At 44.2% G+C, this 72,089-nt stretch overlaps 3 protein-coding genes, 1 long non-coding RNA gene and 1 pseudogene across 6 annotated transcripts; 2 read left to right on the top strand and 3 right to left on the bottom strand.

The window, feature by feature from the left end:
• On the top strand, positions 2,371-4,860 carry LOC8083618 (protein FAR1-RELATED SEQUENCE 5). The gene is made up of 6 exons (XM_021452068.1): positions 2,371-2,434; positions 2,539-2,702; positions 3,026-4,039; positions 4,115-4,228; positions 4,499-4,631; positions 4,820-4,860. The coding sequence occupies exons 1-6, from the start codon at positions 2,371-2,373 to the stop codon at positions 4,858-4,860; spliced, it is 1,530 nt and encodes a 509-aa protein (XP_021307743.1).
• On the bottom strand, positions 5,843-8,332 carry LOC8083617 (subtilisin-like protease SBT1.7). Its single transcript, XM_002464756.2, has one exon. It carries the CDS (start codon positions 8,330-8,332, stop codon positions 5,999-6,001), a length of 2,334 nt encoding a protein of 777 aa, XP_002464801.1. The 3' UTR covers positions 5,843-5,998.
• On the bottom strand, positions 11,820-15,289 carry LOC8083887. 2 transcript variants are annotated; one of them, XM_021460938.1, is made up of 4 exons: positions 15,090-15,289; positions 12,872-14,198; positions 12,595-12,713; positions 11,820-12,489 (listed from the first exon to the last, which is right to left on the bottom strand). In XM_021460938.1, the coding sequence occupies exons 2-4, from the start codon at positions 14,181-14,183 to the stop codon at positions 12,121-12,123; spliced, it is 1,800 nt and encodes a 599-aa protein (XP_021316613.1). In that variant the 5' UTR covers positions 14,184-14,198; positions 15,090-15,289; the 3' UTR covers positions 11,820-12,120. The 2 variants fall into 2 exon arrangements, with proteins under 2 accessions (XP_021316613.1, XP_021316609.1); XM_021460934.1 differs by having other exon boundaries at positions 12,872-14,195.
• LOC8083616 lies at positions 38,300-38,811 on the top strand (annotated as a pseudogene).
• Positions 40,729-42,699, bottom strand: LOC110433671. 2 transcript variants are annotated; one of them, XR_002451093.1, is made up of 2 exons: positions 42,167-42,699; positions 40,729-42,035 (listed from the first exon to the last, which is right to left on the bottom strand). It is a non-coding gene; the product is annotated as an uncharacterized LOC110433671 (long non-coding RNA). The 2 variants fall into 2 exon arrangements; XR_002451094.1 differs by having other exon boundaries at positions 40,729-41,955; positions 42,167-42,691.

Raw genomic sequence — 72,089 nt, 5'->3', positions numbered from 1 at the left:
GAAAGTACCCTTGTTACACAAACCCCAAATAAAAGAGTCATCTCCACTTGTAAGGTTTCCTGAAATTATTTTGGTCAACAAATTAAGTCAATCATATAGATTAGAGTCAACCAAGGCGGTGTAGAGCTTAAGGTATGTGATATTGTAGCATCTTTTCTCCTCTCAATTTTATAGAGGGCGGGCTATGCACCACTAAAGGATTCGTCACCTATCCGAGTATCCTATCAAAATCTAGATCAAGACCAATCACAAACACAGAAGTGACCATATGCAAGGAGTTAATCCTTGAACTTCGTATAAGACACAAAAAAAATGTAAATCTGCTGGTTGTGGGTAAGAGTTTTATTGAACAAGTACGTCCTTTTAATAAGGTTTGCCAAACACCCTTTTCATTAGTAAGTTTAAACAGTCATTTGGTCCAAAGGCGTTTATTTTGGATATCCAAATTTTGGATCCCCAATCCTCCAAATTCTTAAGGCCTACGAAGAATACTCCACTTAGTGGGTCTATATTTGTTTTTATCACATTGCCAAAAGAATTTGGACAGTAATAGTCTAACTTTTTTAACACACCCATGTGATCATCGAAGAAGGAGAGCATGTATATGCCTAGACTAGTTAAAAACTGAATTAATCAACACTATAGTCTAGCTCTCCAGCTAATAAGAGTTTACCTTTCCACTACCCAGTTTTTTCTAAAATTTTTCCTATATGACCAACTAATCCTTGTTCAAAAGCTTGTATCATGCATGGGGATACCAAAGTATCTAAAGGGGTGGAGAGGTTTTGCCCCGCTAGGAGTTGAAACTTTATCAAACACAGCTTCAAACTCTATTTAATAAACTACCAAAATCAACTTGACTGGTTTCCATGGACAGATCTTGCCAAAGTCGTAATTCTCTCATCTAGGATTCAAATTAACATTGTATATATGCATTTTGATTTTCTCATTGAAAAGACACAATGATGAAATCCAATTCATAATTTGACAGTCACAAGGAAGCCATATGCCGTTTTTTCTAGAACATCTAGGATTTGCTAATTTTTGTGTTAGAACTACTGTAATTACACAATTCCCCAATTTTGGCAAAGCTATAATGTCACATAGAAGTCATTTTGACTTTTTGAGAAAGCAATTAGGGCATCTCTAGCAGTTTGGTAAAACCAACTCCCTATCTTAATATTTTTAGTAAAAAGAGAAAAAAGCTTCCTTCAGCAGTTTGGTAAATATAGCTCCTTAAAAATAGAAAGTTGTCAAATATCCTCCTCAACTCATAAATTTCCAAAGTCAAGAGAACTTCGTATCTCTCCTTGGACCTATTTTCACGCCATTTCTCGTACAGTCCTCTAGTGCGACCGCCACTGGTATGTACTGGCCTCCATGGCCGCCGCTCTATAGGTCAACGCTATCACTCCATGCTTGTCTCCGCAGGTGTTATTGATCTTTGGTTTGAAAGCACGACATGCTACTTTCACATGTGCATAGCCTGCTATCTTTATATATGTTCATCGCTTGTATTGGTCGGAAGCTTGGATGCTAGGCACGCCTTGTTGGTCGTACAGAGCTAGTGCTCGCGTCAGTGTGGTGCCAATAAAAGATGTAGTTTTTTTTTATTTTTTTATGAACAACATAATAAACCAAAAAATCATTAAATGTAGGCCCTATTATAACTTTTAGAAAGTTATTATAGGAGAATGTTGGAGAACAATAAAAATTAAGGTTTCTATTTCTTTTGTTAACTTGCTAAATTGATTAGTTTAGCAAGTAAATTATATCAAACTTCTAGAGACCCTCTTAGGTCGGTTTTCCTAGAACATTCGGGATTGGTTAATTTTGGTGCGAACATTGTTGTAAGGCCTTGTTTAATTTTAAAAAATTTGTAAAATGTGCATTGTAGTATTTTCGTTTGTATTTGATAAATATTATTGAATTATGAACTAATTAGACTCAAAAGATTCGTCTCGCAAATTATAGTTAAACTATGTAATTAGTTATTTATTTTATCTATATTTAATACTACATTTATATGTCATAAGATTTGATGTGTCGGAGAATGTGAAAAAATTAAAAAAAAATTTATGAACTAAACAAGGCCTTACCTGTAAGGGAGCGTATCCTGTGCAACCATTGTTCGTGTGCAACCTTTGCAACATCTAACCACAGTCCTAAGATCTCCATCCGATGGCCAGATTAAGAGGTGGGTAATTTTAACACTTAAACCCCTCCACCATTACATTTGCTAACAAAAAAAAAATCCCCTAATCCTTCCCCAGGAGCCCGTCTGTACGCTGTTTCCCACGTCGTTTACTCACATACCCCTCGTACGTTGCCGCCGCTCGAGACCTGGAGGACCTGGAGGACGCCGTCGCCATGGATAGCCACCTGGAATTCGAATCCGCCGTCGTCCTGGATCGTGATGCCGCCGCCAGTGCAGGTATGGGTACGTCCGTACTGCGTCTCATTCTGCGTATGGTTTAATACGTACAGGTGTGGTGCATGTCTATACCCTAAACCCTACGTATGGTTTAATACGTACAGGTGTAGGCATGGACTCTGTTGCCGGCGCGGCCATAGAGATCGACGACGTCACCACCATGGATATCGCCACTGGTTCTGTGTCCATTGAGGCCATCGACGCAGGACTTGGAGCCTACCTTGAACATCCACGCACACCACGGACAGAATATTCGCCGAGTGTAGCAGTAAGGCCTTGTTCAGTTCCCAAATTTTCCAAAAAAATTTCAAGATTCCCCATCACATCGAATCTTTAGACATATGCATGGAGCATTTAATATAGACAAAAATAAAATTTAATTACACATTTTGCCTATAATTTACGAGATTAATATTTTGAGCCTAATTAGCCTATGATTGGATAAAATTTGTCAAATACAAATAAAAATACTATAGTAGCCAAAACCAAAATTTTGCATGAACTAAACAAGGCCTAAGTTGCAAAGAAACGTTCAAACACAGTACTAGTTCTACTTGGTTTGTTGCTCATACATATTTTACATGTCTATAGGCAACAAGTGACACAAACAACATAAATTCTAAAGAACATTTGAAGCCAGTGGTTGGAATGATGTTTGATAGTGTCTCTGATGTTGAAAAATTCTACAAGTCGTATGCACATGAAGCTGGTTTCTCTGTTCGTATTGGTCAGCAAAGGAAGGGAGATGAGGAAATATTACTCAAGAGGTATTATTGTTCAAGACAAGGGTTCACTAAGGAGAAGGTACCTGATGCTAGTGAAGAATCTGGGAAAAAAAGAAAGGCACCGAAACAGATGGAAACTAGATGTGGTTGTCCGGCACATATTGTTGTAAAGCTTGACAGTGACAAGAAGTATCGAATAGTTTCAATGGTTGAGGATCACAGCCATGGTTTTGTTTCGCCAGATAAAAGGCATTTGCTAAGATCCAATCGTAGAGTCAGTGAGAGGGTTAAGAGTACTTTGTTCAATTGTCAGAAGGCTAGCATTGGCACCTCACAGGCATATCGACTTCTCCATGTCAGTGAGGGTGGGTTTGAGAATGTTGGTTGCACCAAGAGGGATTTACAAAATTATTATCGTGACCTCAGAACCAAAATTAAGGATGCAGATGCACAAATGTTTGTGGCACAACTTGAGCGAAAGAAGGAAGTAAATCCTGCCTTCTTTTATGAATTTGAGGTAAATGAAGAAGGACGACTTGTTCGTGTGTTTTGGGCAGATGCTTTAAGCAGAAAAAACTATAATATTTTTGGTGACGTGATTTCGGTAGATGCAACGTATACCACCAACCAGTATAACATGAAATTTGTGCCATTTACTGGAGTCAATCATCACTTGCAAAGTGTTTTCCTTGGGGCAGCGTTCTTAGCCAATGAAAAGATCGAGTCATATGTATGGTTGTTGAAGACCTTTCTTAAGGCTATGGGTGGAGTAGCACCTCATCTAATCACAACAGATGAAGATGCGAGCATGATTGCTGCTATTGCTGAGATTCTACCAAATACAGCTAATAGATTTTGCATGTGGCATATCATGGATACGGTACCTGAGAAGGTAGGACCCTCTATAAGTAAAGATCTAAATTTTTGGGTACGACTAAACAAGTGTGTTTGGCAGACCGAGAACTCAGATGATTTTGAGTCACAATGGAATTCTATCATGACAGATTATGGACTCGTGGGAAATGATTGGTTTTCTAATAGGTTTGCCATTCGTGAATCATGGATTCCGGTATCCTTTTTGGACATACCTCTAGCAGGAATGCTTAGGACTACATCACGATCGGAGAGTGCAAATTCTTTTTTTAATCGTTTCATTCATAGAAAGTTGGCTTTTGTTGAGTTCTGGCTAAGGTTTGACACAGCTTTGGAGTGCCAACGTCAAGAGGAGTTGCTAGCTGATAATACAAGTCTTCACAGCACTCCTAAATTGATGATACCATGGGGCATTGAGAAGCAATGCAGTGTGCTTTACACACATGAAGTTTTTTTCAAATTTCAGGAACAAATTCTAGCTGCAAGAGACCATTGCTTTATTCAAGGTATTTCAGAGTGTGAAGATATAAAATATTTCACAATCAACAGCCAATCTGGAAAAGAGCGAGTTGTTCAGATGAACAAGTCAAATATGTTTGGTACGTGCTCCTGTAAATTATATGAGTCCTATGGCATCCCATGTCGTCATATCATACAAGTGCTTAGAGCTGAGAAGCAAAATGAGGTACCATCGACTTATATTATGAAGAGATGGGAGAAAAAAATGTAAAAGGTTAGTTTTTACGCCTGTTTTTAATGATTTTTTTTTTGTTTTGTGTGGTTATAGTGTTGATCAGATATTTGATTTTGCAGAGAAGTGTTCTTTGACGATGAAGGCAACCTTCTTGACGAAAAGGCTAAAGATCCTATGGAGCTGGCAACGCGAAATTTTTTTTCACATTCACGAAACATGTTTGAAGATCTAGTACAAATGGCCAAGAACTCTGAACCAGCGATTGACTTTTTGTGTTCTAGTTTATTGAGCCTAGTGGAACCTCTACAAAAGATCGTTCCCGCTGCTGCAGTTAATAAGCAGGATGAGTTCGAAACATTCCTTGGTGGCAAAATTCCACATGAAGTACAAATACATCCACCAACTGATATCGTGTCCAAAGGGCGATGCAAAAGAATTACGAAGAGCAAGGAGAAGAAGGAACAAAAAAAACGGAAGTGTGGAAAATGCAAGCAAATAGTAACGGATCATGATGCACGGAATTGCCCAAATAAAGTTTATGGCTGATTGTTTCCTTTATGTCAACAAATGTAATATAAGTGAATTTTTCATTGTGTGTCAGTGAATTTTTAGCTATCGATCTGCTAGCTTTATGCTCAAAACCTTCATCTTAAGCAGCTACTGATCGTTGTACGTTACGTGCGGCCTTTTTTTTCTTGTGGTCAATATCTTTATAATTGCTCCAGGTTTGTGCATGCTACTGAATTTATGGCCACACACACACCAATTTGATAGCAACCGAGGCGTAGCTGCAGGACATGATCGCCGAGGTGGACAGCAACAACAGCGGCACCATCGACCTGTAGGAGTTCCTCGGCCTGATGGCGATGCTGGTGCAGCCCCGCTGAGAACGCTGGGGCGCTGGGGCTGCCGGTGGCGTGTTCATGCGGGACTTGAAGCAGCGGCAACGTACGAGGGGTACGTGAGTAAACGACGTGGGAAACAGCGTACAGACGGGCTCCTAGGGAAGGATTAGGGGATTTTTTTTTGTTAGCAAATGTAATGGTGGAGGGGTTTAAGTGTTAAAATTACCCACCTCTTAATCTAGCCATCGGATGGAGATCTTAGGACTATGGTTAGATGTTGCAAAGGTTGTACACGAACGATGGTTGCATAGGATACGCTCTCTACTTGTAACTGGGAGATCGTTCCACATGACATGCACACGTAATAAGTTATTATTACATACACAATAGTGCTCTCGGTACAAACACTGTTCACGAGTAAATTAAGCTAGGATCTGTTGAGGCCAGCGACGGCGAGGACCGGGCTACGCACCACAATCTTCCCAGACACCCATCTCAAACTCCCCTGCACAACAACGTCGTCCTGCCCCGCGGTTGCTTGGCCGCTCACCGTGACGCTGAACGTCTTCTTCTCTCCCGCCTCCGAGAACACCAACGTCGCCGGTGAGACCTGCACTTTCAACGACGACCCCGCCGGCACGTCCACCTTCGCCGTGTACGTGGACGCCGCCGGCCCCACGTTGGTCACCGTCCGGTTCACCGTGAACGGCGTCGTCTGCAGAGGCACGGTGATGGTCGGGTAGTTCAGCTGCGCCTCCGGCGTCCTGGGCAGCTTGGAGCAGCTCAGGCTCGCGTTCCGCACGACGGTCGCCTGGCCGCGGTCACCGAGCAGCGCGCAGAGGTAGGCGGCGTACTCCGGCACGCCGATGTCGTAGACCAGCCCGGGGTCGGCGGCTCTCGTGGGGTTCACATGTCCGGCTCCTGTCGCGTGTCCGCCGGCCTTGCCATGCTGCTCGTCCAAGATGGCGCCGCCGTTGCTGTCAGCCTCGTCGGACGTGGTGAGGATGGCTGACTTGATTGCCGCCGGCGACCAGTCTGGGTGGACGCTCCTGACGAGCGCCACCACGCCACTGATGTGCGGCGTCGCCATCGACGTGCCGGATATGATGTTGAACCTCCCGGAGCCGCCGGAGCTGCTGGAGGTGGTCTCCGTCTCGCTGAGTGCTGGTGGCCATGCTGCGAGGATGTTGAGTCCCGGAGCCAGGATGTCAGGCTTGAGCACGCCGGGGGTGACCGCGCTCGGACCCCTGCCGGAGAACGAGGCCACGGTTGGCGACGGACGGGCACCGAGCACGGTGCTGTTGAACGTGAAGAAGGCGGCGGCGGCCGAGGAACTCCTTCTCCTTGTGGATGTCGACGTCGCGTAGTGCGTGATGTTGACTCCGGCGGCGGTGCTCACTTGCACGACGCCGGGGCCGTAGTCCCGGACGACGATGGTGTAGCCACTGGTGTTGGAGTTGGTCAGCACCACGCCGGCCGCGCCGGCGCTCAGCAGGTCACGGATGTTGGACATCTCCGTCGGCAAGTCGGTGGCCTCGCAAACCAGGATCTTGCCGGCGACGATGCTGCTGCTGTTATCACCGTACAGGCAGTGGCGCCGCCGCTCGGAGAAGAGGAGAGGATATTGCTTCTTGGAGCTTTTCCCCTGAGTGAGCGCCTCCCCAGCCACGTGGTGGTGGTGCCCGTTGTTGACAAGCTCCACGTCCGCCTGGAAGGCCCGGTCCACCGAGCCGGCGGCGACGGTGAGGATCCACGGCGCGTCGTTGACGACGGACGACGGCGCGGGGCCGTTGTTGCCGGCGGCGCACACCACGACGACGCCCTTGGACACAGCGCTGAACGCGCCGACGGCGATGGGGTCGTGGTCGAACTCGAAGCTCAGGCTGCCGCCGAGCGAGATGGAGAGCACGTCCACCCCGTCCTTGATCGCCGCGTCCAGTCCGGCGAGTATGGCCGAGCTGTCGCACCCCTCCAGGACGCACACCTTGTACATGGCGACGTGCGCGCCGGGAGCGATCCCCGCCGCCGTGCCGGCGGCGAGGCCGTCTCGCGACGCGCCGTCGACGAAGTTGCCCGCCGCCGTGGACGACGTGTGCGTCCCGTGGCCGGCATCGTCGCTGACGCCGCCGCCTCCGTCGTCGCCGCCTCCGACGAACGACCTGGCGCCGATGAGCTTGTTGTTGCACCGGACCGCGGAGCCCGGGGCGCACGAGCCCTTCCACCGAGCCGGGGGCGGTGGGACGCCGTGGTCGTCGAAGGAAGGGTGCGCCGCGTGGATGCCGCTGTCGAGGAGCCCGACGATGACTCCCTTGCCGTACCCTGAGCTGTTCCAGAACCCAGCGGCGCCGGCGCCTCGCGTCAGCCCGAGGAACGCCGGCGTGTGCGTCGTCGCGAGCTGCAGCGTGCGGTCCGGGAACGCGCGCACGAACCCTGGCTTCTTGGTCACCGCGTCCAGCTCGGAGTCGGTCAGCCTCGCGGCGAAGCCGCTGAACACCGCCGTGTACGAGTGCACGAGGCGTTGCTCGCCGGAGTCCGTCAAGGTGGTCGGCAAGAAGGATTGCCAGTGATGGTGTGGGGTGTCTGTTTCGGGAGGCGGCTCGACGAGAACGATGTGGACTCGGTATCTACTAGAAGGTTCTAATTTTTGCACGTGGTGGAGCCTCGCGTTAGGGTTCACGTAGGACAGCACAGGCAAAGGAAAAGGGAGGATGGTGGAGAGGAGAAATTGCAGCAATACACACGTAAAAGATGGGGATGCCATTGTTGTTGTGCAAAGTACAAATTAATGGACAGGGAATAGAGTTTAATTTATATGCACGCAGGTCATTTGCTATTTTTAGCAAGGCATTGAGCACATGGAACCAAATTCAACAGCACAACTGTGTGCCAGACTGCCAGATGTGCCTCACACATTTTGATTAGAAAAGTGGGCAATGTTCACGGACTAGGCGTATGTGATCGAAGCACCGTACATGCATCTGCAATTATCGCGTGAATGTAGACGGGTAATTCAAACTCGTACACTGTACGTGCTTAACATTATATTTTTTGTGGGCGTAGAAAGGTAATGGAAATGTCTTAATGCTTTGATATCTAAAAAGCTGGTGCCACGGTAGAAAAGAGAACCAATGAGGCTCGAAAACAATGACTGCGTTATTTACATTTTATGAGCGTCACTACCAAAATGGTGAAGTTCTTCTAGTGTTTTTAGTTAGTAATAAAATACTACCACTAGTCAAAATACTAGGAAATCCTCACTAGGAGGTATTTACTAGAGAAAGTTTATACTAAATTTTGAATGCTAAAACACTAGGAGAACCCCACACTACTAAAAAAAAAAAATGAAAAATCTGATTGTGCGTCACATCTAGATTAGTAAATGTGCATGCCACACACACGTATTTACGGTTATGACAAGTAACTTGTAATCAATATATTCACATGATATGAAAAATAGGACATGATTATATATTGCATATGCAAATGAGTTTATACTAGCAAATATGCCTGGGTTTTGATAAATACGTATTGGAATTGGATTCCGTATTTATCATCGCTAGATACAGGTTGTCCTAACTCGTATAGATAGGGAGGTTGTCCTAACTCGTATAGATAGGGAGGTGAATTCTTATAACTATGAATTCAGGTCACATACCAGACATAAAGAGCTGCTCGTCTAGATAGGGAGGTGGAAAAAATTGATGGAGAGAAAATTTTCCTCTTCAATATTAGACTAGCAAATGTATATATGTGTTGCAAAGGAACCCAACAATATAAGAATATGACATTGTATCATCGCTAAATGTGAGTTGTTCTAATTCGTATGAACGTAGGTGAGTCTGATTCACATAGGAGAGATATGTAGGCCATGGCCCAATATGTATTAGAATCGGATTTTGTTTTCATCATTCCTAGATACGAATCCTAGCTCGTGTGAATCCACTATTCAGGAAGTTAGGGGGAGGTAGACGAAAAAAATAGATGAGAAATATTTTGTCTTTTTAATATTAGGTATAGTATAAATTGTATATATTATTAGTGTAGTGATGGTTTATATACACTTGGTTACTTGGGCTCTCGATCACTTGGTCAATCAACCACTCAGCCATGGATAATATAGTAGCCAAAAAATTATTTGTAAAACATAGAAAACTGAATGGGCTAATGGTAGAACATATGAACTCAGTCACTCAGGCCTTGTTTAGTTCACCCCGAAATCCAAAAAGTTTTCAAAATTTCCTGTCACATCGAATCTTGCAGCACGTGCATGAAGCATTAAATATATATATGAAAACAAAAACTAATTATACAGTTTGACTGTAAATCGCGAGACGAATCTTTTGACCCTAGTTAGTCTATGATTGGACAATATTTACCACAAACAAACGAAAATACTACAGTAGCGAAATACAAAATTTTTTCACATCTAAACATGGCCTCAGCTGCTTTGCCACTAGACCATCCAGTATCTCAGCCACTTAGGGACTCAGGCCTTATTAATGGTTATTAACTCTTACATCTGACCACACCAACAAGTGCAATCAAAGGATTCACAAGATGTATCACATAGATATATGGGTCCACCTAATGGCATAATCCCACCAAACTCCACCATGAAATTGCCACTGGACTGTGGAGCTACTCAATGACAAAAAAGCGAGGCCCACAAGGTGAGTGGGGACATTGGCCAACCTTTAGGGGGTTTGAGCAGGGGTCTAGTAAGGCTAAACCGCCTCAACCTACTCAAGTATCTTCCTACCTACTCCAGGAATAAATCCCAATCACTCATACACCAAGTTGGTGCATTTAAGGGTCGATCGACCCCATTATCAGCCTAAACCAACTCATTTTAGCCAACAAGTACCCGCACCATCCTAAGTCCATAAATGGAGGTTCTTAACTGACTCTCAGGTATAACAAGGAGTACTCATCCGAAGATCAAGACTAAGCCCTACCTCTATAGAGCTTAGAAAATAAGGAGAGACTAAGGGAGAGTGTAGGGAAGAGCGTTGAGTTTGTCGATATCTTCTCCAATGTGTGTCTCTACATAAGCAAGCTCTTCTTTGAGGTTCCCTGTTTTTTTATAACTCACCTCAGGTTCCAAATTATAAGGCTTTTTTATTTTTCTAAGTATATTGCTTTTATTTTATAATTGGACATAACATATATCTAACTACATATCAAATACTAGAAAAGTCAAAATATCTTATAATTTATAGAATGGACTAAGTCTTATAGAAGCAGCCATATTACAAAGAGTCTCTCGAAAGAGGATTGGAATACATCAATACCGTTGAAGGACTTCTAGACACATGCACCCACACCCACGTGTCACGAACACAATGCCACTGATGAATATGTGGCATGGGGAGCTGAACATTAGACGATCTCAATGAAATCCACCATCGTAGACGCATGGAGCTGCAAAGACGATGGCCGAATAGGAGCTACGATGATGATGGCTTTATAGGAGGCGAGCAGGGGTGAGTTGTGGCTGATCCATTTTACAAAGGGGTGAAGTTTATTTTACTGAGACACCTTGCAACCATGGCATCCACGAGGACTCGAGGAGGCACAAGTTTGATGGCGATGGTGGAGGTAACAAGGGAGCAATGAGCAGCCATCTGACGAAACTTTGAAGCACTCAAACTAGGGCCTCTTTGAAATGCAGCACATGAATTTCACAGGAGACAGTTCATTTTTCACAGGAAAAACACAAGAACGAGAAAAAAAAATTCTCACATTCCAAAGAGGCCTTGCTAAACTACTCTACTATAACTATAGGGATTTTCGAACGTCCTTTCCAGTCGCGGCTTGGTTTCAGAGAGATGAGCAGTTGCTGTTACTAGATGTTGGAGGGAGAGAGGTCTAACTGCTTCCTGGTTGTTGTAGTCAGTCACTCAGCAGTCAACAGTCGGTGATGCTACATGCATTTTGATTGTGGACATGTTATCATTGCAGCATGGCAGACCATTGATTTCCTAAGAATTCTCTGCAATTCGAATTCTATAAACCGGACTTGATTTTGATTCATTCACGGATCAGCCAACCAGCGTATATCAGCTAGTCTAGGTTGATGCTGATGTTTGTAGGATGTGGTAACTCACATGAACTTGCAGCATATGCAACTGCTCAAGAAATGGAGACATCATAAAACAGAAACAAGGGAATGCTAAATTGCTAATAGTAGCTATACTATGAAGAGGGATGACTGATTAGACATTTCATCATCATATAAACAAAAGATATCGTGAAAATCAGTCTAGCAAGCACCTACGCTGCAGATCAATCATACCATTTCGCACATCAGAATGAAAATTACACAACATATAGTACTGCCATTATAGTATTGCAATTAACCAAGGTGCTGCATAGGAGTACCATAGTAATATAGCAATTAACCCAGGTTCTCAAGAGCAGCACAAGTACACAACCAGCTAAAGCTAATACCCAGCAAAAGTACCATACTACTACCATGGCTCCAGAGTTCTCAAAGGTAGTTGAATTCTTGAATACCAAACTAACATGAGACTCTACCAATACTAGAAATCAATCGTCGGAGTCAGAAGGATCACCCACGGGGCCCTTGTTGCCACTTGGTCCAACATCCTCATGAGTGAGAACAAGTGCATTCTGGGGGTCATAAGGCCTACGCAACTTGCGGTCCTCAAGGGTGTATGATCCACCGGTGACTTCTTCAACAACTTCCCATATAAGATTCTCCCTACTATAGAGTTGTGCAGTTTGCATGCCGACCCATTCATGGTCAAACTCATAGCATTCAAGGATCAAAGGTTCAAAGTTGCTTCCTTCTAACTGCTGTCTTTCAGACCTATCAGATATCATCAGGTTATGCCGGGCATAAGCCCTATTCTGCAATTTCTTGCGGTCTGACTGTTTCATAGTTATAGTGTGGATCTGAAAAGTACAGACAGAAACAAAGGGTGTCAGTTAAGTTATATTCCTCAAGGCAAAGAAATCGTATTCCAATCTGTTGTTGCTGATATTCACTTATTTAGTCACACAGTCAAACATAGTCCAATTGTGGTCATAGCCAGATGCTGAACAATAAAGATTAACAATGCGACATGCAAACTTTTGAAGCTCTCCAGCAGACCCACCATAGGCACTCCACCAATCATCTAAATGAAAGACAATGCAAGGCATAATAAAAAAATTATAAATACTTGCAAGGAAAGAAAACCTTTGCAGTCCAGTAAAGATAGAAAGTTACACCATTCACAAATAACTAAATAGTAAAGGAAATTTTGAAATTGAATATAGATAGAAGTTTACTTACTTGGATTCTTTTTCTTGTCTTGCAGGGTTAGTAATTTCTTCCCAAAGCTATTTTCAGCCCTCTCGTATTGATCAGCTTGGTCCCTTACCTTGGCGATCAAATCATCATCATCAGCAATCATTTTCTCAATCACATCATTAAACATTTCCCGTAGACTAGAAGCATAAGCAAGGTCCTTTTCTTTGACGTCGAAAAACTTGTTTGGATTCAGAAACAAAGCAGCCCCATATAGTTTTTGCTTCATTTGATCTGCCCAATGCTGCTCAACAATGTCCATCAGTTTCTTCAGTATTCCTTGATTGCTTGCAAAAGAATCTCTGATTTTTTTCTTGGCAAGATCTAGACCTGCAAACACCTCTGGCATTGATGGCTTATCAGCATCATAGACCATCCTCAACAGAACAAGAAGTGGTTCTGAAGCTTTTGTGCAATCTTCTACTCCATTCCAAAACGTGGTATTCAACACAATTTCACGCACACTTTTTCCTGTTTCTGTTCTTGACACTTTTGACATACTCCAATCCTCATTAGTGAATAGACATTTAATTACATCTCTATGCTTGTACATCCTCTCCAAAGTGAGGAATGTCGTGGAGTGTCGAGTGGTTGCAGGTGCCACTGGATCCTTCCCATCCATCTTCTTACACAATGCATTGAGAAATTTTCCATGCCTGTAAATAAATGTGGTGACACGCTTGGCCTGTTGAATATGCTTCTTGAACTCTTGCAGCCTCCCAATGTCCTTCAACATAAGGTCCAAGCACTGGAAAGCACAGGGAGTCCAAAACAGTGTAGGAATCCTATCCATTAGAATCTTGCATGCAGCTTTAAGGTTATGGCTGTTACCAGTAACAACCTGAAGAACTTTGTCCCTGCCAACCTCGTCAATCCTTTCCTCTATCAATTCTGCCAATAAATCTGCATGATCTGTTGCATATGAAGCATCAGCAGAGCCCAAGAAGAAAACCCCCTCCACACTACCGACCATGAAAGTGAGCAAGTGAAGACGCCTCCCAGGATGGGTCCAAGAATCCACCATGAGCGTGCAACCATGCCACTCCCAGGCCCTCTCATGCTTCTTCCTCCTTTCAGACACCCAGTTCATCACCTCATCAGTGAGAGGCCCATTCAACTCCTCTTGGCTAGGGAATTCGCAGTCTGGTCCACACTGTGCAATGGTATCCATCAGAACTTTAAAGCTTCTACTGTCGATGATGCTGGGAGGAAAACCATTCTCTTGCAGGAACTTGGCGATAAGCTTGGCAAACTTTGCCTGAACTGAGCCCTCTGTTGGTGGCTCTTGGTCCGACATATTTCGCTTTAGCTGCTATCGTAAGAGATGAACTTTGGGTCAGTAATATATGGAACAAATCTTGTTAAAGGAAAATGAATTTACTTGCAAGAAAACATCTATTCATAAATTGGATGAATTGATACACTTATTAGGATATAAAATGTAGAGTCAGCTTCTGATGTTGCTATTATTGATCCCAGTTAGGTGATGTAACAATAATATTACTCAACCCCCATTTGAGCCAAAAAGAAAATCTGTGTTAAAAAAAGAAAGGTATTTTGCTTCCTGTGTCCTCCCATACAGATGTCGTGCTGGACTAATCTTGCGCAGAGACAAAAGAGTTGGATTGCTAAATATCCACATAAGAAATCATCTTATGTACATGGAGAAATATGCGTTTGTTTGCAAACAAAATCATATAAAGAAATAATCTTATTGGGTACAAAAAAGAGTTTGCTAGGTTAAAAATGGGTCAAATCTGCAGCTACCACGGCAGAGAGAGAGAGAGAGAGAGGAACTGAATATGTGCATCAAATCACAAAAAGTTTGGAGAGGAAATAATCTGAATTCAAGTGTCAGGTCTCCTTTATGTTTTTCTTATAATTTTTGTAGCCCTAGGAGATCTGGTTGCGCTTCTAATAAAGAAATCGAGATTGCAATTGGAACACTTGAACAAGTAAACAATGCGTTTGAGGCAGAGAATAAAGGTAAAATCCTGTCCATTGCACACATCTTACTATCTTAGCAATGTAAAAAAATGATCTCCTTACTGAATATTTTGCTCTTCTTTGTAGATCTAGTCATTCGAGTAAATCAACTTAGTCAAAGAAACAAGGAAATATCTAGAGCGTTTGAAAAAGAGAGGAAATATCTAGTTCATCGAATCGCAAAAAAAAAATGGAGGATAAATGCAACTTGAGTTACCTCGCAGTAAGGGCAGACGGCCCTAATCAAGACTGTGCAGAGATGGCCCCGATGTCTTAGATGCGGAGGACGGAGTGGACCAATCAAATGAACCTGATTAGTGATTTTACAGAGAAAAAAGAAGGGATTAGAAGGGGAAGAACAGATGGGGTCATGGGGAGAACGCAGGGTGAGCACTGGCGGATACAGTGGGACTCCCAGGAATACCTAACTTTTTTATACACTAAGTGTGTATATATATATATATATATATATATATATATATATATATATATATATATATATATATATATATATAATACATTAGCATTCTTATATTTAGCAAATAAATTTTTTTCTCTCATTTTTTAGTGTATCTTTGTATTCCTTTTTCCACATAGGTGCTATGTTAGCTCGATTGTCAAAATTATTCTATTTTGTTGTTTCTACAAATGAAAACCTAATTATTTATCTCCAGACCACATGCACATGCCACCAAATATTAGTACAAATCATATTTTATTTCCAAGACAAATCGGAATATGCGTATGACAACATGTATAACAAACTATTCTTTTCGTGTGAGTGAACAAGGCACGAGTGGGAGACAATTCCATAATCCTCATTCCTAAATCTCTAACCCTAGCCGACCAGGCATGACGTAGTGGCGGCACTGCCGGTTCCCATTTTCCTAAGCTCCTAGCGGCGCGGGGCGTGCAGCGCGGGCGCGGTCTCTGTCTCCATGCTACGCCTACATGGCGACCGGTGAGGGCGCCCGTCGCTCATGAGATTAGAGACAACAGTTGAGTGGTGGCCCACCAGACATCAGCAAAGAAATACCCAAGATCTAAATCCTGGCTCATAGCCAATAATATTTACTTATTTGCCTTTTGTTTTAAATTATAAGTCATTTTATTCTTAGATTAATAGTGTTTGCTATACACCTAGATAAAAAAATTATGTCTATTTACATAGTCCAAACGTCTTATAATTTAAAATAGGAGTAGCTAATGAAATTCAAAATGTACCCACATTGAATAGAAACCATGAGTGAAAAGAAATGACAGCAAGTAACAAAAGAAAATGACCTATATATATGTATCCATTTGAGATAGTACATTTGTCTAATGTAGAAAAAAAATAATGTATAAAACTATACATACAACTATATCCATTTTTTTGAGTACATACAACTATATCCATTAGTAAATTCATAGCCTTTAATTTGTGCTACAATGCATAGCGATGGAGCTGCTGGCAGTGCGCGAAATGGTGGAGTTGCGTCCGAAGGCATGCATAACATGGGATCGGAGCTGATGGAAAGCAACATGCTTAGTTGCTTACCTCCAGCGCACTCACGCAGGCTATACTGAAGTTTGGAGAGCCTAACTGCATGGACTAATTACCATAATTAGTTGTTTAACATAAGGATATACTGTAGACCAAGCAGACTGTTGGTGGTGCCTGGCCCCCTCCAGCCCCCCTTCCCTCCGCCACTGCCTCTAAACGAATTCGGTCTCGAATACGGTCGAAAAATATCCGTACCGTTTTCTCACTGCGTGCGGCCGTGCACCAAACAAGTATCCTTGCCTAGGCCTTGTTTAGTTCCCAAAATATTTTGCAAAATTTTTCATATTCCTCATCACATCGAATTTTACGGCACATGCATAGAGCACTACATATAGATAAAATAAATAACTAATTATACAGTGTATATGTAATTTACGAGATGAATCTTTTGAGCCTAGTTAGTCCATGATTGGACAATATTTATTAAATACAAACGAAAATGCTACTATTCATGTTTTGTAAATTTTTTTAAAGTTAACAAGGCCCTAGTTAGGCTAGGCTAGCCATTGCCTAGCTGAGCAAAGAAACCAAGTAGACCCACAGATAGATGCTAACCGCGAGTAGTTGTGACGGCAGCTCGTGGCGCCACGGGTTGACGACGGTTGGCCTAGGTAAAGGCCACGTCGCATAGGTTTTACAATCTTTGTATGGAATAGGATCGTTTATTACGTACTAGGTGGTTATGGTCCATGGACAACGCCTAGAGAAATAGAAATCCCCAAATCACGCGCCCCTATATCTTCTGGTAGAAACAAGGAGGCGTGAGAGCCATATAATTCTTTGAAGAAACCCTGAAAAGGCTCCGACTCCTTCAAGCTTTTTGCAAGAAGTTATTTTTTACATTCTTATTTGGTAGAGCTTCTTACAAAAAGCCCTGAAAAGTCGCAGCCTTGCTAAGTAGGGCTTAAGAGCAAATTACTCTCTCTATTCTATAATATAGCGCAGTCTAGCATATGAAATTTACCTTAAAATATAAGGGATTCGGGAAAAAAGATAACATTTACTAAATAGAAAATCAGATTTCAATAGATTAGAAAGTTAAGTGGTGAATACATGCATCTATTGCACTCTTCCTTTTTTTTTCTAAAAATGGTTATGTCGGTGCTATGAAACTACCGACTCGTGAATTTATGTGATTGCGCGTTTAGACTTGGATGGTGAGCTAAGGTGCGCATAAGGGATTATACTAGTTCAGATGGAATGTTCCTAGTCCAGTCACGGCGCTTTGTGCTACCCGCTCTTTTGTTATATTTGTAGTAGGGTTTATAAACCGACGAGATAGGGAAAGGGCTCCCAAGTCTCTGTGGTGTGTGCATGTGTTGTTGTAGTAGGTGCGTGAACTAGAAAGTTCAGCTTGTCCTAGAAGGGTCCCAAGGCGTCCTTTTATAGATCAAGGGAGGAGCCTTGTGGTACATGGCAAAGGGAGAAGAGAGGGATAAAGGAGTATAGAGGAGAGGGCTTTCTTGGTGGCGTTGCTCTCCTCCCATGGGTGGGCGCCGCTGGCCCGGTCATCAACGACGGGGGTGGTCCGGCCCCCACATCGTCGTGCTGCTGTCGTGGTTGGCAAGGCGGCACGACATCTGTCTGGCCATGGTATCTTATTCCATAGGGGCGTACAACGTGGCTTACGACACCCTCCACAGCCCCCAGTCTCTTGCCATACTGAGCATAGGTGACATAGCACTAGTTCGTCCGACACTGTAGAGTGCCGGTGCTCCTAAGAACAGCGCACCGTGGCTATGGATAGCTTAGGGGCGTGATAATTTCTATGCCACGACAGGGCATTGTGGCATCAATTGCTCACCTATTGGGCCAAGTGGAGATAGCCTAGCCCCCCTTGTGGGCCATAGTGTTCCCCGCCCGACCCCTAGGTTCCCTCAAGCGATCAGGCGAGGCGGTGGCTTCCTATAAGTACCTGTTGGGTTGGAGGGGCATAGGCCCACGCTCCAGCCACTGGGCGTGGCGAAGTCTGTGCTCCTACCCTCGGGGTAGCGCTTGCTCATGCCTCTAGGGGTTGGGCAAGGCAGAGTTTGTACCTTGGCTATTGGGTAGGGTGAGATCTAATATTTAGGCCGCCTAGTCAGGACAAGGCCCCTTTCGCAAAGGCCCATGGCCAAGTTTGGTCATGCTTCGATTGTTAATATAGCCCTTGACCACTTATGAAGGCCTTCTAGTGGGTACCCTTACATTAGTACTCGATAGTAGTCCCCAAGCCATCGTGTGATCTAGATGTGATTGATCAGGGGATTTTCGTTGGTTGCCAGGGGGTGCACACGAGTGCACCCACTAGGTGTGGCTCTCGAGGCTATAGAAGAGTGAGACCCTCGAGGCTACGAGCGCACCTGCTAGGTGTGGCCCCATGGCTATTATTCCTCCCATGTCCTTTAACAAAATAGAGGGGTTGGACCGTGTCTGCGGTTTCCTTGTTATGGCAAACACGGTGCCAAGCGAGTCGTTAGTGGGCCTACCAAGGCTAGACCATGGTTCCTTTCCATAGGGGCATGACACAGGCCAACTAGCAAGCCCTTGGTGCTTAGTGGGCCAGACTGGTGCCCTTAGCTTTGCACGCCTCCTTCTTGAGGAGGCTCGTGGTCCGTTTGGACCAGTGGGCGCCCGACATGTCCTCTAAGGGGACTGCTAGACATCATGTGTTGGTGCCTCACCTAAGTCTTATCATGCACGCCCCACCTCCGTACCCATATTTTGGCCTTCCTCGCTCTCATCGTTGGCCAAGCTTCTGATTCTACCACCACAATTGAAACCTTCAGCTCATCTCCCTTCTCCCCCATGGATATGTAGAGGCATTTAGAGTGTGGCGACACGTGCATGAGGGGCTTTGTTCACCATGGGCTCCTGCTCACGAGGACCGACGAGCTTAAGTGGATCCTTCCCGATGACAAGGGGTTCATGGTGCCACTCGATGGTTATGTGGTGTCATTTGCACACTTGAGCACGGCCTTGTAGTCTCCCCACACTGCTTCCTACTTGGGCTTCTTAACTAATACAAGATCAAGCTATAGCACGTGACTCGTGATAGGATCTAGCACATCATGGTGTTCATCGCGTTGTGTGAGGGTTACCTAGGGATCGAGCCATATTAAGACCTTTGGCGGTATTTCTTCATTATCGAGCTACAGAAGCTAAAGATGCTAGACCAGATGACAACAAAGCTAACTAGGTGCACTCACATATGCTTTTGGGGGTGGCCAGGCTAAGGAATACATCCATATGAAGCTAGCGCCACCCGATAGGAGGTGCTCCTCCTAATGGTTCTACCTAAAGAACACCAACTCCTCTACCCTACTAGAGCACACCCTATCAAAGTTTACTGGCCATGTGACCGAGGCGGTCCTAGAACAATGGGCAAAGAGAAAGTATACAAAGGAGGATTAAAACATTAAAAAGGATTAAACTTCACCATGATGAAAAGTACATTAGAAGACTTTGGAAGACCCTAGAAGACACCACATCAAAGTAGAAGCTGAGAACCTGACATGTGGGGCCAATCGGCCCCACACCCATGCCGACCGACCCCCTATCTAGGGTTTTAGTGATGCTCTTCAGGAGTATTCTTCCATCGTCTTTGAGGATGCATCTCAACCGTATTTTAAGAGCATTCTAATCCAAAGGTTCACATTGATCCACCAAGGCTATATAATCAGGCCTGCACCCCCTAAAGCCAAGTTAGATCCTAGGAGCTGAAGAGCCAGAAACACTAATTCATATCTCCGCTAGGATCTAGGCCAAGGATCAAGAAGATTAGTCCTCCATAGGATCTAGTCTTGTAATTAGAGATAGAGAGATAAAGTGAGAGAGAGTAGAGTTTTGGAGCAGTTCTAGCATGTTGATGCTTCTCTGCAGCTGTATTCTATGAGATCAAGTTTCTCTAGGAGCTTGCTTATGAGATTCTATGGTAATCAACTTCTAATTCAAGTAAGCAATTGTTTATATCGTTCTTCAAGTTTGCAACTCTACTTTGAGTGCTTTGATCTTGGTAGCTCCTTCATTGAAGTGGTATTTCATAGTGTAACCGTGGTGCTTAGACTAAGTTTACTTGCATTAGCCCCTATTTTTCTGATCTTGGTTGTGAAGTTGGGTTAAGTTATAGAACTTGATTTAGTTTCATTTAATGTTCATTTGGGTTTGATATTAAGATTGGGTTAATCTTGGTGAACTGCTACAACGGTGTAATATCTGTGTGCTTGCAGATATCTATATTTACTTGTGTGCATTTAATTCATACCAACAGTGAGTCTGGTCGGTTGGGAGGAATATTCCCTGAATGCACCCCTCAACCACTAGGCCCTATAGTAAAGGAACCATCATGATGAAGATGAGCCAGAGAGGAGGCAGCGGGCACGCTCGTGCCCGTAGCATGCTCATGCTAGGGCTAAGCCCCCCTCGGCCCTCCTTCATGTGGTGGCTTGCTTGCTAGACTTGGGCCTTAGTGGCGATGTGTGTTTGCTCTTTCTATTGCTTGTTTGTGCCTTCTTGAAAAGCATATTTCTAATAGAATTCACTTGCACTTTGTATAATTTTCTGCATAGTGTCACAACTTACAGTACAAGTATGATTTGGTTAGTAGCAAAGGTATATGTGTGTAGAAACATACAATTCTTCCATTTTTGGACTTATATTGGCAATATAAATGTGTCAATAATGACCGCCAGTAGAGACGATAGGGGTGGACACTTACAAACACGACAAATCCAAGTTTTGACCGCCTTGAGCGACACCCCCAGCACTAGATACATGAACTCATGGGTGGCTGACGTCATCTAGGAGTCCATCACACCATTGATGTGCTGGGCAACCTCGCTGAGAGCAATCAGCTCTTCAGTGAGAACCATCCCAACGAGTGGTGCACCGGGAGCCATCCAGTGCAATGGGAGCGTGCATGCCATCAGCAGCGCCACCCACCTCTAGTGGTATGCCCCAATGATGCCCACCCTATTTACACCACTTTTCTTTAGAATATTGATGGCCTCAAGGTGTGACTCAATGCTCTTCAAATCCTTCCTTGGAACCTCCCACTTTTCCCAAAAAGATTTACTTGTGTGGCCCTGAAAAAAGGCCTCTTCTTTATATGACCTCTTTTTTTGAACTTCCTTCTATGGCCCTCAAACAAATTTTCATTCCTTCTATGGCCTTTTGTCCATTTTCAGCACTTAACAATGTTAAGTGGAGGATAAAAAGACCATAATACCCCTGATATGATTTTTTTCACAAAGTTTGGTTTGTTTCTTGTATAAATGAAATTTTTGAGCACATACTGTATTGTACTGTGATGCTGTCCAAATATTTATTGTGATCCAAATATGTACTGTTATAGTGTCTAAATTGTCAATTTATTTGTTTACTATTACTCAAAGTATATAAGAAACAAAGTAAACTTTGGAAAAAAATTTGACGCCAAGGGTATTATGGTCTTTTTACCCTCCACTTAACACTGTTAAGTGCTGAAAACAGACGTAAGACCATAGAAGGAATGAAAGTTCATTTGAGGGCCATAGAAGGAAGTTAAAAAAAGAGGTCATACAAAGAAGAGGCATTTTTTTGAGAGCCATACAAGTAAATCTCTCTTCTAAAATACCCTCGCAAAAAATATAAATTCACCCAAACTCGTGGAAACTGCCAATAATAGCCTCCTATTCTATCATATTCATTATTTATGTGAGAAAGATTGACGGTTCATGATATACTTTAACTACTATCAACAAGCTCCCCCACACTAAGGCTTTTACTCATCCTTAAGAAAAGGATGGATTACTTAAGACATAACTCTAGAACAAACCATCAACATAAAACTATTCCCAGTCATACATGCTCTGTAGGATTCAAAGTGTCTACCATAAAAGTTTAGGTGGTTGAAAAATAGAACAGCGTGAGATAGATCACTATACTCTTTAGTTGATCCAATTGGAGAAATAGTTAAATATTTTGAAAACAAAACATAGCTTACCTTCTCCATTTGTAGTACTCTCAAATCACTCATATGTAATATTTTTGGATTCTTAACAAGGCATAAATGATATTGCCTTCTTTTTACCTACTTCTAAGCTTATATGGATCTTAGGTATGTACGAATAAAAACATACTTGCATTGCATATATTTATAAAGTCAAAACAAGGATCCAAGAAGAAAGGTGTCATACTCTTAGATAAAAAATGTGTCATACTTGCATTGCCTTCTTTTTACCTAATTCTACTATGTTCCTAAAAACATGTCTATCTTGTTTTGGTACTTTAGAAAACTTATGCTAGAGAGTATGGGCTATCTTTTTTCTTCTTTTTTCTCTCTTTCTTATTTTTATTAGAGGGCATCTATGTACCCATTGTTTTAGATACCTCAGACACTTGTCTATTTTTTAATACTTTTCTTTTTGCATAGCCACATATCTCTTTCTGCAACATGGAAAAATTCAAGAAAGACATTTGTAAAACTCTATCCTTCCATCTTGACACATGGCCCAAAGACCAAAATACGACGTTGCAACGCCAATATAGATTCTAAATATCAATTTGTTCTGATTATTCTTGATGACTCCAAATGAATTTGGGCCTCCAATAAGAACCACTCCAAAGGTCTTCTTGTTAGCATTCCATGCATATGTACAATGTCCAAATCCAAGGCCGTATGCAACCTGGGCGACCAATTTAGTGTTGATTGCTCCTGGACTCCAAAACACACTTGAAATCGAGTTGATTTGGGCCTCCATCTTCGCTCAGGTGCGCTTGCTGGTCCTTCATGCCTCCAAGCCCTCCAATATGAGTCTCCTGGTCCTCTTCTTGATTCCTAAGCATAACATAATCATTAGGTAGCAATCTATTCTCAAAATTATATAAAGATTTGCTTAGGAACGAACTGACCCCTAAATTTAATTGTCGTACGTAAGCTCTTGTGATTGGACCTTGAATGTCTAGCAGAGGATCATTATGTGTATCCAAAGGAGTGATGTCCTAATCATAATATTTTCTTAGGACCATAGATTATATGTAGGGTCTTATAACTTATAAGTAAATAATGTACTATTTGAATGCCACTTTTCATCACTAGTATAGAAAATTTAATGGAGGCAGTCATTTTCGACTAATGGAGGCGCGCTTTCGCAACCATCTCTAATGGAAGGCCTCGGTTAATCATGTTTTAACCGAGGCGCTAACCTTGCTCACCACGGTTAATATTTTAATGGAGGCGATCGCATTAAGTTGCCCACCTCCATTAATTGATTTTAAAAAATAAAAAACACTAGCAAGCCCAATCGAGCCCACCGTTAGGCCCAATCGAGCCTGCTGCCATCGCATCTGCCAAATCTAGGCGCTCCTCCTCCTTGCTGGATCTAGTGAACCTACACACGCCGCCATGGTGGAGAGAGGGAGGGAGGCCACCATGGTGGACCCACGCCACCACCATGGTGGATACCACACCGCAGCCGTGGGAGCCCCATGCTGTGTAGAGACCATGCATACTCATCATGGTGGTGGAGAAAATGTCACCACTATGGTGGTGGAGATCCTGCGACGCCTACCTCACATGAGATCGGCGCCGCCCGCCCAGCCGCATGGGCCCCTGTGCTGGATCCACTGCTGGGCCGTGTGCCACTAATGCCTAGCGACGCCATGCTAGAGGGCTACATGGCCCTACACCGTCGTCCTCATGAGCCACCACTGGGGCACGAGTGCCTCCCGTTGTTGTAGGAGAGGGAGACAGAGGGCTAAGAGAAGAGAGGTAGGGTGGTGCAGTGGTTTGGTGCCAATGGGGGAGAGAGAGGCATGGGGAAGGAGTGTGGTGCAAAGGGTCAAGGAGGGAGAGGGTCGTCACACTCGATGGGTCTGGGGAGGAGGAGGGGTGCTGGGAGAGTGGGAGGTGAGGCTAGGGTTAAGTGTTAATTATATATGAGCCCAGAGGAAAGGCACAGATGGGCTTTTTCTAGGCTAGAGGCTGGGCAACTATTTTTGGAGGCGGGCTTTATAGTGTGCCCGCCTCTATTAATCAATTAATGGAGATGGGCAACTTAAGACAACCGCCTCCAAAAATGTTCTATTTTTGGAGATAGTTGTTTTAACTTGCCCGCCTCCATTAATTGATTAACGGAGGTGGTTGGCTTATAATAACTGCCTTGGTTAATTAGTGGTTAACCAAGGCGATGGCGTTATGACGACCGCCTCCGTTAATCATTAACCAAGGCGGTCACTCATGAGGCTGACCTGCCATGGAATAATGGCGGCGGGCAAAATATGTGCCCGCCTCCATTAAAAATATGGCAATGCCACACAAAACAAATCCTATACTAGTGCATCCTATGTCTTTTATTGTTATTTATTCATTCTAAAGGCTGTTGACATTTCTAATGGCGTAAATATAAGTAGAGAAAAACCCTAATCCTAACAACGATGCCAGAAATGTTCAGGCCACCGCTTACGTTGCTTATGCTAAGTTGTTATCCCTAACACAACACAAGAAGTGTGGTAGTACTTAATCATTAATAGCACTCCTAAAATATGAATAAAGGTTATCCGCAAGTGCACAGATAAAATACTCCTGTTGTAGCATTTCACCTAGGAAAGTTCTAGGTATCATTATTTATAATTCTACCACTAGGAAGGCAGGTGAAGGTATACAGAATAAAAGCCGTAACTTATACTTATGATAAGAGTTCCACTAGATCTGCTCAAATAGGAATCAACCAAAACATAAATAAATATAATTAATAATAACCAAGATATTCGACTAGGTGGTCCCACAGCGCATGTTCCTACCTGGGCGTGACTCTAGAAAGAACTAGAAACTAAAGACTGACTCCTAAGGTTATTCTAATCATAGGTCATTGAGATACCCTAATTAGTGCAATTACATCTAGCAATCATGGTTAGATTTAACCCATATTCACACTAAGGAGTAGTCGTAAGAGGGAGGTCAGAAATAGAGTAAGACGTTCCTCTCCCGACCTGGGCTCTACTAGGCCTATATTCGAGGAGTGGACTACAGAGGACTCAACGAAGCTATAATAGTCACCTTCGCGATCTACCACATGGCCCAAAACATAGGGTGCATTCGCAGATAGATGATGTCTAAGTACCACGCCTACACAACGTCTACCACTCACCCCTTGGCTTTCAAGGTAAGCGCTACACGAACATGAGTACAAACCTAAAGCTAATCTAATTATGCTAGACGTATAATCAAAGTAGGCAATGAACATTACAATTATGAATAAGTGATTATCCCAAGTCATATCAAGTAGTCAACTCAAACACAAACTAGAACGAAAACTAGACATATTACTAGAACAAGAACAAGAACACAATGAACTAGACAAGAACATGATGAACTAGATGATGAATTAGACAACTAGAAGATGAGTTAGACAACTAGAAGAACACAATGAAGAACTAGAAGACAAATAGATAAATAATGTTGAATACAAGAGAGAAGTACAAGGCTTGTATCTAGCCTCTTCGCGACTAGATCCAAAATCCAAGCATTGCCTAATTCCTATTCTATGCTCTAGCTATGCCCTAGTTGGTGAAGCTCTTGGGTGCCCTAAGTCGACGATTGGTGAACTGATACATTTGTTGGTGATTGCCTCAAGGGGGTCTGCCCCTTCCTTTATAGGCTTGTGGGGTGCACCACAGCCCTCGGATCAAAACCGACTCGAACAAGGGCCAGGATGCGTTGAAGAGTTAGATTGGAAGCTGTCCCACAGAGAAAGGGGCACAACCAGGTGGGCCCAGCCTGACTGGCCTGCATGTGGGGCTAACCGGCCCCACCTGGCGGCCTCTCCGCTCCCGCTTTGCTCTGGTGCCTTCTTGTGTCTTCTAGATCCTTCCTGCTGACTTTTACATGATTCTAACTTGATCTCATTCAGTCTCCTTGATCCCTACTCCTCGGGTTCTTCTGCTTTAGTCCTTGAATATCTAGAATTACACCAGAGCTATGGAATTTATTAGGTTGGTCCCTTTAGCTCTCTTGTGGTGATGGTTCTGAAGTATTTGAGAGGATTCCAATCGTGTCGAATGGGGACTCCATCGTTAGGACTCCGATTAGGGCAAATGATATGTCCATTTCGATCGTCTTGATGATCTCTTCACAATGGTGTGCTCTATTTCATCATTTGAGGTACTTTTATGTGGAAAGATATGCATAACCTGCAAAACAAGTAGGAGCAACACAACTATTGGAACTTGTTAGGATAAAACCCTACAACTATGCATTAACAACTCTTTTATTGTTGTATGGTGCATGAATGGATGGTATAATGTTGACGTTAAGGAGCGTCAACAAAGGCAACACTCTAGTTGCCAGCTATTTTGAGTCGATGAGACTCGACTATCAAGCATCGATCCAAAAAAAATACTTTGGTAGTACTTATTTATGTATTTTCCATTTAGGTATAAGATCCATATAATACTGTGGTTTGCACATACACAACCATAGATGTGAGGTGCTGCCATAATCTTGGCACCCTCTAAGGGTCAAGGGATGCAGTCTCAATCCTCCTAGGTACAAAGATTATGGAATCTAACAAATGATGCAGCACATCACAAAACTTCAACATCATTGAGGATCTCTACCTTCCATCTTGCAACCCTCATAGTCAAGGGACGATTTGCTTCTTGACCATAAGAGCTGCAAGATATAATATAAAACATCCAATCTTGAAGAATGAGCACCTCGCAAACTGAAAGCACCCCCAATCAAGTATGTAGCCCCTGAATAGGAGAACTAGATGATTTTAGATCTTCTGTTAACATAAGATCTTTAAGAAGATCTACAATCATCAAGAGGTCAAGCTCCTGTTCAATGGCATCACCTCACAAAGGATGGAGAAGGAGCACCTCACAAAACTTGCACCTACATTGCAATGAGGTTCTTTATATTTAATAACCTGTCTACCCCTCAGCATTGAGGGATGCAGATCTGCATCTCATGCTAAGGGCCAACAAGGTTATGGAATCTAAAGCACCCAATCTTGAAGGCCATCTCAAAACACCCTGTGAGGTGCTTTATCTCCATTTTGCACCTCTCATGGCCAGGTCTTCCATGAGAGGTGCAAGGATGAAGACAAAGCACTTCTTGGCAATGAGGAAAGATACAGTAGCTCACAAGTGTGTGGATTTAGCCCAAGAGGTGGATCCAAAACCAAGTTAAATAGGACAACCTTGAAGATGGAGAAGTGCTAGTAATGGTGATGCAACTGTGTTGTACTGTTGTGGGTACTTGGGAAATAACTCACGCTGACTTCACCACCATTAGACCAGACATTCATGGAAGACCGGCGACAACATCATGCATCCCAATTGGCTTGGCTTTTCATGTGACTGAGATAATACCACTACCACATCTATTGTTAACCCGTCTATGGTAGAAGTTTCACTTGTCAGTTTTCTTCCTCAGGAGGCTTTGCTACTGGTCCAACTGACCATGGAAGTATAACATTGGCGCTTTTATCACTACAGTAGTGAAAGTGGCGATGGTGAAGAGTCAACCGATAGTAGTGAGCCCCAAAGCTCAATCTCCCTCCCTAGGTTGTTCCAAGTGAACTGTTGTAGGTGGAGTACCCCAAGGCATGGTGAGCACATCCATGAAATCCATCTTCATCTTCCCTATCTCTACCAAAGATGAGGTCAAGTTCCACACACACCATGCATGGCAAATCAAACACTTCGAATAGCTTCCTCATGTCACTAGAAAGCTATAGGAACAAACTACACTCCACCAGTATAGAAAAGCTCTATATAGCGGTGGGGTCTAATTTATATAGGCAGTTTCAGTTATTGAGCACCAATGCAAAGAAATGGCCAGGCTAACTCAAGAACCACCAATACAAATGGTGCATTTCCACTGCCAGTTACCTTAAGTGAACTGCCAGTGTAAATCAATTTTTGGTGGTTCACTTAAGCAAACCACTAGTGCAAATGCACCATTTGCACTGGCAGTTTCCTTACGTGAACCACTAGTGTAAATTGATTTACATTGGTGATTCCTTAAGCCAGCCGCTAGTAAAGTTTATGGTATAAATATCCCTTCCCTTCTCCTCTCCAAGCAGAACTATTTCTCACAACAACCTTCTATTAGAGGCTATTTTGCAGGTCCAGATTTCATAAAAAACAAGGGGAGAGATTTTGATCTTCATTTTTTGGAAGAAGCTTGCTAAGAAAGATTAGTTTATGTCTCTCTTGTCTCTTTCTATTCATTCTTGCTCAATTTGAGCCACTTTTTGGATCTAGGTTTCACCATATGATAGAGAGAAAAGTAGCTAGGTTATTGTCTTTATTTCCTCAAATGAGGTTGCTTAAGATGGTTAGATGGTGTCTCTCCTCTCTCCCTTTTCATGTTTGCTTCTCAATTTAGTTTATCCAAGATATATTTAGTTGTTTCCATGAATGTTGTGTTCTTGTGTATTTATGTAGAGAGAGAAATATAGGTTTTTTGTTAGTTTTTTAAATTATGTTACTTTGATTTTTGTCTTTATTTCTCAATTTGATTTAATTATTCACTATGTATTTATGTTTCATGAATGGTGTGTTTGTATGGAGAGAGGAAGATAGGTATCTTAATTAAGATTTTATGTCTATTAATTGCAAAATATGAAAGAGGTTTTGTTTGTTCACCATTATGTTGTTGACTAAGGTTACTTAGTATGGTTTCATTCTTTTAACTTTTAGCAAACTTAGCTTCGAGGTCTACAAATTGGAAAAAATATAAAAGTGCACGGAAGGTTTTCATCTTCATTCCTTTGAAGGTGGTTGCTGATCAAAATGTTAGTTAATTAATATCTATAGACAATCATATTTGTTTTACATTGATTACAATTAATTCATTATATTTTTTGTAGGTAATGATGGAGAGGTCATTCTTGATGTATAACTTATCAAGACTAGATCCATCATACATATTCGAGGTTCATAGGTTTACTGATGCCGCTAAGAACCATGCTTGGAGAACAAAGATGAAGCACATATATTGTCTATGCATAGACTACAAAAATGTTGTTGTTTTTTATGACACAGAACCAATCATTTCTCATCTGGCCTGCCAAAGATTTATCAAGGATTACTTGATTTGCATAAAGCATGAAGAGGGTAACATAACACCTTATACAATTGGAAACCCTACGAACATCAAAGCTAATGGTCTAGATATACTTGTTGACAGATTTCAATTCATACACTAGACACAACAACCTTTTCCCCAAAGTGAACCTGTTGTGTCAAATGTTACTAATCATGGTTTCATTAGAGGAAATGAAGGCATCAGAACGCATGTTCTGCCAAATGTACGGATGAGGAAGATGCTGAATTCTTAGAGGCAATATTGTATCATCATACGAATCCATCAATGTTCTTCATGAGAGGTATGGAGGCCCTAATGAAGGCAGCAGAAGAGCCTTTATACGATAAGTCGATTTGTACCAAAGAGTTCACGATGTTGTAGTCTGTGCTAAAGTTGTCAATGTTAAAAGCTAGATATGATCTATCTGATGCTAGCTTCGACATGTTCTTAGCTATTATCACATACGTGCTTCTAAAGGAGAACAAAGTGCCTGCTAACATGTATTATGCAAAGAAGCTAATAAATCTGCTCACTATGGGTGTCAAGAAGATCCATGTGTGTAGAAATCATTGTATCCTATATCGAGGTGATGATTATAAAGACTTGGAGAGCTATTCAAAGTGTGGTGCAAGTAGGTATAAGATGAATAAAGACTATCAAGAGGAAGAGTATGTTGTGTCCATGTCTAAAGGGAAGAAGCAAAAGAAGACCCAAGAGTGTTCAAAACCTACCAGCAAATAAAAAGCAGTAGACTATTATGCGCAGAAAAAGATTCCTACTTTGGTAATGTGGTAACACTACTATAGTACTACATGATTCTTTTTAGGTGGTGTTGCCCTTTTGAGATTGGAGGCGGGCATATTTTTTGCCCACCTCCATTGTTCCTAGCATGACTAGCCGCACTCGACAACACATAGGCTCGCCTCGGTTAAGTATTAATGGAGGTGGTTGCCTTAACGAGGTCACCTCCATTAATAACAAAGGCAGTTGCCTTGGGCTGACCGCCTCCATTAAAGCATTAATGGAGGCGGTCCAGTTATAGTAACCACCTCCATTAATGTGTGATTAACAGAGGCAATCATTGTTACATTGCTTGCCTCCATTGTTCCTATGGCTATAAATGCCAGTCGCCCCTTTCTTCCTCCTCATGACTCCTCTTACAAATTTTAGGGTTTTGAGATCCAAAATCCTAAAATTTGAACAAAATCTAGGGGGGAGTTCTGCTCTTGGTTTGTTTAAGGACATAGCAAAAGGTTGAAACATGCTCTCTAAACCTCATTCCTCTATCTTCTTCATCATTTGGGGCTCTCTAGATATAGATCTAGATCCATGGAGGAGAGAGAAAATAGTGGTTTTTAGCTCTAGATCTATTATCTTATTTGTTATGCCTTTTTGATAGGAAATAAGGTTTATAGGTATGAACATGTCTGAATGGATGTACCGGATGAAGAGAATGGAACGTTAGTACCTAGTTCATGTGAGGAAGTTTATTGTAGCCGCAAAAGCTCATCGTTAGTGTCTAGATCAGATGACAATGATATGTCCATGTTCTTGTTGTAAGAACATGAAAGCCCATGCAGACAGTGAGGTGCAATTTCACTTGATCAGGTATGGTTTTGTTAAGGATTACATGGTCTAGACTTATCATGAAGAAAAAGAAGTAGATGCAACAGTGGGTGATGCATCTAAAGGGAACTTGACATCATTGACCAAAGAGCATGTAGCACGACAACCTGCCTCCTCATTGGCCATAGTAGCCAGCGATGACAATGTCCATGATTATATCATGATTGAGGACTTACACCAAGATATGGCTACTAACGATGATGGTGGTGGGGATGGTGATGAGGATGCTAGTGTGAAGGACCCTAGGGGTGCAGAGCTTATGGTGGAAATAGCTAACTACTTTGATGAATATGACATTCTATTTGGTAACCCAAGGTGGCTAGAGAATTTCAAAGAGATGAAGCAGGCTGTAGTTGACTCTCTCTATAAGGGTTATTTGAAGCATTGGACGATGTTGCATTTTGACCTATAGATGCTGATGTTGAAGGCTCGACATAGCTGGTCTGACACTAGCTTCAATGATATCTCATGAGTGTCCTTGCTGACACATACCCAGATGATAACAAGGTTCCTGACGATACCTATCAGGCAAAGAAGCTGACTCGACTAGTGGCGATGACCCTTTCTATAAAGTCTCAATCACAATAGGCCAACAATGAATGGTCCTTAACCGACACACTCAAAGACACTACTTTGGAACTCCTTTCCAAGGCAAGTCCACCGACCGGTCCCAAGTTGAAACATCATTGATCATAAAAGTTATTTCACAACAACCCTTCAAACTTTTGTATTTGAAAACCTACTTACTAAGTAGAGCTAAGCATCACTACGCATTTTAAATAACACAGGTAGCAAGGATAGTATAATAAGTATCAAGATTGGTGATGCAACAAGTAGGTTGACATTCAACACCTAAATATGTAATGCAACATCTAAGACTCATAAGTAATAAAAGATTTGAAACATCCAAGGAAAGGTTAATGCATCCGGGGCTTGTCTTGGTTGTCGGGATAGGCAGGTTTCTCTGGGGCTTCACTGGGGTCACCTTGAACCTCGACGTGTGGGTTACTTCCTTCAAGGTTCTCTTCAATAGTTACTCCTTCATTGACATGCACTATATGTGAAAATGATGTATGCTAATGAGATGCTTATGATGGAACATGAGAAAGGTTCATTTGAGTAGAACTTTCCTTCACGGTACAACTGCAAGCTAATAAAAGTAATCAATAGATTACTTATCTTCATGTTATTTTTGTCCAAGAGGTTGCATCAACAACCCCTAAGGCCATCACCCTTAGTGTTTCTCTCTAAACTAGGGTTGTCATTAATTAAGTAAATTGCAATCATTTAGTATTATTGTTCCTTAATTAAGAATGAAAGATTAAAAGTAAGGGATTAAACTCAAACAACAATTAAGGTGCCAAAGGTCATTAGGGTTAATGACCTTAGGTCATCATCAGTAATCAAGCCACTCAAAGCCTAAATTTGAATTTAAACTAATTATTAAGTAATTATTTATTAACTAATAACTAAGCATGAATTAAGTGACTAATTAAACTTTATCCAAACATCACCAAAATTTTTATGAGGATAGGTTATGATAAACAGTGCCCCAAAAATTTTTAGGATTTTTGGACAACTATAATAATTTATAAAAATCAATTAAACTTGATTTAATAAATAAAACATAATTTTAAAACATGTAAGAAGTATTTTAAATAGGCATTTCATATTTTTCCTATGTTCTACATAATACTCAGAGCATACCCAAAATTTTTCATCATTTTAGGAATTGTGTTTCTTTTTCTACAAAATTCTAAACAAAATCCCTTTTAAATCTTTTTGGAAAAAGGAAAACTACACTATGCGCATGTAGGCCCAATCCTTGGCCCACACAGCCTAGCTCGCAGTCCCTCCTCTTCACTCACCCACTCTGGTGCTAGCCTAGCTCATGGACAGCGGTGGGTATGGTTGGCCGCTCGCTGCCGATGAGCCCCCGAGGGTGCCTGAGCACCCTATAATGCTCTCCACCCTCTTGCGCATGTCCTCACCCTCTCAAGTAAGCAGCTCAAGCTTCACAGTGGGCTCGGCCATGCTCATGGGGCTGGCCACACTCCGACACAACAGCGCATCAAAAATAACTCCCATCCGGTCTCTCTTTGGCCTAGGCGAGGATGGTTGCACATTGAGAAGGCTCACTGTGCCTTGAATGGCCCTTCAGTAGAGGCGAGGACAGCTTGGTCATGGCTATCGGTGACGGAGGGAGCACGGTGGTGCTTGGCCGGCTTCGGGGAAGAAAGGGGTCAATTAAGGATTAGAGGAGGTTTAGGGGCACTCCATTGGGTCCTAAAGCATCACAAGGAGTAGGCGAACGTGTTGATGCTCTTGCTTCGGCCGAAGATAGAGATTTGGTGGTGCTATGCGGTGGCGGCGGTAGAGAAGGGGACGGCGGCGGCAGTAGGAGCAAAGAAGAAGAGATCTCTCGTAGCACAACATCTTGTAGATGAGGATGGCTGAGTTAGGAAGGGGCAGGCAGGTGCATGGCAACAGTGAGCAGTGGCCAAGCTGTCCATGGCGGTCCACAGCAGCAAGCAGGAGCTGACCGATGGCCATTGGTGGTGCTACTGTAGCACCATCCTCCCCCTTTCCTGATTTGGCAAATTACTTTGAAATTCACCAAACAAGTTGAAAATTTCCCCAAATATGAATTGTCCCATTTGAAAAGTTCTACAAACTTGTTTTAAAGACCAAAGTTTGATTTTGAGTCGAAAGGGTTGAATTCAGTCAAAACAGTAGAGGAATTCAAATTTCAATTTGGGCGAAGAAAGCAATTTGAAATTGAGCTTTCTAAATTTTCAAATTTGCATTCAACTTTATTCACCAACATGAAAATCTCCAAAAATAAAACTTTTTCATTTTGAAAAGTTCTACAACTTTTCTTTTGACCACATTTCAAAATTCCAAAAATATTTTGAAATACAAGTTTAAAATCAAAGGGGGACAATTTTTGGAATTTTGTATTTTCAAAATTACTTTAAATTTTACATTGAAACCTTGAAAACTCAAACACCAAAGTTGTACATCTCAACACGATATACAACTTTTCTTTTGGGCTCAACCCCAAATTTTATTTAGATTTTGAATTACATAAAAGGGGTACAATTCAGGGTTGAAAATGAGGGTTTTTCAAATCTAGATCACACATAACTTAATCTTTTATCTTAATTAGTGATTAATTAGTGATCACACTAACATCTCAAATGCTCTATTGAGTTTAATCCCAAGGGTTTCACTCAAAGTCACATTTGGTTGCACAAAGTTTTATTTACAAAAGCATTTTAATACTTCCCCAATTTTGAATCCAAGTTCGTATTAGAAAACTTGCAGTGAGTTTTGGAATCCAAACCTAAGTTCAAAAGTGGAGCTAGAAGTGACACTAGGGTAAAGTACCACTTTACCCCTTGTTGACATTTACTACGTACCGTCATTACTGAAAATAGAGATAAACCCTACCTCTAGTAACGACACCAGAAATGCACGGTATATAATTAAATTATCAATTAGCAACTAGTCACTCTAACATTCCTAAGCATAAAGTAGGTTGTCATCTCTAATTATATTGCTAGAAATTTAATATAGATTCACATATTCTATTGCAACTAGGCAGAGAATTAAAGATATGAATATAATTATAAACTAAATGGGTTCTGCAAGCGGACAGATAATTATACCGTTGTAGCATTTTACCTAGAGAAGTATCCAGGTTGTCGATTTATATTTATACCACTGGAAAGGCTATGTGTTAAACTATAATCTATTATATTGATAAGAAACTATATAGGATGAATAAATGATAGTACCAAAGTTGTCTAATCTACTCATAACAGGCAGAGGCCACAAGATAAATATGGATAGATAATAGTGATAGCATAATCATCAAGTATCATAATTAAGAATAATCATCAGAGCATCTACTAGTCATAATCATAGTTAGCCATTGGATAAACTAGGGAGTTGGATCTAAGGTAATTCTGTAATTACATCACTGAATAACTCTAACTAGTGCAATTACATCTAGAAATCATTGTTGAGCTAACCCTATACCATAATCACATGTAAAGAGACATCAACTAATGAGGGTATTAAAACACAAGGGTCACCTCCTTCGCGACCGCGCCAATGCTAGACCTACGTACGGAGGGTGGACTACAGAGGAACCAACGCAGCTGTCACCTACACGGACTACCACACGTCCCGGCACGTTAGGGTGCACTCGCAGATAAACAAGATATCTAAACACCACGTCTACATATTATCTAACATCTACCCAATGATCAATTAGGTAAATGATATACGAGCAATTACATGAATTCAATAAGATCGAACCAACTATCCTAGACATATAATCAAAGTAGACAATGACTATTGCAATTAAGAACATATGAATCTATTAAGAATAAACTCTCCCTAATATACAATTGAATACTATAAAGAAAGAACTAGATAAATTACTGAACACTTGCGCTCCAGACAAACGCTAGGGGCTTCAGATCATGATGAAAAACTAGATCTCCTCTACTTCTAATCTAACTAACTAGAACTATGAACTAGAAGGCTATTGATGAACTTGAAGGTGCTTGATGCTTGATGGCTTGAGGCCTTGATGAATGAGTTGATTGGTGTTTTCAGGGGGTCTACCCCTGTATTTATAGTCCGATGGGATGCATGTGCGCCGTAGGATCAAACCGACTTAACCAAAGACCGAGATGACTCCTCATAGGCGGTGGAGGAACATTCCAGACAGGGGGCCAAAACCTAGCAGGGGGGCGCCGGCCGGCGCTAGGGTGGGGCCGATCGGCCCCACCTGGCGGCCTCTGGCCCCCTTGGCTCTTCGGGTGTCTTCCAGAGTCTCCCCACATCCCGTTTGTGATGTTGTCGTGGCGGATAAGTTTCGTGTTTATTTTGCACTAGAATCCCTCTTTTCAGCGTTCCTGAAATTCACCCTGGAAAATACAGAATATGTAAAACTCGTGGAAATTGTCAGTTTAAACCCTAAACTAGTGTGTATTCATGTTTTTCTTTGGGTCTAAAGTTCTAATAAAAGTTGACGTTATCGACCGTCAACACCCCTCAAATTACATAGGATCTTAGGGTTTGGATCACACTACGCTAAACTCAACCATTAATAAAATCAACTTATTTCAGTTAATGCAAGATAGTGTCAGCTAAATGACATGCTTGTGCATAATGATATCATGAGCAGGTTCTGGTGTTGCTTAACACTAGAGTTGTTACAGGAGGTTCGTCCCATTCTCCGAGTGGGTACTGTTGTACACCTCTGCAGAGTTTATTTGAAGGCCTGAAGTCTCTCAGGATAGAACCACTTGATTATGAGATGAACTATAATATTGATCACATTAATTATGTTACTCATTACTACTTGTCATAAACTTATAGTTGCTAATTAATTTAATTATTATGGATCTTGAGCATGCCATTCTTTAATAAACATCATGCTTTCATGCAAATGTACAAATGCCTATTAATCCCTTTTGCACCCACCAAATATATATGTCGGAATTAAGTATTGCGAGTGTTGTCATTAAGTGGTTTTGTAGGTAAAGGAAATGGCCAGCCATCTCACCCCGTCGTTGTTGGCAGAGTGGGTGTATGGCAAGAGCCATCCAAGCTATGGTGGTGATGCCCTTAGGTAAGGCGACCACCCGTTACTAGTGAGAGTGTATATCGTAGTGTAATTGTAAGTACTAGGTAAAAGAGTTATTTGGTTCTCACTACATGTAGTTTAACTAATGGCATCACTTATGTTGTATAATTAATTTGTCAAATTCAGCAAGAATTGTAATATATGTTTCCTGCTAAATTATGTACTCTAATGCTGAGATGTAATCTTGAGCTGTGGAGGCTATTGTGGTATATGATACTCAGTTGGGATCCTATGTTGTGGAGATGTCAATGGCATCACCAAGGGATCACTGATATTGGTTTGCTTAAATTGAGTTAGTTAAGTGGATGCCGATTTAGGTAAATTAACATGGCTTGTTCCTACAGAAAGTATCTTTTTGCTGCTTAATGCCTTTTATTACTTTTTAGCCTCACAAGATCATAAGATGTTCATAATGGTTAGAGAGGCACCTACAGCATGAGTCAACTGGTAACTAATATTTCACTCAGATTTTGCGGATAGCACTTCACATATTGTATTAGTGAATTGATGGGGGACTGGTGGTTTCGGTTGTTTATTTTTATGTATGACCTGGTCCAAGAACTATACTGGATCACTGCCCTACTCTGTGTTTCTACTGATCCTACAAAAGAGTGACCAGTGCTGCATAATTAAGTATTTATGACAGGGTGTCATGTTTCCAATATCCAGTGAGCAATCCATCCGGGACAAATGTTTTCAAATAGCCTAAGGGCTAACTGTATGTGTATACATGTATGAAAGGCCCTTGTGTACGGGGTGTTATGTTTTACATCAAGTTTGTTTTCACTCTGAACTATATTGATCAAAACAGCCATTTAAACAGGCCAAACAAACACTTAAACGGATATTGATCAAAACAGTCATTTAAATAGGCTAAACAAACACTTAAACGGTATAATACGGGCGATTAAATGGACATGACATACCACCATGTTTAAACAGGATAAATGATCATTTAGTCAAACAGTGATTTTTATGTTATTTTTTTGTCAGAAATCAAACAGAACTCAACACAAATTAGTGTACAAGTTTATTAAAGTGTATTTATAGTATAAACATTCAAAACATGGTGACATGTCAAGTTATCCAAGTTAACATCCAACTGACATCTCAAGGAAAAATCCAAGCAACGAAAATTTATGTGTATCTATGAATAGCATATATAACAGAAGATATATTAAGGCCTTAGACAAATTCCGTTAGAGAAAGTTGTTAGTCCACCTCAGCCTTCAACAATACAATGCAAGCCTACTTTTAGAAAGAGATGACTAGGTCTGATGTGGCATTGGCCACATCATACAACCTCATCATGTCACCTTGGACAACGTTTCAAAGAAAGAATTGATGTCCAAATCAACAAAATTCCACATCATGACTACCTTATCTGGAATCAACTTTCAGTTTAGCAAAGGCCAAAATTCCTTCATAGTATAAGTTGCTATAAATACGACCCTCATTATCAAGTCTTGTCCATCACCTTCATCTAAACAACAGTTAGATCTCACCATCTGCAGGATAGTATAATCAAATACCATGGCATCACAAACAACCAAAATGCTTGCCCTGGTTGCTGCGCTCCTTGCTCTCTCTACGATTGCTACTGCCACAGCCAATTGCCTACAAAACATCCCACATGTGATGGGAATGACAGTGATGGATCCATGCATGCAGTCATGCATGATGCAACAACCATTAGCCATGGTAATGATGGGAATGACAGCGATGGATCCATGCATGCAATCATGCATGATGCAACAACCATTAGCCATGGTAATAAGTTCACCCTCCCTGATGATGAGAATGAATTCCATGGTCTCGTGCGTGCAATCTTGCATGACACAACAGGCATTCTCCATAGGAGGCTCATCATTGTCAAAAATGGTGATGCAGCCACAACCATTCTCCATGATGCAACAACAGTGCTGCATGCAACCAATGATGATGCAGGGTCTGATGTCACCACCGTGCCACTGTGGTGCTATGTGCCAGCTGATGATGCACTTGCAACAGATGCAAATGACGCTACAACTGCCTTCCATGTATAGCACTACAGCCATGCCAACTCTAGTGGCCTATGGCCAAAAGCCCTTTCCTTGTTGTGCATTCTAGATAGATTGATATATCCATGTGCTGCATTGTATTCCAAGAATATGGTCACATACCATCGTGTGTGACTCACCAGAAATAAAATTCTGAATATGATGCATATATTATGGTAACTACATCCAGTAATGTCTCCTAAATAATATTGGTGCCTTAAAACCTTAGCTAAGAACCATGTCTCTTAGCATGAGATGCTATTCTTCTTTCTGGCTATATGATCAGGTACTTGAAAAGGGCAAAGATGAACTGTTCTAGCTAGTCAGGGTTCGAAAGTTGGAAACCCCTCCTCCCTTATGCGGTTATGCCCAAAGTTCAAGTGATATTCTCACCACTGAATCAATCTCAAAAGTACTGAAAGGCAAGGCTTGAACAATCCACATTTGCAGTTAAGAGGTTCCCAAGATCAAAGATGACGTGAGTGAAAGAAGATATTCCAATCTCTCCTTGAAAGATGACCATACGAGATCAGCTTTTGCACTACGATCAGAAATGGATTGTCCACTGTCATCCTCAAGGACAGTTATTAAATTTCTTCTATAATTCAATGTGGCATGTGCATGAAAAAACTTTGTATTAGCATCACCAGGTTGCACCCACTTAATTTTACCTCTTTGCTTCCAGTAAGCATGCTGTTCTTATAAGAGGCTCCGAAGTTTCTATTCCAGCAGTCTTTTGAAGTTCCATTCAGGTATGGAGAGATCTCTAAATTCCTCTAAAAGTGACAAAGTAGAGCACAAGTTTGACATTATGTATAGTTAGCTTTAGGTTTGAAATAAAAGATCCCCGAATTTTCAGAGCCATTCTAAGCCTTTTAAATTTGGCAGTGATAACCTTAGCTGGATTAGATTGATGAGAAGGCACAATCCAACTTTGCTGAACAATATTGAGGAAATCAGAGTGATGGAGCCAATAATTCTCAATTTAAAAATGTGATGCTTAGGAATGGCATTGGAAATAGAGATAGCACAGGGTGTATGATTAGAAGTTTCCATTATCAAAGGGGTGACAAAAGTGTTAGGATAGCTCAAGGTCCAAGAGGGGGATGTGAAGAACCAATCTAAACGTTCTAGGAGGGGTGATCTTTGCTTATTTGTCCATGTAAATCTTTTACCTTTCAAAGGGAGTTCCACAAGACCAAGAGTACTAATAGCATCATTAAACAAAAACATCTCATTGAGGTCACCCCAGGTTTGTTCCTATCTTGTGGACTCCTGCACAAGTTGAAATCACCAACAATCATCCAGTTCATGGAGTCAGGCATGTGGATATGCTTAAGCCACTATAGAAAAATAATCTTTTCTAGGGCTGTGCAGGGAGCATAGATGTTAGTAAGAATCCAGTGATCATTATTATGTCTAGCAAAAAATTCCATAATCTTTTCTAGGGCTGTGCAGGGAGCATAGATGTTAGTAAGAATCCAGTGATCATTATTATGTCTAGCAAAAAATTCCATAGACAAAGCTATAGTATATTACCCGTGCTAACGCTACGGTGACATTTAAAACAAGATAAATTAAACACCAAAATGATGTATATGCTTTGGTAATTTTGAAAAATCATCAATCAATATTATAATATTAGGATTAAAAAATATGATTCTGATGTCAACCTAGTATACCAAATAAGGATTACATGTATGACAACAATGATACCAAAATGTAGTGGATACATACACAACTTTCTAGTTTTTTATATATAACAAAAATAGTTTGGCAAACTCCGAGAATTTACATATGACACCTTGACGAACCAGTAAGCTCTGGTACATTCCTAAGTTTGTGTATGCCCACTGAGGAGTCATGAAATTTGATAGGAAGATAGAAAGAGAAGAAAACAGCAACAAAAAAACATTGAGTGTAAATATCAAATAATAGCATATATTACTAACTCAATAGTAAATAAAATAAAATATTATGCTCGGCAAGAGTATTCAATATAAACAATACTATATCTTGCACTTCAGCAAAGCTTATCAGCCAGCATAAAAGATCTGCAGCTTAACACAGAAGAAAGCATACATTTATGTTTGCCATATCTGTAGTCCTTCAGCCGGCTGATAAATCTTGGTGAGCAGATTTTTGCAGTCCTTGAGCCGGCAATGGCAGAAGCACATCTGCAGCTGCCTATCTGTGAGCCCCAACTGTACGTACAGCTCGGCCTGCATTATCTCGTTTGGGGTATGAATCCTCAGCACCAACGCAATGCAAACAAAATCCTTATTTAAACCACATGTCAGATCAAATACTCGCAAAACAATCCTAAAACATTCCAAATGATCAGTAATATTCTAACTGATCAAATACTTTGTTAACAGACTCTGTCAAAGCACTGTAAATATGTCTCTGAGTGATCTTATAATTGCGATATTCAAGTTCACATAACTAACAAAAATATATTTTCAACTATGTTGAAAGATCCAGAAACAATTAGAAGAGAAAGTAAACCTTTTCATGCAGCTGCTCTATTATTTTAACTTTATGATATGAAAGATTCTCTAAGAAAAGTAAACCCTGCAATTAATTTTAGTGCCCTCTCCATCCTATCAAATAACTATTGCATCAGAGAACCATTCATTCAACAGAAGTAATCACTGTTTTTCTGTGATTGGCAAATAGTATGTTATGAAATATGGGCATATTAATTGCTTAACTCATGGAAGGAAAACAAAATAAGGTTGACTCAAACATGTTGCTGCCTCTTGTGCCTGCAGCCACCATCCATGCATACGTGTAGTCTCCCTTGTAGTGCCGAAATTGAATGCGACACATTGGCATCATCAACATGCTAAAAACAGATGAAGCCCAACAACCGTAACCTAAATGGGCATAACAGCAATCTATATCCAAACAACCTGACTGTAAAGACCTGCAGCTGGTTCTAGCACTGGACCCTTTCCCAACCTTAGCGCAATGAGAAAATAAAAAAATGAAACTGAATATATCAATCAATAATCAAACATTTGGAATCATCTTACCTGGGCAGTGACAAGTATATGAATCTTACAAAATATATGTTGTAAAAAGATTCATCTCACTCCATAACTTCTTTTCACCAATTCTGTACAGATCTGAGAGGCTTGTATTTACCTAACAGAGAGCAGTGTATCATCACACAGACAGTAGAAAGCGTTCCCAAGTAGGCAATGAATTATTAGCATCTTCCATCACTGAGAAATCAATACCAAAATTAATTAAAAAAAACATGATCAAGGTCAATCGGAAGGGACAAAAAAAAAGAGAGAAGCCTGCCTGGCTGCACGCTGGATCATCCTCAGGTGGTGGACATATAGGGACATACCGTAGGTGCGGACGGTACTGAGATGGACCGCCATCGCCAAAAATGTGCACGCCTCCTCCTGGGGCCATGGACGGCTGTCGCCGTTCGTAGCAGATCTCGGTGAGGGAGGGGCATCGCGTAGGATGGAGAGGAGATGAGGGCAGGATCACGGCGCTGGTGCGGGTGAAGGTGAAACTGCGGGTGTCGTGTCGACGCCGGTGGCACACGGCGAAGGCCGCAGCGGCGTCGGGGAAGAAGCCCACATGCAAGGTGGAGTCGATGACATTTTCTTGGCCATCGACGCAGAGTGGGAATCGAAACCCTGGCTACCCGAGCGTCGCGCGGTGCAGGGGTGCTGGCTCGGCGCGGGCGAGGGAGACACGAGGGATGAAGAAGAGAAAAGGGTTAGAATAAAATTTACACAGTTTGTTTTAAAGGTGAGAGTTTTTCTGGTATAGTTTTGTGGGTGGATATATTAAGGGCTTCTCAACGGGGTTGTTTTTTTGGATGAGTTCAGCATAGAAAATGTTGATGAATTAATAGGGTAGATAGATTGGTTCTGAAAAATGACTGAACCAAGAAAGGAGTAGGATTTCCAAATGATAATTCACCCCCCCTCCACCCCTCGAGACACCAACGGAAGGTAAAGCAGTATACTTATCAAAAGCAAGGGGGGCAGAAATTTCTGATAAAAGCATCATCAAAGGATTCTATTTTTTTTGTTTCATGCAAACATATTACATCACAAAAGCTATCACTTATTCTATCCTTGATGCAATTCCATTTTTATTAAGATAACTGAAGAACAGAAAAGACAAAGCCTAATGAGATGAACTCTGACTAGAGGACGACTTGGCCTTCTTGCTCTTCTTGGGCTTACTGTCCTTGTCCTTGGCCTTTCCCTGACTTGGCTTTTTATTGAGCTTAGCATAAGTGAGCTCCTTGGGGTCAATGTTGCAAAAGGCAGCTCCTAAGTCTTTGATCCCTTTTGAAGAGATGGTTGGTGGATCAGCTGAGCACCCAAGACAATTTTTGTCCTTGCAAGGTGAAGTCTTGAAACACTTATTGATCTTCTTGAGCCTCAGGATTCTCCTCACATTTGTTTCACTGATTGGTGCAGATTTGTCTTTTGTGACTCTCTTCCTCTTTGGGGTAGTGGGCACCTCAGGCTGTGAGATAGGAATGTCATCCAAATCTTCTATGACAACAGTAGGTGTCAGCTCAAAATTAGAGCAAATAGGAAGGGTAAAGGAAGGACAAACCTCTGGAATAGAGAAAACACTAGAATTTCCATTGGGACTGGAAGGAAGCCTTTTGCCTAGTCGAAGGTGGGAGACCAAGGTCTGAAGGCTTCTTCTTGGCTGGAACTATGGAAGACCAAAAGGAGCAGAAGAGAACAGAGGGTCTGCTTGTGGCTAGAAAAGTTCAACAAATCCCACTTAGAGATTATCTTCTTGAACTGGGTTGACATACCCCAAAAGATCCTCATACGGAACTTCATCTTCAGAAAGATCAATCAGGCCTTGTTGTTTAAAAAGTTTTTGGATTTTGACACTGTAGTATTTTCGTTTTTATTTGACAAACATTGTCCAATCATAGAGTAACTAGGCTTAGAAGATTCGTCTCGTGATTTACAGGCCAACTGTGCCATTAGTTTTTGTTTTCATCTATATTTATGCTTCATGCATGTGCCGCAAGATTCGATGTGACAGGGAATCTTGAAAAAGTTTTTGGTTTTTGGGGTGAACTAAACAAGGCCTCACTTGATGCAACTAGTTGAAATCAGGGAATGGCCCTACCTCAACAGGGTCAACTTGAAACAGAGGTGGTGGGAGAGCATCTCCATCAGAGTCATTTGTCAGATCATCCATGGCAAGGACCTGACCAGGTTTATTTGCTTCAGCTGATGCAGTCAAACCCTTGAGAGGAGATTTTCATCATTGATTACCTCAGGGACACGATCCCGAGGAATAGAAATCAGCTGTGGTGCAATCTCATCATCTTCAGCTAACTGTTGAGCTTCAGTAGGAGGATTCTCAAGATTGTGCCAAGCATTCCAACCAAAGGCCTGAAGATTTGCATCATTTGCCCCAATATCAAGAGCAGTAGGTGGGATTGGTGAGCCTTGGCCAGGCTGCCCAAAACCATAAAAGTCAAAATGGTTGGGCTGAATGTTTATCATCATCATCAGGAGGTATATCTTCATCTTGAGCCATTGCACCCAAGAAAGAAGCATTGAAGACTTGAACAATCCAGCTGTCAGATTCTAGGTCCTCTCCTTCAGAAAAAGTGAAAAACCAGGGTATAGCATCAAGAGACACAACTCTAGCTTTAACCAAAACTCAGGCCACACTGTCATGGTCTTCTTCCCACACTATGAGCTTTCCAAACTCAGAAACTGCCTTATCAACTAAAGCATGACTCCAGGTATCCAAATTCAGCCCAATAAGAGCAAACCAAACTTCATGTGTCATAGTTGTGGATCTGTTGTTCCATGCTTTGTTGTGGGGGGTGAAAGAAATTGTGGTATTGCCATAGTGATGAGGACCACTGTTAATCAGCATATTTCTATGGTGCATATAATTGAAGCGAACGTAGGCTTGACCAAATGGATAGGGTTCTATGTTGCACATTCAGAAAAGTTAGCTAAAGATTCTCTAATGACCTCGAAATCTACCAGTTCTTGAGCCATGGGGTGAATCATAGCAGTGGCCAGACTATTGTTCCTTTCTTGGAGGCGTCCAGTAACCACCCTCTTCATGATAGGATGTCCAGGGATGACCAGGCGCTCTGCACCTTCAGGATAGGAAAGGCATTGGATCGACAAAATGGAAAGCCATGGGAACCAAAGGAGGAGAAAACCGGTGGCAGCGGAGAGCTCTGTCGCGGCGAAGCCACCAACTCAACATCGTCGACGAACTCCGGTGCCATCAGTTTCCAGGTGTGACTCCACGGGACAGTGAGCAGTGGAGGCAGGATTCGACCAAGACGGGAAAAGGCAAAATTCGAGAAGGATTTATATAATTTTGGCACAAAGTCCATATCTGGGGCGCGAGGTCCACTAGTCATAGGCTCTGAAGTCCAGGAAGCCGAAGCACCATGATCAGGTGGCGCAAAGATCGAGGCAGGAATTGATTTCTGCTGTTGTAATGACCAGAACCTTCATTTGTTTCTCTTTCACAGGACCTCTTCTTTTAGGAATCCTTCGCAGGCAGCATTTCTTCACGTGTTTGGTGATTTCAACTCAGGCACAAACAAAGCACTAGATGATGCAATTGAGGCTTCGTGCGTTCAATGGAAACTAGAAACCAGACAATGGTTATCAACCCGCTCCTCCCTGTTTGTCATACACCGCCCAGCCAACTAGCCAAGCCGTATCCTGCTGCGTAGCATGCTCCTCCTCCACATCATGGAATGACACATTTTCAACGTGTCAGGGCAGCATTTCTCCCAGTTCATTTAGATAAGAGAAAGAAAAAAAAATGCTATAATGAATAGTATCATGAATAGTGCATGATTTGGAGGAGCCAGAGCCCATGGGAGCTCTCGTAAGAGCCACTCCAGCAGTAGCCCCAAAAACATAGCCCCTACTTTTTATTTGGGTGCTCACCCCTACTTTTATTGGCCCAACAAATTTTTTCTACTCCAGCAATAGCCCCCAAAATCCACATCAGCAGCCAATGTCATGGGGGACCCATGTGTCATTGGGACAGACCTTTCTTCTCATCCTCTTCACGCACAAGGCAGAGAGGCGAGGCGAGCATCGCGCTTGCGTGCGTGGGGCAGCGTGCCCACGCGGCGGAGGGAGGCATGGCCGGGCCGCTCCAGAACGGAGGAGGGAGGCGAGGGAGGGGGCACCGGCCACAGGGGAGAAGGGAGGCGATGAGAAGGGAAGAGAGCAGGGCAGCCGGAGCGGAGGCGGGCGGCTTGCTGGAGGTCTTCGCCAGAGGCCCTCGCGCGGTGGATGGGAGGTGGAGGCTCTCGCCGGAGCGGAGGCGGGCGGCTTGCTGGAGCGGAGGGCGGCTCGCAGTCGCGCGATGGAGGCGGGCGGCTTGCAGGAGGCCTTCGCCGGAGGCCCTCGCGCGGTGGATGCGAGGTGGAGGCTCTCGCCGGAGCGGAGGCGGGCGGCTTGCTGGAGCGGAGGGCGGCTCACAGTCGCGCGATGGAGGGGAGGTGGGGGCACAGTTTCGTACCGCGCCGGGTGAAACAGGCGGATGGGGGCTGAGGAGGTGACCCAACAGGAATGGGTGCTGGTGGGAGGATTTTGTTGGGCCAACAAATTTGGGATCCATAGTAGGGGCTCTGCTGGAGTTGGATTTTTGACCTGGGCACCCATATTTAGCTATTGGGGCTCAAGTAGGGGCCCTGCTGGAGTTGCTCTAAACGGCCCCCTTAGTCAAGTTTCAGTTACACCACTGAATGGTACATTCCAACTTCCCAAGCATTACAGTACAGTGTACAGGTATCCAAAGGCAAACCCAACTGCTACTCAGGCTTGAATTGTCTTCTCTCTCCACCATGTTGGCCTGACAGTTCGATGCTCTGCTTTTGAATCCATCTTACTGGACTGTCATGCTGGCATATTCATTTACTTGAGAGACGTACCAATCGAGCAAATTTTCTAGCAAAACCATGTAGCCACAACCAGGATTTAGACTGGCTTGTTATAAAGAAAACATTTGGATATTGTTCCTTCATTTGCTGAAGTTCTTGTATGACTATATTTTAATCCTAGCATCTATAATATGTTACTAGTTGCTCTGAATTGATGTTGAACACTCCATCTGGTATCCAAGTATGTGCTGTCTGCCACTCCTAATGTTAGCCACACATGCCAGCACAAAGCACAGCACTCTGCTTCATGGGTAATGAATGAATGCACCAAATAAACACAAGTTAGTTAACAACAATGAATATAACGACAAGAAGCATTCATTTGTCAAGATAATTTACAGTAAGGCTATATTATCCAACATAAATTTTTGGTCTTTGCATGCTTACTATTCAGAATGGTTAAAAGAATATTTTGCAACCTGTGCATCTTCAGTTTTTTGGACTATCTGCCAAGTAGGCAGATTTTAAGGACGAATTTAAAATCTGCCACTTTTATAGCCTCAATTTTGTTAGGAATACAGATGAAACCTACCTCTTGAATTCGAATCCAATAGCTATAAAAGTGGCAGATTTTAAGGACGAATTAAAAACCTGTCAACAAATAAATAGATAGTCCAAAAAAATTGTAATCTGCATAGCTAAAAGAAAAAAGTCTACATAACTCCTTTCCCAAACTATTTAGGGTGGAATACTTCATCCCCAAAACTATAAAACCGGATATTCTACCCCGGTGAACTTTCAAAACCGGTCAAATAACCCCCTAGACTGGTTTTAGAGGGTGGTTTTGTCTTTTTCTTTTTTTATTTATTTTCGCCGAATCTTTGAAAAACCATAATAAATCACAAAAAGAATCATAAAATAAAAAATTCAATTTTTTGGACTTCTGATGAGTAGACCTACACAATGAATATATAAAATAGTATACTTTAGTACAAAGTTTTTGTTGTAGCTTTAAATCTATGTTTTTCTTTAATTAATAAGAATAATTCATATATGTTGTTCCTATGGTTCAATTGTGGTAAATTTTTTATGTTGGGCTCATTATTATATGGTTAAACTATGATAAAAGTTTCATACCCATTGGATCACGTATAACTAAGTTATAGATTTATTTAGCTTTATTCTTGTTAAATCTATGTTTTATCTATAACTAAGTTATACGTGATTCAATGATTATGAAATTTTTACCATAGTTCAAGCATACAATAATGAGCGCACCATAAAAATTTTACCGTAATTGGACCATAGGAACTACATACATAAATTATTAGAATTAATTACAGAAAAACATAGATTTAAAGCTACAACAGAAACTTTATACTAAAGTATACCATATTATATATTCACTGTGTAGATCTACTCATCAGGAGTCCAATAAAATTAAATTTTTTATTTTATGAGTTTTCTGTTATTTATTATGTTTTTTCAAAGATTCAACGAAAATAAATAAAAAAGACAAAGACAAAACCACCCTCTGAAACCACTCTAGGGGGTTATGTGACCGTTTTGAAAGTTAAGGGGATATAATATCCGATTTTATAGTTTGGGCGATGAAGTATTCCACCTTAGATAGTTTGAGGGTTATGTAGACTTTTTCCACAGCTAAAATGATTTTGGTAAAGGAAGAGCTTTTTTTTTATAATTGTTCTAGTATCCAATAAAAAGCTACTACAAAGACGGTATAGCCATATGTAGGAGGCTAACCCGTGTCGAAAACATTATATAAATATCAACCAAGTTTTTACAATCATCGCATCCATGCAAAGAGTCAAAAGAACCACACACACAAACACACACACGGTTCAAATTATCCACACCTCCCCTCAGAATCGCCAACTTCAGCAAGCCGCTTCTTCCACATCTCGCGAAGGTTGCCAGCGTCAATCTCAAGCTCCTTGCACTCGTGATTCTTCGCTGCAGCTCCTTGTGCTTAGCCTCAAGCAACGTATTCTTCTCCTCGGCAAGCTTTAGCCTCTCTTTCAGCTTAGACACCTCACCTTCAAGCTTCTGAACCATACCGGCCTTGACTTCCATTGCTGAAATCTCTTGAGTTTGTTGGGCCACAGACTCCGCTTGATTCAGGGCTTGAGCTTTGAGAGCCCGCGCCAGCGAAACAGACTGCATAATATAAATGATGTCAGTGACAGACGAAGTAAGGAGGCGTTTGGTTGCCTGCATCACGCCATGCATGGCTCGCCGCATGCAACTTGCATGCGTTTGGTTGCCTGATCAAGCGGCAGAGCCAGGCTGCTGCCATGCAACCGTACAAGGCGAGCCAGGCTCGCGGAGAACGCCCAAATCGAGCGTTTCTGGCGGGCCTGGCTGGCCGGGTGCGGGTGTTAATCTCCTAATTACCTTATTACAGTATAATTAGTATGTATTAAGTGATATTAGTATATTTTAAAGAAGATTAGCAAATATTAAGATAAATAAGATGTATTAGAGTGTATTTATGTAACGTAAATATCATTTTGATAATTATTTAATATTTTTTATGTTATGCAACATTTATTCATGCGGGCAACCAAACAACATCTCTTCTCATACGGACTCAGCTTATGCAACCAACCAAACAGACCGAGTTGCATGACATCAGCCTGGCTCCAACCAGCCCGGCTCCTTGATACGAACCAGGCTCCTAAGAAACACGAACCAAACACGCCCTAAAGGAAAAGCGTAAGAAGAGTCATAGCATTAGGTTCTGTTTGGTTTCCTCTTATAAACTTTAGTCCCTATCCCATCGAATGTTTGGACACATGCGTGAAGTATTAAATATAGAGCTAGAAAATAATTCGTGAGATGATTTTTTTAAACCTAAATTAGTCATAATTAGACACTAATTGCTATAGTTATAAATGTGCTACCATATCTATTAAAATTTAGTCACTCCAACCAAACACACTCTAAAAAGATTAAACTCCTTCTCAATATTTGGAAGGATAAAAGAATTCGAAATCCGCTCGAAAGCAGAAGACTCAGCTTCGTCCAATCCAAAATGGTCCTTGGTCAGGGAGGTACCAGCTATGACCTTCGTGTCCTTTGATACCTTCACAAATGGGATACGACTGCTTGTGGATGTAGTGAGTACACTTGAACAAACCAAAGACTGTATGAACAATGGAACTTTGGTTACAGAATAACTGAAATATGCAAAGGAAAAAGACAATTCAAGCATTCGTGGCACCTTCTGCTTCTTTGGGGAGGCTGAGGCTCTTCATCACTACCATCTGTCTGATGAATCACCTGATTCATCTTTCATTTCAGAAGCAGCTCTCTGGGCAGGCTGAACTGCTTTTGCAATTTTACTTTTATCCTACAGATTTGAGAAATTGAACAAAATGACATTATACATAACATGGAGATGTTTCCAACAGTAAGTAAATAATATTTTTATAAGTGCTTCGTCCTCAGAATCACTCGCTTCACTAGAAAGATTAATTCCAAAACATGATCAGTACTACATGATCAGCCTTTGCACTAACCTCTGTAGGAAAGGAAGACTCAAGTAGTATGTTGGTCATAACATCCAATGTTCTAGTCCGGATCACACAAGCTCACGAGGCACAGACAAACCGACGGTGAGAAGCTTGTTCTCTGTCTTCACCCAATCAGACATCTTTTTGGCTTCCTTTGCCATACCCTTGAATCGAAGCCATTCGTCATTTTGCAGTCAGTGCCAATTAGGGATAAAAACGGTAAACCGAATCCGTTTTAAAGAAGTTCAGATCCATCCGTATCCAAGTCTGAATATTCAACATTCGATATTGTATCTGTATTTGTATCCGAATACTTAAATCACATATTTATATTTTTGATGGCGATATCCATTGGTATCCTATCCGGAATGGTTGACACTACCCATATTCGAATCCGAATTCGAACAGAAATATGGAAACAAATATAATATTAGTGATATCCATCCGTATCTAATCTGTTTTTATCTATAGTGCCAATGAGTTGGTAGTTTACAGAAAAGAAATGGATGCATATGGTCGTTAAAATTAAGCACATTTTGGCAGGATGTAGTAGACATGCAGGCACGTACCACAATTGCAGCAGCGGAAGCAATAGATTGCTGTCCTTTGAGGTTCACAAGGCCCAGGGCGCACACGCGGATCACACTGCTCTGCTGAATGATGATATCAACAGGCTTAGCACCATGCTTCAACAGCTCACACATCAAATCAGCCACCTTGGTGATACACTTGAAACCAAAGTTTGCATTAGTGAAAAAACCATAGACATCAAACTAAGTACTCCCTTCGTTCCATGTCACTTTGATTTTTTTTATACATTTATTTTGTTATGCATCTGGAAAACATATATGTCTAGATAAATAGCAAGATCTATGTATAAAAAAGCAGTGTTTGTCTAAACGATCTAAACAGCCGCTAAACGGTAAATGGTGGTAAATTATTTTGTTTAGGAGGTAAACAGAAAATTGAATAGCTGACATTTTAAACGGTAAAAAAACAGGAAAAACAATCTAAATGGCCTAAACGGAACGGTTGTAAACGGTATTAAACAGACTAAACGGCTATTTAAACGGCCATTTAGACAAACACCACGTAAATTTAGTTGAATTTTACATCAACAATTTATATACATAAATTTATTATATTTATAAATATGTACACTTGATTTGTTACATGCATAAAGATGTATATTTTATTCTTCTAACATGCATAAACATATATACATACTAAAATAATTTATTTTTTAGTTGCATAAATATGTATAAATGCTAGAATAATTGATTTTACCATTTAAAATATGCATATTTTTATAACTTTTGTAAAACCATTTAGACAGTTCTAAACCATGAAGACGACAAGTGAAATAATAAAGTGTTTTTGGTTCCATGGGTATAGAGTGTTTAGTTGGGCCTTGTTTAGTTCCCAAACGAAAAAATTTCACGACACTGTAGTACTTTCGTTTGTTTATGGTAATAATTGTCTAACCATAAACTAACTAGATTCAAAAGATTCGTCTCGTCAATTCCGACCAAATTGTGCAATTAGTTTTTATTTTTGTCTATATTTAATACTCTATGCATGCGTCTAAAGATTCGATGTGACGGGGAATCTTGAAAAATTTTGGATTTTTGGGTGAAGTAAACAAGGCCCACTGTTGGGGGCTGGTTGCTTCGAAGGACCCCCTGGTTGCTTCGAAGGATCTCCTCCGCTCGAGGAACCTTCGTCCGAAAGAGCGCGGAGGTTCGGGGCAAGTTTAATGTTAATGCATCTTTTGTGGTACTGAGCAAATGCAGGAACCAAGATAAAGGCGGAGGTCGTGAGCGGAGAAGGAATGAACCTTCGAATCCTCCCACGACGAAGGATGGCCGAAGGAATGCCGGAGGACGCAGCGGGGCCGGCGAGCCTTCGGAGCGCCTGCGTCAGGGAACCTCCGGCGTGGCGGAGCCGAAGAACCTTCGGCGTAGAAGCGTCGAAGGTTCAGCGGCCAGGCGAAGGATTCAAGCCTTCAACAAGCTGAAGCCCTAGGCGAGGAGCGCGCGAGGAGCTCGTAGTGTGAAATTACATAAGTGGCTTAGGGTCAGTAGACTGTAACATAGGAATATGTCGGAATATTTCCCCACCGTCACGGGGTATTTTTGTAATCACCTTAGGTCGGTTTTCGAGCCCTATATAAAGGGAGTGAAGCCACCATTAAGAAGAGAGAGCATTTTACTGTTTCCACCTACTGTTCAGCTCATTGTTCACTGTTGACTGAGTCTTTCACTGCAACGTGTGAGGAGGCTCTCAGTGCACCGTGTGCTGGGGAGTGCAGTGCGCATTTTCTCAACATTGGCGCCCACTGTGGGGCGCGAAGGATCACCCGCGATGGCTGGAAAGAGATCTAGTACCACAAGACCACAGGCTGAGTCCTCCAAGAGAGGAAGGCCGAGGCGGACCGTGCGGAGCGCATACGCGACCGCAGAACAGGAGGGCCCTGAAGATATGCAGCCGGAGGCTGATCAGGCCCCTCCTGTCGCGGAGCTAGCAGAATCCATGGCCGCTCAGGAGCTTCAACTACTGCAAGCACAACTATAGAACCTTCAGCAAGAATGAGACCAGATTGCAGCCGCTTACGTGGCTAGCCAGGAGGCAGCGCTGGCAGCAGCGCAAGCAAGCGAGATCAGGCAGCAGCTTTCAATCTTGCAAGCGGAGATCCAAAGCATGCAACCACCACCGCAATCGATGGTCTAGTCCGCGGTTTTACCCAATGTCGGTCTGACAATGGGCGTGCAACCGGTAAACTACGGTGGCACACTGCGGAGCACTCTGGACCTTCGCTCCCCTTTATCCGAAGGATTGCAGGCCTCGCCCTAGCCGGCTACCTAAAAGCCGATCACCCTTCCCAAGTTCAATGGAAAGACGGACCCTCGTCAGTTCCTAATGAGTTTTGAGGCAACGGTAGCCTCAGCAGGGGGGAAATGAAACTGTAATGGCAAAATCCTTTGTGATTGCAGCCGAAGGAGATGCCCTGGCATGATACTCAATGCTCAGGCCTGGGTCAATTTATTCAAGGGAGAACCTTTGGAACAAGATTCTTGCAAACTTCTACAGATTTGCAGCTGAATCACTAACCTCTACGGACTTGTTCCAGTGCCAGTAGAGTCAGGGAGAAGCACTGCGCGACTACTTTCAAAGGTTCGTGGAGACCAAGGCAAAGGCACCCGACGTGCCGGAGGAGGTTGCCATAGAGGCGGCCATCAAAGGCCTTCGTATAGGGCCCTTTGCAGCTCACTTGGCCAGGGAAAAGCCGGCATCTATGCACGAACTGTACCACGAGTTCGAGAAGTATTGCAAATCGGACAACAACTTCCGCAAAAGGCTGGACGAGCAAAACTCTCAGAAAAAGCAGGTCAACGACAGAAACTCGCAGAAGAACCTTAGCCAAGATGGGCGTCATCCTCAGCAGGAAGCTGGTGGGTAGATGATGAATATTGAGCAACCGAGAAATGACAAGTCGGGGCAGAACCACCCACCAGCGGAACCGTGAAACTCAGGGTGAGGATTTAACCAAGCTAGACAAGGAGGTCAGGGCAGGGGGTGGCTAAGGAATCAGAAGCAGCGGCAAAGGAAGCAATACTGTTTCTTCCACAGGGAAGAAAAAGGTCATTCGACCAGGGACTGCCCAGACGCCAAAGAGACCCAGGAAAGAATCAAGAACAGGTTGGCACCGCAGCCTCCGCCTCAGCCATTCAACCAAGGGAAGTGAACCACACATTTCCACAATCCTTCTACCCCTCCTATGTCGGAGGATCAGGCCAGCAGCTCACAGCTCAAGTTTAGCCTACCACTTTAGCCTCTGCTTACTATCCCAGCTTCCTACCAGCCTGGCGCCCAGCGCAGCAACTAGCAGAGCAAGGCCATCACCGACATGAAGTCGCCCCTACCTAGGCCCCCCCCGACCCCCACAAATCACATACATCGAAACCACGCAACCTCACTAGCAATCATTACCCCCTCCACCAAACCAACTTCAGTTACTCCAAGCTCCCCCACCACCAAAACCAGAACCTCACCCCGATAATCAGATCGGCCCCCATACACCACTGCCCACAATTGGAATGATTTTGCCAATAGCTGGAGGGTCCTCAATGGAGTTCCAGACCAAGAAGCAGAAGAAGGATCACCTTCGTCTGGTCAACAACATTGCAGTGCAAGGCCCAGTCCGCTACACCGATTGGTCCAGAACCCCAATAACCTTCTCTGAAGAAGACCTAAGGTTGGAAAGCTACCCACACGTGGACGTGATGGTCATAACGGCAAATGTTGCGGGATGGGGGATCAGCACGATTTTGATAGACTCAGGAAGTTCTACAGACATAATATTCGCCGGGACCTTCGATCAAATGAAGCTCAGTAGAAGCTAGCTCCAACCTTCGGAATCACCTTTGATTGGGTTCAGGGGAAAGCAGATACACGCTCTGGGCAAGGTCGCCCTGCCAGTATCCTTCGGCACCACGGAAAACGCGAGGACAGAGTCTATTACCTTTGATGTGGTAGATTTGCACTACCCATATAACACCATATTCGGGCGAGGATTCTTGAACAGATTCAATGCGGCTGCTCATATGGGGTACCTGTGCATGAAAATCCTGGCCTTGCACGGGGTAATCACTGTTCACGGAAGTCAAAAAGAAACGAGAAACATAAAGATGGCAATCTACAAGTCTTCCCGAAACATAAACTCTGTTGACTCCATGCAAGACGAAGATTACCAACCACCAGACATGCCGAAGGAAAAAACAGACCTGACTGATCAGGAGGAAACGAAATGTGTCCCTTTGGAAGAGGCAGTGCCGGATAGGAAAGTCACAATATCCGCCACTCTTAGCAGAGAGGAGGAGCTTGAATTGCTGAACGTGCTACAGAAGAACTAGGACATCTTTGCTTAGAGTCCCTCTGACCTGCAGGGAGTTAGCAGAGACATCATACAACATTCATTGGACATCGACCCAAGAATGAGACCAAAGAAGCAGCGATAGAGGAAGATAACTGAGGGGAGAACCTTAGCAGCCAAGGCAAAGGTACAGAGACTTCTGGACACAAATGTCATCAGAGAAATTATGTACCCCGAATGGCTGGCAAATGTAGTCTTGGTCCCCAAGAAGAATGGCAAAATGAGAATGTGTATAGATTTCACAGACCTCAACAAAGCTTGTGTCAAGGACTCCTTCCCCTGCCAAGGATAGATGCCTCTGTCGACAAAGCCGCCGGCTGCCAGAGATTCTCACTTCTGGATTGCTTCTCGGGATATCACCAAATCTGGCTCAAGAAGGAAGATGAGGGCAAGACAAGTTTCACGACTCTGTTAGGGACATATTGCTATACCAAAATGCCTGAGGGTCTCAAGAATGCTGGATCAACCTTCTCCAGAATGATGAAGAAGGTTCTAGGCAACCAGCTGCAGAGAAACATTATAGCGTACGTCGATGATGTTGTCTTCGTGAGCAGAAACAAGGAGGATCACATCAAAGACCTGCAGGAAACCTTCGCTAACCTCAGGTCTGCGGGCTCAAACTGAATCTAGAAAAATGTGTATTCTGGGTCTGCAAGGGAAAAATGTTGGGATACATCGTTAGCTCCGAAGGGATCAGGGCCAACCCAGAAAAAACCAAAGCAATTATGTCGATGGCAGAGCCTTCGAGCAAAAAGGAGGTCCAGAAACTAACTGCCAGAATAGCAGCCCTCGACAGATTCATTTCCACATCCGCAGAGCGAAGCCTCCCATTCTTCAAAGTGCTAAAGGGAGGAGATAAAACAGAATGGGGTCCGGAGCAATCAGAGGCCTTCAGACAACTCAAAAGCTATATTGCAACCAATCTGGTGGTAACTGTACCCGAGCAAGACACTCCTTTGCTGTTATACGTGGCCGCCTCTGAACACGCAGTCAGTGCTGTCCTGGTGCACGAAACAAACGACCATAGGGGAACGGTGCAAAGGCCCGTGTACTATGTGTCTGAAGCTTTGTCAGGAGCAAAGTTGAACTACACAGAAATAGAAAAAATCACATACGCAGTCCTATCAGCATTGAGGAAACTCAAGCATTACTTCCAGAGTCATGAGATCAAAGTACCCACATCACAGCCTTTGGGTGATATCCTTAGGAATAAGGAGGCCTCTGGATGTATAGGGAAATGGGCAGCTGGGCTATCACAGTTCGACATCACCTATGTCCCAAGAACCTCCATCAAGTCGCAGGTGTTGGCTGACTTCATGGCAGATTGGACACCTTCGAACAAAGAAGAGAAGAAGGTAGTCGACCAGCCATGGACACTGTATACAGATGGTGCCTAGGGGCAATCAGGAGCTGGAGCAGCAGTGGTTCTGATCGCACCATCAGGCCTCAAGCTGAAGTACGCTACGAGACTCGAATTCAGAGCAACAAACATTATAGCCAAATACGAAGGACTTATCCTCGGGCTGAACAAAACAAAGGCTTCAAGAGCAAAAACCCTGCTCATCAAAACAGACTCCCAGGTGGTGGTAGGGCAGGTGGAGAAGGAATACTTAACACACAACTCCGAGTTAGCAAAATATTTGGCAGTGGTGAGGTGTCTGGAGCGAAGGTTCAAGGGATTCACACTGCAATACGTTCCAAGAGCTGAGAACTGCGAAGCAGATGGACTAGCAAAACCAGCAGCCAATAACACAGCCCTGCCAGAAGGAACCTTCTACCAGATCCTTGAAGCGCCCGCAGCTAAATCGCTGCCAAAGGCTTTCCGCTCAGTCCTGTTGACAGAAGGCGAGGACTGGAGGCAGGTGATAGCAAATTCACTCAATGGAAAAACAACCGCAGAAGACGAAGCAGTAGCAAAAAGAATGGAAGCAAGAGCAAGGAACTACACCATCATTGACGGAAACTTGTACAAAAAATGTGTAGTTCAACCCTTGCTGAAATGCATATCACAAGCCGAGGGCAGAGAACTCCTACAAGAAATACATTATGGGACATGCGGATCACATATTGGCCCCCGTGCGTTGTCTGCCAAAGCACTAAGACAAGGTTTTTATTGGCCAACTCACATCAAAGATGCAGAAGAGATAGTGAAAACCTGCAAAGCTTGCCAAACCTTCTCACCAGTTCAGTCAGGACCTTCGGCGCCAACTCAACTCATATCACCATCATGGCCGTTGCAAAGATGGGGAATGGACCTGGTAGGATCGATGCCAACTGCCCAGGGGGGAAACAAATTCATTATCGTAGCCATCGAGTACTTTACAAGATGGATCAAAGTGAAGCCACTAGCAACCATAACCTCAGAAACAATCAAGAAATTTTTCTGACAGAACATAGTCTGCAGATTCAGAGTTCTAAGACTGCTCACAGTTGATAACGAAAAGCAGTTCGATTTAGATAAGTTCAAAGAATTTTGCCGTCACATAGGAACCAAAATCACTTTCGCGTCTGTCTACCACCCAGAATCAAACGGAGCAGTAGAGAGAGCGAATAGAATAATATTCTTCGCAATCTCCAAAACACTGCTCAACCTACGAAAGGGGAAATGGGTTGAGGAGCTACCTAGAGTTGTGTGGTCTCACAACACAACAGTTTTGAGAGCAACCGAGTTCACACCATTCAAGCTCTTGTACGGAGAAGAGGCAATGCTGCCCGAAGAAATCAAACACCAAAGCCTGTGCTCCATGAAGCAACAGTTGGTCGAGGATGAAGACTACTGCAAGGAGACTCTAGAATCAACAAGATTGGAAGTAGTGGAGAATATTACAAAGTACCAGCAAGAAACCAAAAAGTGGAGAGACCGCAAGGTAGTACGAAAAGACATATAGGATGGGGACTTGGTTCTTAGGAAAAAGGGAGATCACCCAAACACGGGGAAACTGCAACCCAAGTGGGAAGGACCTTACACAGCAATGCAAGCGGGAAGGTTAGGATCCTTCTACCTCAAAGACCTAGAGGGAAGAACCTCCACCCACACATAGAACGTCGACAATCTGCGAAGATTTTACATTTAGATGTAAGGACGACTCTCGCAGAATAAGCGGAGGCGCCCATGTTTTTTAGATACACTTCTTTTTTCTTTTTTCTCTACTTTCTTTCAATCCAAGGTCTACACTCTTTTCCTCACAGAGGTACTCCTACTAGGAGGTGAGGTTTTTAACGAGGCAGAACCTAAAACAACCTCTGAGATATAAAGAGGACTTACCCCAGAAAAGAAACTCAAAAGTCGAAAAACAGCCAGCAATGAGGCTGTAATATTCGGCAAAACGTCATGTGATTGCAAGGACCCTCCGCAGCTTATAGCCGAAGGCTAAGAAAGCTCGGAACGTCCTCAACGGTGAAAAAACACCAGTACCTTAGCAAAAGACCTGGCCAACAGCTGGGCAGGAAGGAAAACATGGTCAAAAAGTGAAAAAGCCCTATCCTCCTCAGGCATCACAACATGACCAGAAAAGGCAAAACCTTTAAACCTAAAAAACAATCAGGCATCACGCACCATCGAACCTCCTTCAAAAAGCACCGAAGGTATCATAGACAACAAAAGATAATGATGCATCAACAATCACTTGAAAATTCATACAGCCGAAGGCATCACATCGTCGAAGGTATCATATCTCCAAACCTTCGCAAACAATACACGAAGGTAACTCAACGCACTGAAGGCAACCAGACACATACAACCCTCGCCCGTAGAGGCCGAAGGTAAAATAAAGCCTATACTTTAAAACAAAACAAACAACTTCAAGAACCCCAACGACCCCAACAACCAATCATAAATCAACAATAAACTCTAACCTAACAACGTACAACCAATCAATACAAGCAAGCCTATAAAACCAGGCACACCAGGACCCCAACCCTCAGTCTGGATTAGTTCACTAAGAACCAAACAGCCAGTGCAAACCTAAAACACACAAAGAAAGCAAGCCAGGCCAGCATGGAAGCAGTAGCCTCATAGCCACCTAAAAACTTGGTACTGCATGAAGTTTCGTAATATCAGAGCCACGACACTGTGATGAACATCGACCACAGGGTCGTGTACAGCCACAATAAAAGCACTGCAAGTCAGTATCGAAGGTTACTGAAGGGTATCGCACGAAGTCTCGTAACATCCCCTCAGAACCCCTGACAAACGGACACGAAGGTTATCCTCGCCAACACTCCACGGGAGTTGAACAACGGCAAAGATGAGCCTAATCCAGCAAAGGCACCTTTGGACCAAAACAAGTGAAGGCTCTAAGGTCATGGATCAGCAATCCTACGCAAAACAAAAATCCGCCAACGCCTTCAAAACATCATAGACCAAGGATACAACAACAACAGCAACACAAAGTTCCTTATGGTCAACACCACTACGATGTTGTAGTATGCTAAGTCGACTCAGATAATTGTAATGCAAAAAATGCGAAGGTTGTAATAAAAAGGATCACAATCAAAAAATAGTCTTTATTCACTTCAGCAATATGTACAATATTCACTTACATCAAAAGAACAAAAAAACCATCCAACTTAAAATCCTACGTCAGCAAAAACGACGAAGGATCTAAGAATCACGTACAAATCTCACATCAGAGTCACCAAAAGTCCTGAAACCACTACAGTAGTCCCGAGCAATATGCTCAACCAAATCATCCATAGTACGCGAAGGAAATGAACGACTCCACCAGTCCAACAACCAACCCCTTGCGTATAAGTCGCCTCGCTTGAACGTCACAGGAGTCACGTAACTTCCTTCGACAAAATCCGGAGGAAGAACATCACGTCTAGGGGGAGGCCTCGCAACCTACAACACAAAAGTCAGCATAAGACAAACAAGAGAAGGACGACAAAAAAATAATGATAAGGTCAAATTCAACCAACCTCCACACGACCAGGAAGGTAAAGTTCAGCCAACTGCTCGGGGTCCTCTGGCAAACAAAACTCCTCCTCATCCTCACCAAATATCCGAAGGATCAGATATGTAAACTACAACAACAAACTAACAAAATTCAAAACAAGACAAAAGAGGAACAAAACGGCATATAATGCAAGAAGAGGACTGGAACAAGCACCTAAGTCGGAGGCCAGGACCCTCGGTAGGCAACGGAACGAAGGAATTCAGATCGTTCGTCGTCAATATCAAACTCGACAAAGTCAAACATATCAACTACACTCAAGTTAGGAAAGGCAGTTCGCCAATATTCCCACAAGTCGCCCAAAACATAAATTCCATTGAAAAATGGAAAGTGGAGCTTCACAAGGATCCTGCACAGGTCCTCCGCTAGAGACCTGCGCAGGATAAAGTGTAAGGCAAACACTTCATTCAAGACAAAGTCAATATATTACATAACCAACATGTCCTTACAAGCTAATTAAACCTTCGTCCTTTTTACAAAAAGCGTCGCTTAAGAAGCAGACACAAAAACCTAAAAAATTCCTAAAACCAAAACAACCCTCACACCTGGGGCGAAGGAGGGGCAGGAGCTTCGGATCCCTCTGGAACTTTGGCACCAACTTCAGGATCCTCTGCGCCAGTCTGGGCCGTAGGATGCACTCCACCAGTAGGACATGAAGGGCCAGCCTTGTCAGCCTTCGCCTTTTTCTTGGCAAGCTCCTGCAAAAGCAAAGTCTTGAAACCAAAGGAAATAACCACACAGTATACAAAGGATAACAAAAAAAATACATACCTCAGCGCGGCGAGCCTCCGGCATCTTCTTCTCCTCAGCCCACCCAAACCTAATCCAGAACAAACTTATAAAGTTCCGGACAGACTTGCGCATGCTAGAGGTAGCTTCAACAACATCTTCAGCCGAGGAGAATTCTTCCTTTGCAACTGCCTCAGCGTGAGAGCAACCCCCGTGGCGAAGGAGCCGGGTGAAGGAGTTAACTGCAGCCAAAGCCCCAAAATCAACAGCCCCTCCGACAAACTCAGGGAGCATGCTGATATGAGACTTAAGTCACGCAAGGCTAACTCCAACATCACCGTCGAACGGAGGAGCGGAGGTGCTACCTCCGAACTGCGCCAGCGAGCCAGAGTAAAGTCCGATGACGGCTACAGCCTCCGCCTCCACCTTTTGCAAACGAGTCTGCATTACAGCTGCAGACACGCACTCAGCATCAAGCTCCTTGTGGAGGCGATCAGCGATGTCCTTGGCTTTCTCAGCCCGCTGCACGGCCAAGTCCCTGGCCCTCCCCGCCTCGGAAGCACTCTCGCGAAGGATGGCGGCCGAAGCTTCAACCTCCCCCTGATCCATCCTGAGGACCTCTAATCCAACCTTAAGCTCATCCCTCTCCTTCCTCAATGCCTCAACCTCCTGTTAGGTTGAAGAAAAGTCTTTAACTTCCTCCGACAGGCGGGCCTTCCCAGCCTCCAAGGTCTCATTTTCTTTTTTCAAAGCCTCGATGGCTTCATCACGACAAATAACCTCTCGGGAGCATCGCTCCTCCAAGGCAGCAGCCATGTGGCGACCCTGATCAAAATAACAAAAATTAGAACCTCCGAATGAAAAACGACGAAGGAAAATGAAACAAACTCGAAACTTACAAGCCTGTGATGCTCAAACTGCATGCGAAGCAGCGTGTCGTAGTCCATATCGCGGAGCTTCCGCCGGAAATGATCTGAAGAGCAAAAAGTAGTAAGAAAAAACATAAGACAAAGTTAAAATCGTAATGGACGGAGGCCGGAAAACAAACGTCCGATGAAAGAATGAACCTCGTGCAGTGTATTAGTCCAACCTGTGATCGAAGGATCAGAAGCACCTACGCAAGATCAAAGCAAGATTAACATCAACCAGAGTTAACAAACACACTTAAGATAAAAAGACGGAAAAATATTTAAAACCTACCAAGACCAATAACATTAGCAGATGGCGCAGGAAAGCATGGCGGAGGAACAGCAAGCCCATCCTGTGCAATGCTAGCCCCTCTGGCTAGCTCCGCGATAACATCCTCTGAAAACGTACAAGGAGCATAAGACTTAAGCACCATAAATATGCTAGAACCTCAGAAGCAGCAAAGTAAAAAAATTAATTACCCATATAAAGAGAGTTGATCCCTTCGCCACCTGGCTGGGCGGCTCAACTGCCTTCTTTATCCTTCGGACAGAAGCAGACTCAGCTTCTTCGCTAGAGTCACCCTGCCCTTCCTTCGGCGGTGATGCTCCTCCGGCAGGAACACCCCGCGGAGGACTCACCCAAGGGGCCTCCGCGTCAGAGGAATCCTCCCCAAGAAGCGATGTGAAGGGTAAGCGGGCGGACGAAACCCCCCGGGAGACTTCGCCCTGACGACCGCTAGAAGCAGTAGCCACAGACTCCTCCCACGCCTCCTCCGAGCGCTGAGACCCCACCGAGTTGGACTCAGCTGCGGAGGAACGATCAGAGGAGGACTCAACCGGAGCCTCCGCTGTAACCTCCGCCTTCTGCTTCTTCGCCAGCACCTTGGTAGCTCCGCCCCCTTCCTCTTCCATGTCTCAGCAGCGGCAACAGTCTTGGAAGCATCTTTCCTCTTCTCCAAGCTGAGGAGCACGTCCGAAGGAACGACGTACTCATCATGCTTGATCCCCAGCTCTTCAAAAATGTGGTTGAACCACGGCATTGTCCCCAGTGTAGTCTTCCGCTAGACATACTCCTTCTCAGAGAATTTTCCAACTATCCTGCAAGCCGAAGCTTTGACTCGATCTAGAAAAGACTCCTTCGTTTCATCCTCCGGCAAACCCCTATTGAATCGGGGAAAAGGGATCCCCTCCGAAGGACCGAAAATGGGAACTTGAACCATCTCAATGGTGAATTCTTCATTCCTGCGGCCAAGAGGCCAGTAGTTAGAAGCCACCATCTCCTCAACCAAGTCACGCCCGCCTAAGTAACGGCAGGCCAGCGCGAAGGCCTTATTGCTGGTCTTGCGCTCCTCCGACATCTCTGACGAAGGATCAACCTTGTAGACTGGCTTAAGCTCCTTCATCTTTGATGTGTAGGGAAAAATCTTCTCCACCTTACCATCCTCCAGGGTGCACGAAGCAGCAGGCGACTTGACATAAAACCAAGCCTTCATCCTATCCTTCTCCCACTTCCCCTTTTGGCAGAAGGAAATCTCACAGCGCACCCCAGGCATAGTATGGCGCGACATGAATGCGTAGCTTCCGAACTGCACAATGAATTCCTCTCCTTCGACATTCTTGACTTTCTTCGGCTCCCGTTGGAGCTCAAAGTATGAGCAAAAAGTGTCAATATGTGGCACTGCCCCGTAGGACTCATAGGCCCAAGCAAACTTACTAAGAGTAAGAATCCCGTTCGGACTAAAATGCTGCAGCTCAACATTGAAAGCCTCCATCACCTGCGGAGGACGAAATGGTACGGAGGAATCCGGAGTCCGCAGGTAAAGAAATCCTTGAACACAACGGCATACTCCTCTTCAGGGACAAGCACTGTCTGGCCCGCAGGAGGAGCCTTCGCACGACCTTCCTTGAAAAATCCAACCTCAACTATGTCTGCTATATCCTGCGGTCTGATGGTTGACTCCCCAAACTCAAAAGTATTCGCAGCCATCAACTCGAACTCCTTCGCGCTTATCAGATCTCCAACAGAAGCTTCAACGTCGGAAAGAGTTTCCTCCAAATCTTGAGCAGCAGCCACCTCTAGCATCCAGTCCTCAAACCTCCGCAGCCAACCTCCGGACCTCACACTCAAAAAAGTCCTCAAAGGACCAGAGAAATCTGCCCTGGAAGGATGGGGCGAAGGAAGAAAAGCCACCGTAGAACCTCCGCAAACACTTACAAACTAAATCAAATACGATCCAACCACAACTCACGCAGGCGATTCAGAGGCTAAGTGGAAAGTGGGCGAAGGAAACTGAGCAGGCAATGAGCGGCAAGGGTGAGGACACACGCCTCCCCTCCACCCCCTTTTATAGGGGGGCCTGCGTGTCGACGAAAGCTGGTCGGCAGTCTACCTTGGGGTATACCCACGGTAGTAGTTTATCGGTAGACGGTGCGCAAACTACGAACTCGATGGTGACGCAAGACACAGGCAAGCTTTTTATCCAGGTTCGGCCGTCGAGTTGGCGTAATACCTACGTCCTGCGTCTGATTGTATTGATTTGTGTCGAGAGAATAATGTGTCCTAGGGGGGTCCCTTGCCCCTCCTTATATAGTCCGGAGGGCAGGGTTACAGATCTGGAAACTAATCCTAGTCGGTTACAATTGCCATAGATAGTTCGATATCAATTCCTATTCTAACCGACTAGAATCCTGCTTGATCTCCACGTCTTGTTTCCTTGCGCGAAACTCCAAGGTGTCGGATCAAACCTTGAGCTTGTCTCATAATGGGCCAAGCCTCCTGGCCCAAGTCTAGCCGTAGGGGTATAGGGGTTTATACCCCCACAGCTAGTCCCCGAGCACCATGTATTGTGAAGTAACACGCCATCTTGAGCTTCTTCGACCAATGAAACTTTGACATCTTCAATCAGCATGAATATTGCCCAGACAATTGCGACGGTATTTTGACCAAATCTAAACATATTTGATCGAAGAAGCCAATTGTTCGAAGAATGCATGGTGCTCTTGAGAAAAAATATTTCTTTTCCGGTGAAGTGTGCCCACTTTACTTTTCTGAAAAGTACGGATCCTCAAAAAAGCAAGCGTATTCACCGCAAGGTGAAGTGTGCCCACTTAGTCCCCGAGCCTGGTAGTAGGTGACGTAGGCACGTGGTGCTAGGGTCAAAAGAAAATTCCCCAAAGTAGTTTTGAAACTGAGATGCATCGCCAGATGCATCGTACCGATGTAGTCCCCGAGCTTGCTGGAAGGCGAAGTATGAGCCTTGTAACGAGGTCTAAAAAATTAAAATTATCCAGTCCCCGAGCATCGGTGCAGTCCCAACAAATTTGACGACCAGTCCCCGAGCATCAAGTGCTCGATGGTCGGTGCATTCCTTGAAGTTCCGAGTTGATAGATTGGGCGACCAGTCCCCGAGCATCAAGTGCTCGGTGGTCGGTGCAGTCCTTGAATTTCCGATTTTATAGACTGGGCGACCAGTCCCCGAGCATCAAGTGCTCGGTGGTCGGTGCAGTCCTTGAATTTCCGATTTTATAGACTGGGCGACCAGTCCCCGAGCATCAAGTGCTCGGTGGTCGGTGCAGTCCTCAGATTGTTGACTCTCTACCATTTTTTGTCTGCTTGTTTTGAATAATTTTACCACATAAAAGTTGACGTGACGAGGCCTCCTGACAGGATGTCAGATGGCTGCATGAAAAGTTGCGCCTGGCAACTGTGCAGCCGCCCTTTGCGCGGTTTTAGAAAAGGAAACCATCAATTTGTACGAAAACTCCGCCGCATTAATTGTCGATAATCATTGAAAACCGAAGCGCCGCGTCAGCCGTATGGCCCGCCCACTTCCCAAGAATGCGGGAAGTGGGAGGGGTGGAGTTGCAGTTTATAAAATCCTGACATTAACCCCACATTGGCTTACCCTGCCATTGCCTTCAAGCTTTCCGCTCTCGCCTTCTTCAACCACCTGCACACTCCTAGCTCGAAACCACTCCCGCATCTCCAATGGCGAAGAGCGACTCCAAGAGACGGCCGAGCTGATGGCCAAGGAATGGAAGAAATCCCGCAGCACCGCAAAGTCCCTCGGTGACCTCGTCGATATGGGGCTACTGCACAGCCCGGAGCTTGGCGGCTGGAGGGCGCCCGAGGGGGAGAGCTACCCCGACCCCCGCGCCGGTGAGATCGTAGTCTTCGAGGATTTTATTAAGAGGGCTTTTGGGGTTCCTGTTCATCCTTTTCTTTAGGGTCTTCTTTTGTATTATGAGATCGGGATTTGCAATCTGCACCCGAACTCAATCCTTCTCATCTCCACTTTTATCCATCTGTGCGAGGCCTATGTTGGCATAGAGCCGCACTTCGATCTCTTTCGTTATCTTTTTTGTTTAAGAAAGAAGGGAGCGGTTGGAGGCTCCAAGACTGCAGGTGGAGTATACCTCAATCTTCGCGACGGGATGAAGAACCGTTATCTGCACTGTCCGTGGAACACTTCCCTAACCGAGTGGTACAGGAAGTGGTTCTACGTCAGGGAAGAACCGGGCAGCTCCACGTTCTGCGACGTGGGGTACATCCCCGAGAAGAGGGTAAGCTGGACCGACCGCCCAGAGTTCGACGGCCAAGTGGCGGACCTGATGAAGCTGATCGACTGGTCGCGTTTGGACGGGCTAGGCATGGTCGGCAACTTTGTGTGTCGTCGGGTGATGCCCTGCCAGAAGAGGGTACACTCGGCGTACGAGTACGCCGGGAGCCTGGACCCGACCAGGATGCGGCCTGAGCTCTTGGAGAAGGCAGAGGTGCAGCAGCTGTTGAACGAGCTGTTCAACTTTGCGGACGGGGGCTTCGTCCATGGTAGTGATCGGGTGCAAGCCTTCAAGTTGGGGCGACCAGCACCTAAGGTATCTTACTGTTTATTTCTCCTTAGCATTTGTTATTGTCAGCTGCTGACTTATCTTTGTTACTTTTGCAGATCGGAGATGTTGACCGGTGCACAGTGTATGTGTCACTGGCACCTAGGATGGAGAATCCTGCGGGGGAAGATCCACCGGAGGAAGACGCTGCTCGGTGTACTCGTTACACCAGCAGTGAGGAGGACCAGGCCCGCCCCGTCCCGACCACTGAGGAGAGAGTGGCGGGGAAAAGGCCGTTAGCAGCAGATCCTTCGCCTGCGTCGACGCTGCCGGTAGAGAGCAGCCAAGCGCCAAAGCGCCGTCGGCTCGTCCGGATCACCGACGACGACGACGACGAGGAGGAGACCGCACCGTCGCTGGTCCGAAGGCCTCGTAGCCGTCCGGACAGTGCACCGGCCACTACTGATCAGGTGGCCAGCGACCCTCCTGCGCCGCGCGTTACGGAAACGGGGGCGCAGGTGCCAACCGGCAGGGCTAGGAGGAGGTTCACCGCGGCCCATCGTCGATCAGACCAGTAAGTGTTCGACTTACGTACTTTGGCGAATTTTTTTTTTGCTAAAAATGCTGCCTTGTTTTTTAGCGCGGCGTCGGACGTCAACCCCGACCACGCCGCCGGCCAGAGGGTGACCGAGCCTGCTTGTGCCGCTGAGGATGCGGCGCCGCAGACCGCGGAGCAGCCCGCGGCATCAGCCATGCCTGAGAGCGCCGAGGAGCTTCCGGCCTCGACAAGGACTGCGGCGAGCAGCCCGACAAGGGTCGAGGAGGCTATGGGGACGCCTCCCCCGAGAAACGTCGCGGAAGGGGGGGTAGAGCTCCGACCTCTCCCCCCGTCGAAGGGAGGGAGGTCCCAACGCCGCCCCGGGCAGGAGTCTCTTCGGCCACAGGATCCCCGGGCCTGGTCCAGGGGCCGGTGATGCCTGCGACCACCACCGGGGGCGATGCAGCGGGCGAGGAAACCCAGGCGGCCTCCAGCGACGAGGTGGAGGAGATTGAAGGTCGTCCTCATGATGGCCGCCAACACGTATATGTGTGGCGCCAACGCGGGAACCACTTTATCGGGCACGAGGAGCTCATGGAGACAGAAGAGGCCGCCAGAGTAGAGCGCGCGGCCAAGCGTCTCGTGGACGAAGTCAAGGTAAGTGATCCTTTGCACTGCTTGACATTGTTATGTTATCTTGCTGGGTCAACATATGTTCGTCTTGCAGGGCGCAATGAAAACGGCGAAGTACCGAAAGAGGTGCTTCGACCAAATAGAAGGCATTGTAGCCGAGAACAAGGCGCTGGCCACGGAGGTGGACCGGCTTCGGTCAGAAGTTGGAGAGAAAGTAGCCGAGATGGGCGCTCAGGAAGAGCACCGTCTCGAGCTTACCCGACGCTTGGCCGACCAGTATCGACAGCGAGAAGGTCAGTCTCGTACTCCGAGGCAGCTGTTTGTAGCCGCGTTGGTTGACTTTGCTGACCAGAGGATTATTCATGTAGGTTTGGAGGAGGAGGTCGCGCGCCTTCGGCAGGAGAAAGAGCAGCTCAGCCAAGAGCTTGCCGGTGCGCTGGAGGCCGGGCGCCGAGCAGGGGAGGAGCTGGGCCGGAGGGACCGGGAGTTGTCTGGTAATACGCGCCGCCCCCGTTATTTGCCGCTTATCGCTCTTTTCGATATGTTGAAACTAACATCTTGCTTGATTTGCAGTGCTCAAGGTGAACGCCAAGAAGCACCTGGACGAGCTGGTCAAGGATCGGGACTCCTAGAAGGTTAGTTGTTGTAGGATCTGGAAAGGAGTAGCCCCGGTCATGGACTTGATCAGCCCCGAGCTTCCGGAGAGCCAGCCCCGCGCGCCGAGACTGACGCCAGTTGAAAAGGCGCAACGGGCGTGGGACTGGCTCCAGCAGTTCGTGAAGGACGCCGGGGAGTTTGCTGGCGCGCATATCCTCAGCATGGTGCGCGCCCACTACCCCCTGGTCGACTTGTCCAGGCTGGAGAAGGGGTACCCCAAGGAAGTCGGCCCGCAGGAGGCGGACGAGCTTCGGGCTGGACTGCTAGACTTGTCGTCGACGATGATCGGCGACATCAATCTATGCGGGACGGCTACTCCCCCCGACCAGCCGGGTTCAGACAGGTCGGCCAGGGAGTTGTCGGGGGCGTCCATTGCCGGAGATGGGCGGTCGACGCCTGCGGTCTCGACCAGCCAGGCGCCGGTGGCCCCGACCCCTTCGTCCGGGCAGCAAGGCCAAGCGGGTGATCAGCCCGAGCAGTAGGCCAGTAGAGTAGTCTGTAGGAGTAGACTAGTGACCGCCAGTCAGGGTATTTATTGTAAACTTTGTATGTAAAGTTTGTAATAAAGTTTGCTTTTGTCATGACTGTTATTTTGAGCGCTGTGAAGTTATCTAAGTGACGTGTCAGTGTGTTTGATTCATGGTCGTTAAGAGTTTCCGTCGCAGAAGACAATGTTGCTCTTCGCCGAAAACTCTGCGTGTAAACAAAGTATATTCAAAAAGATAAAACTTTTATTATTGCCAACTATAAGAGACTTACAAGCAAAAGTTACTGGAACTTATGGATAAAATCGGTGCAGTTTGTCTATGTGCCAAGAGTTAGGCACGCGTGTTCCGTCTGGATATGCCAATCTGTAGGATGTGGGTCGTGTGACTTCGGCGACCACAAAGGGTCCTTCCCAGGGAGTGGATAGCTTATGCATTCCTTCCTGGCTTGTTTTCCACCTGAGTACCAGATCGCCGACCACGAAGGAACGGTCCTTAACGTTCCTGTTGTGGTATCGTTTGATTGCCGCAAGATACTTTGCTGTTCGAAGGCACGAATTTAGACGCTTTTCTTCCATGAAGTTGATTTCGAGTTCCCTGGTGTTGTCGGCCGTTGACTGGTCGAAGTTTTCAATCCTTGGAGATCCGAAGGTTATATCAGATGGCAGCACTGCCTCGGTGCCGTAAACCATGAAGTAGGGTGACACCCCGGTGTTCCGACTAGCCTGTGTTCGGAGACCCCAGACCACGGCCGGCAACTCTTTCATCCATCGACCAGGTGCTCTATCATTCTAGGTGTACAACCTTTTCTTTAGGGCGTCGATGATCATTCCGTTTGCACGTTCAACTTGGCCATTTGCCCGTGGGTGAGCTACTGACACGTATTTTATGACTATGCCTCTGTCATCGCAGAAGTCCCAAAATGTGGTGCCAGTGAACTGAGTACCCAGGTCGGTGATTATACTGTTTGGGATCCTGAATTTGTGTATGATTTGATTGAGGAACTCCACGGCCTTCTCAGAGGTTGCTATGACCAGTGGCATGTATTCAATCCACTTCGAAAACTTGTCGACTAATACGAAGACGAACTTGAAGTTACCAGGGGCCGGTTTAAATGGCCCGATCATGTCGAGCCCCCAGCAGGCGAAAGGCCAGGACGACGAGATAGTTTGAATCTCATGAGCAGGTACGTGGGTCCTTTTAGCGAAGAACTGACATCCCTCACAGTGTCGGACCAATTTTTCTACGTCGTTGACCGCGGTTGGCCAATAAAAACCTGCCCGGAAAGCTTTCCCGACCAGCGTTCTGGAGGCAGCATGATTGCCGCAGGATCCGGCGTGTATGTCGTCTAGGAGCTTGATGCCGTCATCCTGGGATATGCATTTGAGCAGCACTTCAGAACTTGCATTTTTTCGCATAAGTTTGCCGTCCACCAGTATGTAATTCTTTGATCGTCGAATGAGGCGCTCGTTCTCTGTTTTATCCTGAAAGCCTGACCCGTCCGATATATATCTAATGAATGGGGTGCGCCAATCGCGGTTACTGGTTGTCGGAGTAACGTCGTCTATGAGCATTGCCTCAATAGGCTGCTTTTCGGGCGGGTCTTTGCCCACACTTGGCTCGTGGATGTCCTGGACGAAAACACCTCGCGGGATCTGGGCCCGAGATGACCCTAACTTTGACAACGCATCTGCTGCCTGGTTCTTATCCCGGACCACATGGATGTACTCTATGCCATAGAAGTTGGTTTCCCATTTGCGAATTTCTTTGCAGTAGAGATCCATCTTCTCGTGGGTTGCGTCCCATTCCTTGTTGAGCTGGTTGATAACTAAAGCGGAGTCGCCATAGACATAAAGGCGTTTGACTCCCAACTCAACAGCTAATCGTATGCCGTGAAGGCATGCTTCGTATTCGGCGACATTGTTTGATGCCGGAAAAAGGATCCTAAGGATGTAACGCAGTTTGTCCTTGTTAGGCGACACGAAAAGAATCCCCGCGCCGGCGCCGTTGATGTTCAAGGACCCGTCGAAGAACATCGACCAATGGTCGGAGACGTCGGGAACGGGAGGCTCGTTGAGATCCGTCCACTCTGCAATGAAATCGACCAGGGCCTGAGACTTGACTGTGGTGCGGCTCTGGAATTCCAGGGAGAATGGGCATAATTCCATTGCCCATTTTACAATTCTGCCGTTGGCGTCTTTATTGCGCAGAATGTCCCCAAGAGGGAAACTGGTGGTTACCAAGACTCGATGGCCGTCGAAGTAGTGCTTTAGCTTTCTCAATGTTATTAAAATGGCATATATGAGCTTCTGTATTTGTGGATATCTAGCCTTGGACTCGTTTAGGACTTCGCTTATGAAGTAAACGGGTCTCTGGACCTTGTAGACATGACCTGGCTCGTCTCGCTCGACCACTATTGCCGTGGAAACAACCCTGTCGGTTGCAGCAATGTAAAGGAGTAGGTCTTCATTGGGCTGAGGCGCTGTAGGAACATGCGGTGAAGTGAGGAAAGTCTTAAGTTGGGTGAACGCAGCGTCGGCTTCCTCTGTCCAAGAAAATTTTTCCGACGCCTTCAAGAGTTTGAAGAAAGGGAGGCCTTTTTCTCCTAGTCTTGAGATGAAGCGGCTGAGTGCGGCCATACATCCGGTGAGCTTCTGAATATCCTTAACATTTTTAGGTGGTCGCATGTCGAGTACTGCTTTTACTTTTAAAGGCTTCGGGCGTATGCCGTCGCGGCTGACGACGTTGCCGAGTAGTAGACCGGAAGGGACGCCAAAGATGCACTTTTTGGGGTTAAGCTTCCACTTGTACCTGTTTAGCGCCTTAAAGGTTCGGTCTAAGTTGTCAATTAGGGTGCTTGCATCCCTTGTTTTGACGACGACGCCGTCTACATAGGCCTCGATGAGGTCATCACGAATCTCGTCGTGGAGGCATTGCTGGATGGCCCTTTGATAGGTGGCTCCGGCGTTTTTGAGTCCGAACGACATGGTCGTGTAGCAGTATGCGCCGAAAGGAGTAATGAAAGACGTTTTTATCTGATCGTCTTCCTTTAGCGAGATCTGGTGATAACCAGAGTAGCAGTCTAAAAAAGAGAGGAGTTCGCATCCGGCCGTTGAGTCGACCACCTCGTCGATGCGAGGGAGACCAAAAGGATCTTTAGGACAGTGTTTATTGAGATCAGTGTAATCA

Source organism: Sorghum bicolor, chromosome 1 (genome assembly GCF_000003195.3).
Source record: "Sorghum bicolor cultivar BTx623 chromosome 1, Sorghum_bicolor_NCBIv3, whole genome shotgun sequence".
Lineage (NCBI taxonomy): Eukaryota > Viridiplantae > Streptophyta > Magnoliopsida > Poales > Poaceae > Sorghum > Sorghum bicolor.
Note: the sequence above shows the minus strand (reverse complement) of the source record. Positions and strands in the feature narration are given on the sequence as shown.

Coding starts and splice junctions, on each gene's coding strand:
- LOC8083618 (XM_021452068.1), top strand. CDS start 2,371: ATGGATAGCCACCTGGAATTCGAATCCGCCGTCGTCCTGGATCGTGAT. Junction 2,435..2,538: donor TGATGCCGCCGCCAGTGCAG/GTATGGGTACGT, acceptor TAATACGTACAG/GTGTAGGCATGGACTCTGTT. Junction 4,632..4,819: donor GAACAAGTCAAATATGTTTG/GTACGTGCTCCT, acceptor GTGTGGTTATAG/TGTTGATCAGATATTTGATT.
- LOC8083617 (XM_002464756.2), bottom strand. CDS start 8,332: ATGGCATCCCCATCTTTTACGTGTGTATTGCTGCAATTTCTCCTCTCC.
- LOC8083887 (XM_021460938.1), bottom strand. CDS start 14,183: ATGTCGGACCAAGAGCCACCAACAGAGGGCTCAGTTCAGGCAAAGTTT. Junction 12,714..12,871: donor AGACAAGAAAAAGAATCCAA/GTAAGTAAACTT, acceptor TCTTTCATTTAG/ATGATTGGTGGAGTGCCTAT. Junction 12,490..12,594: donor ATTGGACTATGTTTGACTGT/GTGACTAAATAA, acceptor TGTACTTTTCAG/ATCCACACTATAACTATGAA.